A 72,089-nucleotide genomic window follows, 5' to 3' on the forward strand; every position below is an offset into this window, starting at 1 on the left:
TCCCTCGATTCAGGGCCACGCAGTTTGCTTCAGTGTGAAGAAATTTTATTTCCAATTGTACTAGTTAAATGCCCGTGCGTTGCCACGGAAGAAAAAATCATATAACTTATAAAACTATTAATCTTGTTAGAATTTTTTTCCATGTAGATATATTTTTTCTTTAAGATTATCTGTCAAAACTCTTGCTGGTCATAAAGCTAATATGTGTTTTTACTTTCAACGATCAAAATCATATTTACATCATCGTTGGTTGCAATGATGCTTGACTTCTTATTCGATCTAGCAAGATAAATATATACATCACACATGTAAAACATGAGGTGCATGCAATTTGTGATTATATTACGAATCTTGGCTTATTTTTCTTCATTTAATCAACTCGCATCACATCTCATCCTCCACCCTTGTCTTGCTACGATACACATTGTTTCACATCCTTCCATCCTCTTCATGAAGTCCCTCCTTCCAATATTCACGTTTTCTAGGATACACATTGTTTCTCATCCTTCCATCCACTTCATGAAGTCTCCCCATCCAATGTTTACATTTGTTGCGCTCCATGATCATTTTGAATTCACTTGGAGTCAATTCATCAATACGTCACCCTTCATTCTCTCTCCCTACCACACAATCACACACATGGTGGAAACCTCTCTAGCCTTAATCAATTCAAAAAATATCTTATTTTTACATACCAATCAAGCAACCATTGCATATATATCTAACTCGGCATGCAACTCGACCCACACCCTTCATTCACCGGCTGGCAGCTATCCTTACACAAGCGTTACACCTTGAATTTGGTTCCCCTTTTCTACAAGTGTTGCTCTGTTATTTATATGGTTGACCCTAATTTCTCCTGATACACCATCAAGCAACACAAATAAAGAAATAAAAAAATCACTCCTTCAAGCTTGTATGGTATATTTCCATAAACATATAAGCTCGCTAGTTTAGTTTCCCAATAACATAAGAAATAAAAATATCCTACAAGTTATTCTCAAACAAAAAGATTAGGACTAATGGAAAAAGGAATCTTAAGAGACAACGAGAAGGCTGACGACATATTTCATGAACCTACTGTAATATTATATGTAAGCGAGAAATTAGAGAGCATAAATTATCTCAAGTAGAATATCCACATACTTGTATTCTTCTGCAGTAACTGACAAACTTGTGTACAATACCTAATTTTGAGTAAACCCTAGTCTCAGGTACATTAGACCCTGTAGGATAATGTTGCATAGAAAACAAAAATTTTCCTACCGCGAACACGCAATCCAAGCCAAGATGCAATCTAGAAGACGGTAGCAACGAGGGGTTTATCGAGTCTCACCCTTGAAGAGATTCCAAAGCCTACAAGAGGAGGCTCTTGTTGCTGCGGTAGACGTTCACTTGCCACTTGCAAAAGCGCATAGAAGATCTTGATCACGATCGGTTCCGGCGCCACGAACGGGCAGCACCTCCGTACTCGGTCACACGTTCGGTTGTTGATGAAGACGACGTCCACCTCCCCGTTCCAGCGGGCAGCGGAAGTAGTAGCTCCTCTTGAATCCGACAAAACGACGGCGTGGTGTCGGTGGTGGTGGAGAAGTCCGGCGGATCTTCGCTAAGCGTGCGGGAAGTGGAGGAGCGGGGCGGCTAGGGTTTGGGGAGAGGGGGGCGCCGGCCACTATGGGGTGCGGCCACCTTGGTGGTGTTTGAGGTGGCCGGCCCCCTCCCCCTTTGCCCTCATTATATAGGTGGAACCCCAAGAGTTGGTCTCCAAGTCTTCGAATAAGACTCGAACCAAAAATCTTCCATATGGAGGGGAAACCTAGCCAAGCTAGGACTCCCACTAGAGGTGGGAGTTCCACCTCCCATATGGGGGGGTGGCCGGCCCCCTAAGGGGGAGTCCACTTGGGACTCCTCCCCCACTAGGGTTGGCCGGCCATGGAGGTGGAGTCCCATGTGGACTCCACCTTCCTTGGTGGTTTCTTCCGGACTTTTCTAGAACCTTCTAGAACCTTCCATAGAACCTTCCGCGACATTTTAATTCACATAAAATGACATCCTATATATGAATCTTATTCTCCGGACCATTCCGGAACTCCTCGTGATGTCCGGGGTCTCATCCGGGACTCCGAACAAATATTCGAACTCCATTCCATATTCAAGTTCTACCATTTCAACATCCAACTTTAAGTGTGTCACCCTACGGTTCGTGAACTATGCGGACATGGTTGAGTACTCACTCCGACCAATAACCAATAGCGGGATCTGGAGATCCATAATGGCTCCCACATATTCAACGATGACTTTAGTGATCGAATGAACCATTCACATACAATACCAATTCCCTTTGTCACGCGATATTTTACTTGTCCGAGGTTTGATCTTCGATATCACTCTATACCTTGTTCAACCTCGTCTCCTGAAAAGTACTCTTTACTCGTACCGTGGTATGTGGTCTCTTATGAACTTATTCATATGCTTGCAAGACATTAGACGACATTCCACCGAGAGGGCCCAGAGTATATCTATCCATCATCGGGATGGACAAATCCCACTGTTGATCCATATGCCTCAACTCATACTTTCCGGATACTTAATCCCACCTTTATAGCCACCCATTTACGCAGTGGTGTTTGGTGTAATCAAAGTACCTTTCCGGTATAAGTGATTTACATGATCTCATGGTCATAAGGACTAGGTAACTATGTATCGAAAGCTTATAGCAAATAACTTAATGACGAGTGATGTCTACTTCCCCCTCTTTTTCCTGTAGACAGTGTTGGGCCTCCAAGAGCAGAGGTTTGTAGAACAGCAGCAAGTTTTCCCTTAAGTGGATCACCCAAGGTTTATCGAACTCAGGGAGGAAGAGGTCAAAGATATCCCTCTCATGCAACCCTGCAACCACAAAGCAAGAAGTCTCTTGTGTCCCCAACACACCTAATAGATGCACTAGTTCGGCGAAGAGATAGTGAAATACAGGTGGTATGAATATATATGAGCAGTAGCAACGGTGCCAGAAAATAGCTTGCTGGCGTGTAGTTGATGGTGGTAGTATTGCAGCAGTAGTAACGTAGTAAAACAGTAAACAAGCAGCGATAGCAGTATTTAGGAACAAGGCCTAGGGATTACACTTTCACTAGTGGACACTCTCAACATTGATCACATAACAGAATAGATAAATGCATACTCTACACTCTTGTTGGATGATGAACACATTGCGTAGGATTACACGAACCCTCAATGCCGGAGTTAACAAGCTCCACAATTCGTTGTTCATATTTAAGTAACCTTAGTGTAAGATAGATCAATACAACTAAACCAAGTACTAACATAGCATGCACACTGTCACCTTCATGCATATGTAGGAGGAATAGATCACATCAATACTATCATAGCAATAGTTAACTTCGCAATCTACAAGAGATCATGATCATAGCATAAACCAAGTACTAACACGGATGCACACACTATCACCATTACATCGTGCAGGAGGAATAGAACTACTTTAATAACATTGCTAGAGTAGCACATAGATAAATTGTGATACAAACTCATATGAATCTCAATCATGTAAAGCATCTCATGAGATTATTGTATTGAGGTACATGGGAGAGAGATGAACCACATAGCTACAGCGGAGCCCTCAGCCTCGGGGGTGGATTACTCCCTCCTCATCATGGAGGCAGCGATGGCGGTGAAGATGGCGGTGAAGACGGCGGTGGAGATGGCTTCGGGGGCAATTCCCCGTCCGGCAGGGTGCCGGAACAGAGAGTTCTGTCCCCCGAATTGGAGTTTCGCGACGGTGGCGGCGCCCCTGGAGTCTTTCTGGAGTTTCGTCAATTGGTACTGTGTTTTTAGGTCGAAAGGGGTTATATAGGCGAAGAGGCGGCGCAGGAGGGCTGACAGGGTGGCCTCACCCTAGGCCGGCGCGGCTGCACTCGGCCCGCGCGGCCCTATGGTGTGGGGCCCCCCGGCTCCTCTCCGACTCTTCTTCGGTGTTCGAGCCTTCCGGGGAAAAATAGGAGGTTTGGCGTTGATTTCGTCCAATTCCGAGAATATTGCCCGAACAGCCTTTCTGGAACCAAAAACAGCAGAACAAAGAATCGGCCTTTCGGCATCTCGTCAATAGGTTAGTTCCGGAAAACGCATAAAAATGATATAAAGTGTGAACAAAACATGTTGGTATTGTCATAAAACAAGCATGGAACATCGGAAATTATAGATACGTTGGAGACGTATCAGCATCCCCAAGCTTAGTTCCTACTCGTCCTCGAGTAGGTAAACGATAAAAGATAATTTCTGAGGTGACATGCTACCAACATAATCTTAATCATACCATTGTAAAGCATATGAGATGAATGCAGCGATTCGAAACACTGTAAATGCAATGAGTAAACAATTGAATCATATAGCAAAGACTTTTTCATGAATAGTACTTTCGAGACAAGCATCAATAAGTCTTGCATAAGAGTTACTCATAAAGCAATAAATTCTTAGTAAAGGTATTGAAGCAACACAATGGAAGATTAAGTTTCAGCGGTTGCTTTCAACTTGTAACATGTATATCTCATGGATAGTTGTCAATGCAAAGCAATATAACAAGTGCAATAAGCAAGTATATAAGAATCAATGCACAGTTCACACAAATGTTTGCTTCTTGAGGTGGAGAAAGATAGGTGAACTGACTCAACAATAAAAGTAAAAGAATGGTCCTTCAAAGAGGAAAGCATCGATTTCTATATTTGTGCTAGAGCTTTTATTTTGAAAACATGAAACAATTTTGTCAACGGTAGTAATAAAGCATATGTATCATGTAAATTATATCTTACAAGTTGCAAGCCTCATGCATAGTATACTAATAGTGCCCGCACCTTGTCCTAATTAGCTTGGACTACCGGATCATCACAATGCACATGTTTTAACCAAGTGTCACAAAGGGGTACCTCTATGCCGCCTGTACAAAGGTCTAAGGAGAAAGCTCGCATTGGATTTCTCGCTATTGATTATTCTCAACTTAGACATCCATACCGGGACAACATAGACAACAGATAATGGACTCCTCTTTTATGCATAAGCATGTAACAACAATTAATAATTTTCTCATTTGAGATTGAGGATATATGTCCAAAACTGAAACTTCCACCATGGATCATGGCTTTAGTTAGCGGCCCAATGTTCTTCTCTAACAATATGCATGCTTAACCATAAGGTGGTAGATCGCTCTTACTTCAGACAAGACGAACATGCATAGCAACTCACATGAAATTCAACAAAGAGTAGTTGATGGCGTCCCCAGTGAACATGGTTATCGCACAACAAGCAACTTAATAAGAGATAAAGTGCATAATTACATATTCAATACCACAATAGTTTTTAAGCTATTTGTCCCATGAGCTATATATTGCAAAGGTAAATGATGGAATTTTAAAGGTAGCACTCAAGCAATTTACTTTGGAATGGCGGAAAATACCATGTAGTAGGTAGGTATGGTGGACACAAATGGCATAGTGTTGTTTGGCTCAAGGATTTGGATGCATGAGAAGTATTCCCTCTCGATACAAGGTTTAGGCTAGCAAGGTTGTTTGAAGCAAACACAAGCACGAACTAGTACAGCAAAACTCACATAAAAGACATATTACAAACATTATAAAACTATACATCGTCTTCCTTGTTGTTCAAACATCTTACTAGAAAATATCTAGACTCTAGAGAAACCACTCATGCAAACCCAAATTTTAACAAGCTCTATGTATTTCCTCACTAATAGGTGCAAGGTATATGATGCAAGAGCTTAAACAAGAGCACAACAATTGGCAAGTATCACATTACCCAAGACATTATAGCAATTACTACATGTAGCATTTTCCAATTCCAACCATATAACAATTTAACGAAGAAGAAACTTCGCCATGAATATTAAAAGCTAAGAACACATGTGTTCATATGAACCAGCGGAGCGTGTCTCTCTCCCACACAAGCATGATGTAATCCAATTTATTCAAACAAAAACAAAAAATAAAAGCATACAGACGCTCCAAGTAAAGCACATAAGATGTGACCGAATAAAAATATAGTTTCAAGAGAAGGAACCTGATAATTTGTCGATGAAGAAGGGGATGCCTTGGGCATCCCCAAGCTTAGACGCTTGAGTCTTCTTAGAATATGCAGGGGTGAACCACCGGGGCATCCCCAAGCTTAGAGCTTTCACTCTTCTTGATCAAAGTATATCATCCTCCTCTCTTGACCCTTGAAAACTTCCTTCACACCAAACTTCTCATAAACTTCATTAGAGGGGTTAGTACATAATCAAAAACTCACATGTTCAGAGGTGACACAATCATTCTTAACACTTCTGGACATTGCTCAAAGCTACTGGAAGGTAATGGAACAAAGAAATCCACCCAACACAGCGAAAGAAGCAATGCGAAATAAAAGGTAGAATCTGTCAAAACAGAACAGTCCGTAAAGATGAATTTTTAATAAATACTTCCGTTGCTCAGATCAGAAAACTCAAAACTAATGAAAGTTGCGTACATATCTGAGGAACACGCACGTAAATTGGCATATTTTTCTGATTTTTCTACAGAGAAAACAGCCCAGATTCGTGACAGATAGAAATCTGTTTCTGCGCAGAAATCCAAATCTTGTATCAACCTTCGATTAGAGGCTTCACTTGGCACAACAAAACACAAAACTAAGATAAGGAGAGGTTGCTACAGTAGTAAACAACTTCCAAGACACAAATATAAAACAAAGTACTGTATCAAAATAACACATGGGTTATCTCCCAAGAAGTTCTTTCTTTATAGCCATTAAGATGGGCTCAGCAGTTTTAATGATCCACTCACAGGAAATAGTATTCGAAGCAAAAGAGAGCTTCAAGAGGCAAATTCAAAACAAATTTAAGTCTAACATGCTTCCTATGAAGAGGAATCTTGTACATAAATGAATTCATGAAGAACAAAGTGACAAGCATAAGAGGATAAAACACGAGTAACTTTAAGATTCTCAACATAAAGAGGGGAAACTTAATATTATTAAGATGCATACGACCATATTTCCCTCTCTCATAATAACTTTCAGTAGCATCATTGATGAAATCCACAATATACCCATCACTTAAAACATTATCATGATTCATATGCATAGAAGTATCATTAATTTTGGCATAAGAAGAGTTCTTCTCACTAATAGTAACTGGAGCAAGATTATTATCAAGAATTTGAACATGGCAAACAAGTTGCAGATTAAGGGAATTGTTTTTGGTAATCCAATCATGACTATGACAAGTTTCATAAGGATAGTTATAACCTATATCATAGCATTCTTTATAATAATCATCAAAGATCGGAGGCACAGTGTCATCATAAGAAATAGAATAGTTATCTTTCACAGTCGGTTTATCTATGACCATACCATCGTTGTTATTAGAAGGAGATGTATCAAACACATAATGATCAGTAGCAAAAGGGTTTTCAAACACCTCTTCCCCAAGCTTAGAGCTTTCTATATCATTATGGGAGGAAGCATGGATAGCACTGACACTATGGCAATTATTATCATCATCATTTTCAGAATTAGTTTCCCAGAGATTTGCAATATCAAAAGTAGTGTGCTCATTCAAATCATGATTGCTAATGTATGTAAAGGGTATAGGAAGATCATCGTATTCAGATTCATTATCACAATAATCATTAGGAGCAACATACTTACGGTTACCTAGCGTTATCTCATTCACGCGGGGATACGCCGTTACCTCTTTCTTTTTATTCTCCTTCTTCTTCTTCTTCTTCTTCTTCGTTCCCTTCTTCTTCTTCTTCTTCGTTCCCTTCTTCTTCTTCTTCTTCTTCTTCTTCTCTTCCTTCTCCTCATTCCCTTCTTTAGGAGGAAGAGGCTTGAAGGGTGGCTCGTCTGCATAACCTGATTTACTTTCAGAAACAATAGAAGAAACTTGGGAGGATCCCTCCTTTTCATTAATTAGTTGAAAACACACAGCGGTCCTATCATATTTTGGCAAGGTGTCATATTCTAAAATATTTTGTATGTAAGTATTTGTATGGCTATTATCAATGCAATAAGAAAAACACCCATGCAGGACATCATCAATATCAAGATCACTCATATGTAACAAAGAGATTTTTCTCGGCGCTCTTCACACCCCAAAAATAAAGTAAGTTCATCATGCTGATTAGGAGTAATTTCATCATCACAATACAAATTTGCAGCACTCATTGGGTTCAAATTATCATCGGAAGAGCATTGAAAATTAAAATGACCCACTTCATGGCAAACTTCACAAATAAAAGGATAGAGGGCACAAACTTTTTTACCAAGATCATCTAGAGCCCTAAACCACTTTCTAGTTTTTTCATTAGTATGATGGATACAATATTCATCTTCGATTTGATTAATTCCACAAGGTCTATGCATTCCACAAAAATTAACATGCTTATAGGAAATAGCATTCTTAGGAGTTTGAGCATGCTTATTGCAATAATTAACAACAATTTCATTCTTCATGCAAGCCTCTTTAAAAGGTTCATGATACTTATCAAAATTCTTCTTAGGCAATTCAAAATGAGAAGCAAAGGATTTATAAAGATTTGCAGCAACTTGAGAGTCAAGACCATAAGTAGCACTCATATTTCGAAATTTATCGGTATCCATAAAAGCTTCAATGCATTCATAATCATAATTTATACCTGACTCTTTACCTTTGTCATTCTCCCATCCTTCAGCGTTGTCCTCAATCCGATCAAGAAGGTCCCACCTAGCTTCAACCTCCTTGCTTGTGAAAGATCCCTCCGAACACGCGTCCAGATAGTCCTTGTGTTGTCCTGAAAGCCTCGCATAAAAATTATTAACAATAACATTACGGGGGAGCTCATGAATGGGACATTTGAGCATTAGTGATTTCAATCTCCCCACGCTTGAGAAATACTCTCTCCATCACGAGGATAAAAGTTATAAATATAATTCCTATCAATATGCACTTCATGCGGAGGATAAAATTTAGAATAAAACCGGGGCACAATATCATTCCATTCAAGAGAATCCCCATTATCCAAAGAATTTATACCAATGCGCCGCTTTACCGTACAGCGATATAGAGAATAGTTTCTTCCTCACTTCATCCATAGCAATACCTGCACACTTGAATAAACCGCATAATTCATGCAAGAACAATAAATGATCTCCAGGGTGGACAGTTCCATCCCCTGTATAACGGTTATCCATAACGCGTTCAATAATTTGCATAGGTATTTTATACGGAATACTTTCGGCAGGTGGATTTAAAATATCAGAAGCATCATTAGAGTTATCGCATATGGGAGATAAAGCATTATCAGAGCAAAATATTTCTTCCAAAGCTGAGGAGCAAAAAAGATTATTTTTATATAAACTAGCTTCCCCAAGCTTAGACTTATCCATAGTATTAGCAGTAATTGCATTCATACTAATAACATCACTACTAGCATGCAAATAAGGTTCCATAGGTTTTTTAATTTTTGCATCAAACAATTCTAAATCAGGAAAAAGACTAAAAAGCTCACCAATTTTTTTGTTGTTTTCCATTATGCCTAACTAGTGTAAACAAGAAACAAAAAGTTGCAATTGCAGGATCTAAAGGAAATAGCTTCGAGTACTTACAATGGCGGAAAATAGCTTGGTAGCCGAGGTCCGGAGTGTGAGTACCTTTTACCTTTCCTCCCCGGCAACGGCGCCAGAAAATAGCTTGATGTCTACTTCCCCCTCCTTTTCCTGTAGACAGTGTTGGGCCTCCAAGAGCAGAGGTTTGTAGAACAGCAGCAAGTTTTCCCTTAAGTGGATCACCCAAGGTTTATCGAACTCAGGGAGGAAGAGGTCAAAGATATCCCTCTCATGCAACCCTACAACCACAAAGCAAGAAGTCTCTTGTGTCCCCAACACACCTAATAGATGCACTAGTTCGGCGAAGAGATAGTGAAATACAGGTGGTATGAATATATATGAGCAGTAGCAACGGTGCCAGAAAATAGCTTGCTGGCGTGTAGTTGATGGTGGTAGTATTGCAGCAATAGTAACGCAGTAAAACAGTAAACAAGCAGCGATAGCAGTATTTAGGAACAAGGCCTAGGGATTACACTTTCACTAGTGGACACTCTCAACATTGATCACATAACAGAATAGATAAATGCATACTCTACACTCTTGTTGGATGATGAACACATTGCGTAGGATTACACGAACCCTCAATGCCGGAGTTAACAAGCTCCACAATTCGTTGTTCATATTTAAGTAACCTTAGTGTAAGATAGATCAATACAACTAAACCAAGTACTAACATAGCATGCACACTGTCACCTTCATGCATATGTAGGAGGAATAGATCACATCAATACTATCATAGCAATAGTTAACTTCGCAATCTACAAGAGATCATGATCATAGCATAAACCAAGTACTAACACGGATGCACACACTGTCACCATTACATCGTGCAGGAGGAATAGAACTACTTTAATAACATTGCTAGAGTAGCACATAGATAAATTGTGATACAAACTCATATGAATCTCAATCATGTAAAGCAGCTCATGAGATTATTGTATTGAGGTACATGGGAGAGAGATGAACCACATAGCTACAGCGGAGCCCTCAGCCTCGGGGGTGGATTACTCCCTCCTCATCATGGAGGCAGCGATGGCGGTGAAGATGGCGGTGAAGACGGCGGTGGAGATGGCTCCGGGGGCAATTCCCCATCCGGCAGGGTGCCGGAACAGAGAGTTCTGTCCCCCGAATTGGAGTTTCGCGACGGTGGCGGCGCCCCTGGAGTCTTTCTGGAGTTTCGTCAATTGGTACTGTGTTTTTAGGTCGAAAGGGGTTATATAGGCGAAGAGGCGGCGCAGGAGGGCTGACAGGGTGGCCTCACCCTAGGCCGGCGCGGCCAGACCCTAGCCCGCGCGGCCCTATGGTGTGGGGCCCCCCTGGCTCCTCTCCGACTCTTCTTCGGTGTTCTGGAGCCTTCCGGGAAAAATAGGAGGTTTGGCGTTGATTTCGTCCAATTCCGAGAATATTGCCCGAACAGCCTTTCTGGAACCAAAAACAGCAGAAAACAGCAACTGGCCTTTCGGCATCTCGTCAATAGGTTAGTTCCGGAAAACGCATAAAAATGATATAAAGTGTGAACAAAACATGTTGGTATTGTCATAAAACAAGCATGGAACATCGGAAATTATAGATACGTTGGAGACGTATCAACGAGATCTTATGCTACGCTTAATTGGGTGTGTCCATTACATCATTCATAATGATATAACCTTGTTATTAATAACATCCAATGTTCATGATTATGAAACTAATCATCCATTAATCAACAAGCTAGTTTAAGAGGCATACTAGGGACTTCTTGTTGTCTACATATCACACATGTACTAATGTTTTGGTTAATGCAATTATAGCATGATATATAAATATTTATCATAAACATAAAGATATAAATAATAACCACTTTATTATTGCCTCTAGGGCATATCTCCTTCAGTCTCTCACTTGCACTAGAGTCAATAATCTAGATTACATTGTAATATACCTAACACCCATGGCATTCTGGTGTTGGTCATGCTTTGCCCTAGGGAGAGCTTTAGTCAACGGATCTGCTACATTCAGATCAGTGTGTACTTTGCAAATCTTTACTTCTCCATCTTCGATGTACTCGCGAATCGAGTGGTAACGCAGCTTGATATGCTTCAGCCTCTTGTGTGACCTTGGCTCTTGTGCATTGGCAATGGCACCCATGTTATCACAATAAATGATTAATGGGTCCAATGCACTAGGAACCACACCGAGCTCTACAATGAACCTCTTCATCCATACCGCTTCTGATGAAGCCTCTGAAGCCGCTATGTACTCTGATTCTGTTGAAGACTTCGCCACCGTGCACTGCTTCGAGCTTGCCCAGCTTACCGCAGCACCATTCAATATAAACACGTACCCAGATTGTGACTTAGAGTCATCAGGATCAGTGTTCCAACTTGCATCGGTGTAACCACTTACAACGAGCTCTTGGTCACCTCCATAACAAAGAAACATATCCTTAGTTCTTTTCAAGTACTTCAGGATATTCTTGACCGCTGTCCAGTGTTCCATTCCTGGATCACTTTGATATCTGCTAGTCAAACTAACAGCATGTGCTATATCCGGTCTAGTACATAGCATGGCATACATGATAGATCCTACTGTCGAGGCATAGGGGATTTTACTCATCCTTTCTCTTTCTTCTGCCGTAGCCGGTCCTTGAGTCTTACTCAAGACTTTGCCTGGTAACATAGGTAAGAACCCTTTCTTACTTTCGTCCATTCTAAACTTCTTTAGAATCTTGTCCAGATATGTACTCTGTGATAGCCCTATTAGGCGTCTTGATCTATCTCTATAAATCTTGATGCCTAATATATACGATGCTTCACCAAGGTCTTTCATTGAAAAACTATTATTCAAATAACCTTTAACACTGCTTAATAGTTCTATATCATTCCCGATCAACAATATGTCATCTACATATAATATCAGGAATGCTACAGAGCTCCCACTCACTTTCTTGTAAATACAGGCCTCTCCATGACACTGTATAAACCCGAAGTCTTTGATCACCTTATCAAAGCGTCGGTTCCAACTTCTTGATGCTTGCTTCAGTCCATAGATTGAACGCTGAAGTTTGCATACTTTGTCAGCATTTTTAGGATTGACAAAACCTTTGGGTTGTACCATATACAGCTCTTCCTCAATGTCTCCATTAAGGAACGCCGTTTTGACATCCATCTGCCAAATCTCATAATCGAAAAATGCAGCTATTGCTAACAAAATCCTCACAGATTTTAGCTTCGCTACAGGTGAGAAAGTCTCATCGTAGTCAACTCCTTGAATTTGTCGGAAACCCTTTGCGACAAGTCGAGCTTTATAGACAGTAATATTACCATCTGCATCTGTTTTTCTCTTGAAGATCCATTTATTCTCGACAGCCTTTCGGCTATCAGGTAAGTCTACCAAAGTCCATACTTTGTTATCATACATGGATCCCATTTCGGATTTCATGGCTTCTTGCCATTTGTTGGAATCTGGGCTCATCATCGCTTCTTCATACGTCGCAGGGTCCTCATCATTGTTATCCACAATCATGACATTTAGACAAGGATCATACCAATCAGGAGTGATACGTTCCCTTGTCGATCTGCGAGGTTCAGTAGTTTCCTCGTTCGAAGTTTCATGATCATTATCATTAGCTTCCTTGTTGCCGGTGTAGGCGGATCTTGGTACAACTTCCGATCGCGCTACTCTGATCAACGAGTATAGATTCATCAATCTCATCGAGTTCTACTTTTCTTCCAGTCACTTCTTTAGTGAGAAATTCTTTCTCAAGAAAGATTCCGTTCTTAGCAACAAAGATTTTGCCTTCGGATTTGTGATAGAAAGTATACCCTATAGTTTCCTTAGGGTATCCTATGAAGACGCATTTCTCCGCTTTGGGTTCTAGCTTATCCGGTTGTAACTTCTTTACATAGGCTTCGCAACCCCAAACTTTCAGGAACGACAGCTTAGGTTTCTTACTAAACCATAATTCATACTGTGTCATTTCTACGGATTTTGATGGTGCTCTATTTAAAGTGAATGCGGCTGTCTCTAATGCATAACTCCAAAAAGATAACGGCAAATCAGTTAGAGACATCATAGAACGAACCATATCTAAGAGAGTTCGATTACGACGTTCGGACACACCGTTACGTTGAGGTGTTCCCGGCGGTGTCAATTGTGAAAGTATTCCGCATTTCTTTAAATGCATGCCAAACTCATAACTCAGATATTCACCTCCACGATCAGATCGTAGAAATTTGATCTTCTTGTTACGTTGATTTTCTACTTCACTTTGGAATTCCTTAAACTTTTCGAAAGTTTCGGATTTATGTTTCATGAAATAGATATACCCATATCTACTCAGATCATCTGTGAAGGTTAGAACATAACGATAACCACCGCGCGATGCTACGCTCATTGGTCCACACACATCGGTATGTATGATTTCCAATAAGTCAGTAGCTCGCTCCATCATACCAGAAAATGGAGTCTTTGTCATTTTTCCCATTAGACATGCTTCGCATCTATCAAGTGACTCAAAGTCAAGTGATTCAAGTAATCCATAAGTATGGAGTTTCTTCATGCGTTTCACTCCAATATGACCAAGACGACAGTGCCACATATAAGTAGAATTATCATTCAATTTAATTCGCTTAGCATCAATGTTATGTATATGCGTATCACTACTATCGAGATCTAACAGAAATAAGCCATTCTTTTGTGGTGCTCGACCATAAAAGATATTATTCATAAAAATAGAACAACCATTATTCTCAGACTTGAATGAATAACCGTCTTGCATTAAACAAGATCCAGATATAATGTTCATGCTCAACGTGGGTACAAAATAACATTTATTTAGGCTTAAAACTAATCCCGAAGGTAGATGTAGAGGAAGTGTGCCGACAGCGATCACATCGACTTTGGATCCATTTCCAACGCGCATCGTCACTTCATCTTTTAGTAGTCTTCGTTTATTCTTTAGTTCCTGTTTCGAGTTACAGATATGAGCAACCGAACCAGTATCAAATACCCAGGTACTAGAACGAGAACCTGTGAGAAAAACATCGATAACCTCGAGATCAGATATACCTTCTTTCTTGTTCATGACAAGGCCGCTCTTCAGATCAGCCGGATACTTGGAGCAATTACGCTTCCGGTGTCCCTTCTCCTTGCGATAATAGCACTCAAGATCGTGCTTAGGGCCGTTCTTAGGCTTCATAGGAGGCGTGGCAGCTTTCTTGCCACCCTTCTTGAATTTTCCCTTAGACTTGCCTGTTTCTTGAAACCGGTGGTCTTGTTGACCATCAACACTTGGTGCTCTTTCTTGATCTCAATCTCAGCAGCTTTTAGCATGCCAAAGAGTTCAGGTAACTCCTTGTTCATGTTCTGCATATTGTAGTTCATCACAAAGTTCTTGTAAATTGGTGGCAGTGATTGAAGGACACGATTAATCCCCAGTCTGTTAGGAATCACTATTCCCAAGTCACTGAGTTTCTTCGCATGCCCGGTCATGGCGAGCATGTGCTCACTAACGGAGCTGCCTTCTTCCATCATGCAAACAAGAATTGTTTCGATGCTTCATAGCATTCCACGGCCGCATGAGTCTCAAAAATAGCTTTCAGCTCTTTCATCAACTCATGAGGATCGTGGTGCTCAAAACGTTTTTGAAGATCGGATTCCGCATCGCACAGATGGCACACCGAACTTGAGAGTACCGAATTTTCCGAGTCTCGTAAACAGCTTTTACTTCATCGGTTTCAGTTTCTAGGAGGGTCACCTAGCGGTGCATCAAGCACATATTGCAGATTTCCGCCAGAGAGGAAGATCCTCACATGACGGAACCGCCGGTGAAGTTGCTACCGTTGCTCTTAAGTTTCTCTTTCTCTAGGAACTGATTAAAATTGATTGGGGACGCCATCTCTACAACATATATTTGCAAAAGTTTAGACTAAGTTTATGACAAATTGAGTTCAAATTTTAATTCAACATAATTAAAAATCTAGGTGAACTCCCACTCAAAACAATATCCCTCGCATTGTCTTAGTGATCACACGAACCAAATCCACCGCACCTATGTCCGATCATCACGAGACAAGGTGTGATTTCAATGGTGAACACTCAATGTGTTCATCATATCAACCATATGATTCATGCTCTACCTTTCGGAATCACGTGTTCCGAGACCATGTCTGTACATGCTAGGCTCGTCAAGGCCACCTTAGTATCCGCATGTGCAAAACTGTCTTGCACCCGTTGTATGCACTTGTTGATTCTATCACACCCGATCATCACGAGATGCTTCGAAACGATAAGTCTTGGCAACGATGCTACTAAGGATGAACACTTTATTATCTTGAGATTTTAGTGAGGGATCATCTTATAATGCTACCGTCGCGATCTAAGCAAAATAAGATGCATAAAAGGATTAACATCACATGCAGTTCATATGTGATATGATATGGCCCTTTTGTCTTTGCGCCTTTGATCTTCATCTCCAAAGCACGGACATGATCTCCATCATCTTCGGGCATGATCTCCATCATCGTCGGCGTAGCGTCAAGATCAATGGCGCCGTCTTCATGATTGTCCTCCATGTAGCAACTATTACAACTACTTTGAAATACTACTCAACATGAAATTTAAAGACAACCATAAGGCTCCTGCCGGTTGCCACAATACAATAATGATCATCTCATACATATGGCCATATCACATCACCAAACCCTGCAAAAACAAGTTAGACGTCTCTAATTTGGTTTGCATATTTTACATGGTTTAGGGTTTTCGAGAGAGATCTAATCTACCTACGAACATGAACCACAACGTTGATACTAATGTTTTCAATAGAAGAGTAAATTGAATCTTCACTATAGTAGGAGAGACAGACACCCGCAAAGCCTCTTATGCAATACAAGTTGCATGTCGAACGAGGAACAAGTCTCATGAACGCGGTCATGTAAAGTTAGTCCGAGCCGCTTCATCCCACTATGCCACAAAGATGCAAAGTACTCAAACTAAAGATAACAAGAGCATCAACGCCCACAAAACCATTGTGTTCTACTCGTGCAACCATCTATGCATAGACACGGCTCTGATACCACTGTAGGATAACGTTGCATAGAAAACAAAAATTTTCCTACCGCGAACACGCAATCCAAGCCAAGATGCAATCTAGAAGACGGTAGCAACGAGGGGTTTATCGAGTCTCACCCTTGAAGAGATTCCAAAGCCTACAAGAGGAGGCTCTTGTTGCTGCGGTAGACGTTCACTTGCCGCTTGCAAAAGCGCGTAGAAGATCTTGATCACGATCGGTTCCGGCGCCACGAACGGGCAGCACCTCCGTACTCGGTCACACGTTCGGTTGTTGATGAAGACGACGTCCACCTCCCGTTCCAGCGGGCAGCGGAAGTAGTAGCTCCTCTTGAATCCGACAGCACGACGGCGTGGTGTCGGTGGTGGTGGAGAAGTCCGGCGGAGCTTCGCTAAGCGTGCGGGAAGTGGAGGAGCGGGGCGGCTAGGGTTTGGGGAGAGGGGGCGCCGGCCACTATGGGGTGCGGCCACCTTGGTGGTGTTTGAGGTGGCCGGCCCCCTCCCCCTTGGCCCTCATTATATATGTGTAACCCCAAGAGTTGGTCTCCAAGTCTTCGAATAAGACCCGAACCAAAAACCTTCCATATGGAGGGGAAACCTAGCCAAGCTAGGACTCCCACTAGAGGTGGGAGTTCCACCTCCCATATGGGGGGTTGGCTTCCCCCTAAGGGGAGTCCACTTGGGACTCCGGCCCCACTAGGGTTGGCCGGCCATGGAGGTGGAGTCCCATGTGGACTCCACCTTCCTTGGTGGTTTCTTCCGGACTTTTCTAGAACCTTCTAGAACCTTCCATAGAACCTTCCGCGACATTTTAATTCACATAAAATGACATCCTATATATGAATCTTATTCTCCGGACCATTCCTAACTCCTCGTGATGTCCGGGATCTCATCCGGGACTCCGAACAAATATTCGAACTCCATTCCATATTCAAGTTCTACCATTTCAACATCCAACTTTAAGTGTGTCACCCTACGGTTCGTGAACTATGCGGACATGGTTGAGTACTCACTCCGACCAATAACCAATAGCGGGATCTGGAGATCCATAATGGCTCCCACATATTCAACGATGACTTTAGTGATCGAATGAACCATTCACATACAATACCAATTCCCTTTGTCACGCGATATTTTACTTGTCCGAGGTTTGATCTTCGGTATCACTCTATACCTTGTTCAACCTCGTCTCCTGAAAAGTACTCTTTACTCGTACCGTGGTATGTGGTCTCTTATGAACTTATTCATATGCTTGCAAGACATTAGACGACATTCCACCGAGAGGGCCCAGAGTATATCTATCCGTCATCGGGATGGACAAATCCCACTGTTGATCCATATGCCTCAACTCATACTTTCCGGATACTTAATCCCACCTTTATAGCCACCCATTTACGCAGTGGTGTTTGGTGTAATCAAAGTACCTTTCCGGTATAAGTGATTTACATGATCTCATGGTCATAAGGACTAGGTAACTATGTATCGAAAGCTTATAGCAAATAACTTAATGACGAGATCTTATGCTACGCTTAATTGGGTGTGTCCATTACATCATTCATATAATGATATAACCTTGTTATTAATAACATCCAATGTTCATGATTATGAAACTAATCATCCATTAATCAACAAGCTAGTTTAAGAGGCATACTAGGGACTTCTTGTTGTCTACATATCACACATGTACTAATGTTTCGGTTAATACAATTATAGCATGATATATAAACATTTATCATAAACATAAAGATATAAATAATAACCACTTTATTATTGCCTCTAGGGCATATCTCCTTCAGACCCCTGTGTGTGTCAATTCCCTAACATACTACCTAACAATATATTTTATTCTGAAACTATTGATATTTATTTGATATCATAAATGATCGTATTTTTGTTTGAAACAGTGGTCAAACTAAAATTTCATTGAATTTTTCCTAAATTTGTAGGACTTTTTTATTGTAACGGAGCGAGTAATCAATTATCATCTCACTTGCAAATTCGCGCACCATGAGAAACAGGAATGTGTGAAGGTGTACCTAGAGGATCCAATCTGATACTATTGTAAGAGATAAATTGACCTTATAAGAAAATCTCAAACAAATACAATACAATGAGGCAATGTAAACTAAGTTGCTCAAATTTTATATAAGCATGACATAATAATACTATTTGCATGCCTTATGAAGATGTGACCATGGAGGGGCCTTATGTATGTTTACCAATATAGACCAGTCTAATTTAAATTTTGTTTTTACAGATATAGCACATTACATGTTGTAAACACATGTGTGTTCATAGTGTACATTTTCTTCAGGATGATAAATTTTAATTGATGAATTATCTATAAGTAGCAAGCATTGCATTCTAAGAAATCCTCCAACCATGAAACTGGAATAAATTGAGCTGGCAGAGAATTTAAGATGGGCAGATAGCAAAACAATATAGAAGGATGCAATGTACCTTTGATATGTATGCTAAGTTTTAGTTGAATTGGAATACTATCGAGGAGTATTAACTATGTGAAATGAAACTACAAATCATTTGTGACAAAGTTTCTTGTATTTTCATCTCTTACGAAATAATACACAGAGGTTGCATTGCCGATTAATATTCATAACTTCTTGGGTGCGTCGGCAGCCACCATGGCGGCGGTGAACATCCAAATCACTGAACTGCAGCTTCAGTAGTGTTCTGACGAGATCCCTGTTTCTGCACTTGTTTTAACAGAACTTTCACTACACATTTTAACATCACATTGATGAATAATAGTCAGTTAATCAGCCACCGCCTTGCATATATCAAAGAACTTGCAGAAGTTGATAAGAACATGGAACAAATGATAGGCTTGCGTACCTTGATACCTTAGTACTTGGAGAAGCATCTCCTTTTTTCGCGAAAACGCAAAAAGCTTTGCGTTTCGATTCATTGATAGAAAAAGGAGTTTACATTACAAGCCTAAGATAAGGCTGAGACACCCACACACACCCGACACTCAAAACGAGACTACGACAAAGTGCCGAAATCCGTCGAGTGCTTCTGTAAGATGCTACAGAGAGAGCTCCTCCGCTAACAGAACCCATGCCAGTGAAAGTCGCCGTGCTTGTGCATCGACGAAATTACCAAGAAACTGTCATCCGCAGCCAAGACGCGTACCACCCGGATCCCGCGAGTCCACCATGGCTCAGCGGGGAGCATTGCTGTTCCGGCCTCAGCCCAGATCCGGGGACGCCGTCGGCGCAGCGACTAGCTCCCAGCAACCTCACCAGACGTGAAAGCATGCAGTCTTCAGCAGCCCGCCATCAAGCACAGAGGCCAGCCCATCACTGCACATCCAGAGGCTTGCTTACGCTGTCCGAAGAAGATCCTCGTCGCGCAAGCCACCGCGATACCCCTCAAGAGGCTAGCGCGTCACCTGCATCGCAAGACGCCTCCCATTTGGCCAGCACAGAGATCCACGAGGAAGGACTACGGCCTGAACTCAAAGCTCCAAAGACGACGCCTCCATGGAGGGTACGACGTCAAAGACGCCGCCGTCACCCGATTTGGCATGCCAAATCTAAGATTTTCACCCGGAACCTGAGACCCTAGGCGAGGGAGATGCCGGAACTCCTCGATGATGCCACAGAGGAAACGGCGCCCTCAGGCGTCGCCGTCACCGGCCCCGAAAGGCAGGGCTTTCGCCCGGAGCATGGTACCTCACCACCGCAAGCACTGTCCGCTCTTCGCCCAGAGCTCACGCACTGACCCAACCAAGGGAGGACTCGCTAGCAGGTCTGCGCGCAACCACCTCAGAGAGGCATCGCCGGCCACCCAGCACCGCCAACCGCACCGCCAGCGCCGCACGGGCGCCCCGAGCCACCACGCCAAGATGGCGTTAGGCTAAGCTCAACCCGGCCAGAGCAGCAGCATCCTGCGCTCGGAGCCGAGGAGGACGGGCGAGGAGCAAGTGGGTGACCGCACCCGAGCGCAGGTGCCCAGAACGGCCGGGGCCCGCCTTCCCCGGATCGGGCCCGAAGGGCCTAGATCTGGGCCGGCCGCCACGGCGCCAACTCTGGCCGCCCAGCACCGTCGCCGCCATCTTCAGCGCCGTCGCCGTCGCTGGGCAGCCATGGAGCTCCTGCCGCCGCCGTCGGGTTTACCCGCGCCCCTACAGACCTGCGGTTGGTGGAGATGCCCGCCGCCGGCGGCACCGCGCGAGCTTTTTCCGGCGGCGGAGGAGGGGGCGGAAGGGGGTCTGGGGCGGAGGAGGGAATAGGGTTTCGCCCTGACTGGCCTGCGGGGACGAGCCAGGAGCGGACGGTTCCCCTATTTTTTCCAAGTGCCGTTGATTTCCTTGGAGAAGCATCTCCTGAACTGCTGGAATTGACAATCGTGTTTAGAACTCTCCAGGTTCTAGTTCTGAGCGGAATTGAGGACCGAGACATTGTGAAGCCGAAATCCTGAACAAGCACAACGCATATACCTATGATCAGATACCCAGCCATCACGATGCGAGAGCGAATTTTGAACAAGGAACATGTCCTGCTGCACCTCCAGATAGCCCAGCGTCGAGTGGCAGTACTTACCGTCCATCTTCTCCAGCACCGCCTAGTTTTCCAATTCCACTAAAACTCCTTAACCTTGATAGTGTTCCAAATCATGGACCTATTTTTGGACTCTCTTTTAGATGTACACAAATCCAGCAAAACCTACATAACCATGTGTTGTAAAAGACTATCGAAATAGTACGATCTCAAAGTTTGCAGGAAGTTACCTTCAGCTTGGTTTTCATCATCTCAGGGCACCGTACTCATTCAGATGCTTGAGAAACAATTTGGTTTGATCTCCCAATTATAAATACCTGAACCAAAAAAAATCAAGGATTCATGCCCAATAGTCCAATACTACACCGTACAAACCAATCACCTCCAAAGTTTAGAACGACATAGAGTTTACCATCAAAGAATCTTGACTCGAGCATTTCATCAAACATATGATTAACCACATCTAGGAGCGCTTAGCAGCAATACACATGCACAGGTGCCCATGATGTAGAGGAGCAGCCTGAGATCGTTGCAGATCGAACACGCCGGCGTCCACCTCGGCACCCCTAGAGACGATGTTCGCGTGACTTTCCTGTGCCTGCATCGTCCGCCTCAAGGTCTCCTCCCTGGCCGCTCCCCCGTTCAGTGCCGTCGATGGAGAAGCCCTTAGTTCGTCGGCATCAACAACGAAGCACGCAAATTTCCGGAGCTCCATCCGGGCGACGATCTCCTCGAGTCGGAGAATGCGAGCACAGCACATCAGCATAGGGCCAAACAAGGAGGCGTCGGGGGCTCGGCCGCAGGGAGTACCGAGCCGCTCGACAGACATCAATGGGTGGCGGTGTGATGGGGATGAATCTTTGTTTTTGCTTTTTTCGGTCAAAGATCCTGGCGACATCAGGGCGTGGACCATGGAGGCACGCGAGGAAAATGGCGAAATACCGATGGACGAGCGACGAAGCGGAACGACGGACCGCGGTATCGATTGACGACGGAACACTCTACCCTTTTTTAAATAGTAGAGATAGTATGCTTGATTGCTTCCATGTGAATTTTGTTTCCAATAGCAGTCCGCTCAATTTTCGCTGAGACTTAATTTTGCATGCTAGTTTTCTTATCTTAGACAACACGATAGTTTGATATAGTATTTTGTTTCTGGCATAGAAAAATGTGCTTCAAAAGATCAAAGAGTTGCTTCCGTGTAATACTGGCGGAGTAAGGAGTACAAAGTTGTGATATGAAATACATGTATTTGTATATATTTTGCAGTATTGTTTTTGAATGAACTTTGGCCTATATGTGAAGTTTTTGCCAACATGATCCTTCATATATTGCTTCCAATGATATAAAGTTTATTTCTACCAACAATGATTCAAAAGAGAAAATAATTTGCTTCCACGGGTCGCCGAGGTTGCTTCCAACTTAACCGGAGATTGTGTTAATGTGTTATTTTAGAAACAATGTGCTTCCAAGGACCAAATGATTGTTTTGGTTTACCATTAAATTGCTCCCACTGGAGAAAAAATAATATTAGTTTTGATCAACAATGCTTCCGGTAGAGACTGATATTCGCTTCCGTTAAATAGGGAATTTACTTCCATGAAGATTGTGTGACACTATGCCTGTACGGAAGCGATAGATTTGCAAAGCGCACATAGACAACATAGGTGTCAGCCGCCGTGCAACCGTCCTTACTAGCACAGAATCGGCCAGGGCCGTCGAAGCACCTGTGGACAATTATAGAAGCTGAATGCCCGGCACGGCAAAGCACCCGCGCCAAGGACGCAGTGGAGGCAGCATCGGTTGGGGCCGTGGAAGCACCGGTGGACGATGATAGAAGCCGAACGCTAGGGCCTACGAAGCACCCGGGACGAGGACACAGTGGAGGCAACATTGGCCGGGGCTGTGTAAGCACCCATGGACGACGGTACAAGCTGAACGCCAGGGCGGCCGAAGCACCCGCCAACAACGATACAAGCATAGTGCCAGGGCCGTCGAAGCACCCGCGCAGTAGAGGCAGCCTACGATGGGGCGCTAGATGCCATCAGATCACAAGCATACAACGCGCTGACACCAACAAAGCATGTGCCGCCTCGACCGAACTCCATGCGCCGCAGCGAGAGGACGACGCCGGCCGCCGCCGCTTCCCGAACTTCGCCTGGCTGTCTGCTCCTGTGGTGGCGAGGGGAGGGGAGCTAGGTGGTGCTGGCGGTACCTGAGGTTGCTACGGCTTCAACCATCCCGACTGAGTGACCAACACGCGATGGATGGATAGGTGCGGTTTGAGCTGCGTACATGGCGCCCTCCCATAATTTATGTAATTAATTAGGGAGGAAATCGCACAACTAGCGTCGGATCGAGTGGAGAATCAACGGCCTTGGAGTGGTCCGACCAAATACGTCAGCCGGGGCTCCGACTAGAAGTGTTTACCTAATTTGAGGGTCTCATTCCGGCAATCAATCTCTACTAACCGGGTGGACCCAACAAGTCGCAGAATTAGACGCAGAGGAGGCCGAAACTAATAAAGGAAATGGACTATTGAGTAGTGACATGCCGGCCTCAGCCGAAGCTAGTGCTGAAATGGAATAGTGTGGGCAGGGCAGCAAAGGAACGAGAGGTGAGGAACAGCTTGCTTCAGAGTTGAGAGACGGGTCTCGCCTCTGCATTGCCACGCCTCAGAAGGAAACTCTAGATGGATTTTGCGGCCGCGGCTGCCTCCTGAGTCCTGATCCTCTTTCTTGCGAGGGAGGCAGCAGTACGTCCTTATTACACTTACAAGGTCGTTCTGATTTTCTTCTTTTTTATGAGAAACGCAAAAGCGGTCGCTCTCGGGCGACTCCGAGGCGCCCCGCGCCGCCACCCCCAAAAACCGCCGCCGCACCTCCCCCTCAGCCCCTCGCCGCCGCCGGAGGAGGCCGTCCATCGGCGGACGGCGGCGGCGGGGGTCTCCTCCGGTCGCTCCCCAAAAATCCAACCAATCCCCGCAACCAAAAATTGCTCCTGCTCGCCTGTGCGCATCCCCGCCGCCAGGCCATCTCCGCCGGCGGCGCATGACCCTTTTCCGCCGGCCTCTCCTCGGCGTGCGTGGCCCCTGCTCCGGCCTCCTGCTGCGGGGCCGCGCTCCCCAGCGTCTTGTTGGGCTCGCGCCCCGTCGGCCGGCCTCCGGGTGCGCCGCGTCGCAGTTGCTCTCCGTCGAGCGGGCCTCTCTACCTTGGAGCCCGGTGCTGCCTCCGCGCGCATGGTGGGGCTCCCCTGCGGTTCTGGCCGTGAGGGCTTCAGGTCTCCTAGTGTGAGGCCTGACCCCCTGGCTACGACGTGGTCCGGCCGGTCCGGCCGCCTCCGAGTGCTTGCTTCGGGTGTCCGGCCGTTGATCCCGGGCCCGGCGCGCGGCTCGGTTCGTTGGGTGCGGCCGGCGTTCCGTCCCTGCGACGGGCCTCTGAGTGGGTGCCCCTCCTCCCGGCGGGTCTTGCCGCTGCTCTCCCGTCGCAGGCGTGGGCCCTCTGCAGATCGACCGCTTCCCCTTCTCCGGTGGCCCGTGTCCACCCTTCGCCGCGATTCCTGCGGGGCGGGGGAGGTCAGCCTGTCCCGATGCTTCGGTGTAGGTGCACATCCGGGCGAAAGCTTGTGGACGACGACGCCGCTGGCGCCGTGCTCCTCCTTGGAGGCGTCCTTTTGGCTTTGCGCACCTCCTTGTTGCGTTTGGGACAACTCTTGCCTCTTGTCCTCCCGCTGCCTGCTTGCTCGTATACCTTCGGGCCTAGGTTGTTGTCATGGTGGCCCTGCCCGAGCCGCTTGGATGTTCTGGGGTTGCCTTGGCTTGCGCCCCCTCGACCACGGGGTCGGCACACCGGTGTCATCGCCCCAGTCTCGGCTATCCGACGCCCTTCGACTGTGTTGGTCTTGGCGGCACACCGTCTACTGCAACGCCGGCGGCACACCGGTGTCGCCGCATGGACTCGGCTATCCGATGCCCTTCGACCGTGCCAGGGCGCTTCTTCGTGTGCTTCTGTTGGTGTCCTCGAATTCCACAACCTGCTCCCTTCGGTCTGCCTGCCTGCGGTGTGGTTTCTCTTCGGAGTTACCCGTCTAGCGGTCGGCGTGAGGTCCTCAAGGTGACGTCGGGTTGTGGTTTGTCTGGTTCGTGCTTGTGGCATGACGAGTTTCTGCATCGCTCTTCGACCACGGGGTTGGCACACCGGTGTCGTCGCCCCAGTCTCGGCTATCCGACGCCCTTCGACTGCGCTTGGTCTCGGTTATGCAGGTCTTCGTCGTTGCCCTTTACTCGCCATGCCAAGTCATAGTGACTGTCCTTTGAGGTGCTGGCCTCCCGGGGGTTTCGGTTGGCTTTGGTTGCTAACCTCACCCTCCCCATTGTGTTCCCTTTTTCTAGTTTGCTTTTTTCAGTTTTTTATTTGTCTTCTTCTTCCCAGTATCCCCTTGTATTTCCCCTATCTGTTGTAAGAATATGGGCCTTCCAGGCTACTTTCGTGGAATATAACAAGCGGTGGGGTTTTGCCCCCCGTCAACCTCGAAAAAAAAAACACAAAAGCTTTTTATAGCGATACATCGATAGAAAGAAAGTTTATGAACTCTTCTTAGCTCATCGTATGCGTATATTCTTCACCGTCTCGTGGAGCACAGTTTGCGGATTGAGGTGGATTAATTCCCCTTTCAGTCTATAATTCCCTTAGTAAATGGATTAACTATCTTTATCACGTAGAGCTCGCATAGATGCGTCGCGCCCTACCTTTGCCTGCAGGACTGTATAGGTTGTCCGTGGTCTCCGCCCAACTGAACTGAGAACCATATCCACTTCCACCTACGTGTTGTTGTTTGCTGCAATTGTGGCTTTGAGTCGCCGACACGTAATTTAAGAGGCCCATTCCTGCAATGAATCTCTACTTACTGGGTTGACCCAAAGTCGCAGAATTAGACGCAGAAGAAGAGGCCGAAACTAATAAAGGAAATGGAGTATTGAGTAGTGACATGCCGGCCGAAGCCGAAGATAGTGGTGGGCAGGGCAGCCAACTAGCAAAGGAACGAGAGGTGAGGAACAGCTTGTTTCAGAGTTGAGAGACGGATCGCCTGAGAAGGATCCATTATTTGGCTGCACATCGATCAGTTTGTGAATGGCTGATGCTCTCACCGGGCCGGTAATTTGGTTGCACACTCCCAGTACCTATCAGTTGTGAATGTCTGATACTCACGGGGGGCCAAAACTACCAAGTCCAAGCTCTAGACTCTAGCCAGTAGGCAGGCACCGTGTGAAGACACACGCCTGTGAACAAACAGAGAGATCCGATCCGACCACATGGCTGCCGGTTACAGACAAGGCCTGGGGTTGCTGGAACATACAGGCCATTGCCATGTCACCTCTCATCTGGCTTCTTGCACCTCGCGTCCACCTTCACTTTTACTTTATCCATACATACACGCCAATAATGGAGCACCAAGTGGCTGCTAAAACGCTCCACTACTCGTGTACTACTGCCTCCCTCGCAAGTAACACAGCTCATCCCCTCCATCGATCCCATAATTTCACATTGCCATGCATCTCACCAACCACCATCAGAAAACCCAGAATCATCACGCACATACGGTTAAGAACAGCTAGCCACCCCTGCACCCAGAATTCAGATCCCAATTGGGATCGTGAGGGGAGATGAAGAAAACAGAAGACTTAACCAGGCCAAGAACATCTGCTCAGTAAACACATGCGCTGACAGGGTGCAGCCATATGGTGATATGGAGGAGTAGCCATCAGTAGTAATAAGACGGCATGCCCCTTCCTTGTCCATCCAAGCTATATAAGCCCGCCTGCACAAGTGTACCTACCTGGATTAGCTAGTCGCATCAGCATTTGCACCCGGTCCTAGTCCTCCTAGATCCAGCCACCCGTCATCCGGCCTCGCGCCGCCGGGGATGGACGCTGTCGCCGTCGCCCACGACGCCGGCGTGGAGGCGGCGAGGCTGTGGGGCGAGGTGCCTGTGCGGGTGGACTGGGCGGCCGTGGCGGCGCAATGCGCTTACGTGTGGGCGCAGGCCAGGACGTTCGTGGTGGTGCCGGCGATCCGGCTGCTGGTAGTCCTGTCGCTGGTCATGACGGTGATGATCTTCCTCGAGAAGCTCTTCGTCGCCGCCGTCTACTTCACGGTGAAAGCCTTCGGGATGAAGCCCGAGCGCCGGTACCACTGGAGTCCGATCGTCGCCGCGGTCGACGGCGTCGTCGATGAGGAGGAGGCCCTTCTCGGCGGCGGCGTCGGGAGCGCGGCGTTCCCGGTGGTGCTTGTGCAGATCCCCATGTACAACGAGAGGGAGGTGAGTGCTCGCAGCGTGCGTGGTGTGCGTTGGTTAAAGAATTTGCGGTGAATTCATCGATTTGGTTGACCTCGGTCGTGCTGCCGTGGTGGGTTTTGTTTACTGCAAGATCACGCGGTGCTGATTCCTGTTCTTGCAGGTGTACAAGCTGTCGATCGGAGCGGCGTGTGCGCTGGAGTGGCCGGCGGAGCGGCTGGTGATACAGGTGCTGGACGACTCCACTGACCCCGTTGTAAAGGTAACCAACAATCCCCGACCCGCGCATGCATCTAGCTCAGCGATCCCCGCACATGCGTGAATTCCCGGCATGCATGCATGCATGTTCGCCTCCAGCTTTTGCACACAGATGGAATTTAATCATTGACGCGTCAGTTTCTTCGTATAATCGTACGATTCGCTACTTTCCTTTCCTACATGCGTAGTTTCCTACTGCATTGTGCGTCGTTTCCTGGTTGGCATCGGCAGCTGGCACACGGACGGACGACAGTAATCGCCGGTCGCGGACTAATTCCCATGTTGGCGTTGGCCGGCCGGCCTGTCGCTCGGCGTGCATATTGTCTTCTATGTTGTGAGAGAAATGAATCAGCAAGGGCCGTGACCTGGCGTCCACGTAGCTCCTTTGGAAGATCTCCCCAGACGGGTGTACCTTGCATCTCCTTTATTATTGGTGGCTCATCGATAGATCGGTCGTCGCTTCGGAGTATCAAATGGACACCACTCGTTGAGCAATGCCCAGCAGGTGGTCTCAACGAAGTGGCACGCCTGCGGAGGTATGGGTGGGCGAGTGGCCACATGGACGAGAATCGATCACCCATCCCTCGCGACGCCAAAACTGGCAATCCAGTATGGAGGGATGGATTGGTCGTACTGGTAGCTGCTACCTCGTGTCCGATCGCTGCCCTTAACAAAAACCAAGGGAGGGAGAGTGGTCTGACTCCGGCCTTGCTTGCCGGCTCAAAAACGCCCCGGCCGATCGATCTGATTCTGGCCCTCGCTATTTTGTAATGGGCGTCTTGACAAGCCTTGCTCTGCCAAAGGTTGGACCGCGACCTACACACCTGGCAGTCTGCCACACGGCCGGATAATGTACTGTCAGTGGAACGCCAACCCTACTGAATTTACTATCATTGGCCTGGGGTGCGTGCGACGCGACCGATCCAGCTGATCGCGGAAGGATTAGATATATAGAGGACTATAAATCAGATCAGACTCCTCAATTCCACCCACAAATCGCTCATGCCATACTTTTGTCTGCCGGCCACCATGGCGACAACGCTCGGCCGCTCATCACTCGACGCCGGCCGGCCGGCCGGCCGCCGTAGACGCGGGCCTGCAGCAGATCCATGTAAGTGGCATGCGATTCAGATCAATGTTCTATTTTTCCTGCTGTATATGAATTTCCAGCGATCGATGCAGCAGATGTCGAACACAAGTTTTTCAGGCTGATCCGCACTATAGCTTGAGCACACCTGCCGAAGCCTTTCTGATTGTTTTCGTGCCAACACAAAGGCTGGATAGCTTTTTTCCTAGTACTACTATTTTTTGTGATGCTGCTGGGGTCATGGGAGTAGGTCACATTAAAACAACATTATTAGGACGTAGGTAGAGAATTCTAGGGTCCTAACAATATTCCTATTCCTAGTACTCCTCCTCCATTATGCATGCTTGTCCCAACCAGTGGTGAGTGGACTCACGGGACATGATACGGACATGTTGGCAATTGCTTTTTTTTTTCCTCTTCTATACACTAGTATATCAGAGATGGAAATAGCTAGAATTACATGGTCGTGTAGACATATGCACGTGAGACAAGGAACGTGATGAAGCGTGACACAGGGTTGGATCTTCGACTGCAAGTGGTACGTACAGTGATCGCTTGTTCTCGTTCTCGATCCACCACACTTGATCCTTGCCTGCAGGGGTACTATACATCGCTCCTGTTTGACATCCGAACTCCAAGTTATCGTTTTCTTAATCTATTTCCTGGCGTAACCGCGGCACTTGCGACGCACAAATGTCGCGAACAAAAACAAATCACTAAGTGCATGCTTCCCCACGAGCTCCGGCAAGCACAGCCAGCTTCTTTGCCCGTGGCTTGTCCCGAATTTACGGCCGCCACTTGCCACGATCGAGGTCCACGGCATCTATAGGAGGCCGTGCGAGGAATCCGTGTTTTTTCTTCCTCCATCCGGAGAGGGTTCGCTGTGCTCTGCCATGTCCACCAAGCAGCTGCAAGTGGCAACTGCCAGCGGTAGCAATCAAATGCTGCTGCGCCGCCCCGGAGAATCCTGTGGTACGGATCTGCGTCAACAGATTGCTTCTGGACCATTTTATTTATTTTTCTTTGCTTTTGTGCGCTTCATGTGTATATTGAGGTATGCTATCAGTTTTGGGGAAGTAGTTTATTTCTGTTCTCTTAAGGTACTGTTGATGCTTAAGAGCAATTCCAATAGTGTAGCCGGGTAAAAGGCCAGTTATAGTCAGCTTATAGCTAACTTGTATAATAGTTGGCTTTAAGGATTGATAATTTTATGTATAAAAGGCCCACCACACATACTCACAAAGTGCCTAGGAGCACGTGCAAGAGCTAGCTCTTGCATGAGAGCCCATCTCTCTTCTCTCTCCACTTCTCTCTCATCCACCTAAGCAAAACAACACTATTTTAATTCTTACAGCCTGCTGAGTCAGCCTTAGAGCATGCCCAATGCACTGCCCTAGAGGTGCTGCCTCACAACTTTAGTTAGGTTTGGGTGGTCCAAAGTAGGTTCGGATGAAGAGGTAGCCTCTTCATCAGGAGACAGCCTCTTCAGCCATAAAGTGAAAACTGAGTGAAAATGTGAGAGAGAAAGAGAAAAAACAAATCAGCTTTTGAGAGAAAGATATATTAATGGGACCATAACATGGCATGCATATGTCAAAAGTTTTATCCAAGCCTAGTTGGACAGCTGCCTCCATTGCTCATGCCCTTATTGTACTTGCTCTAAGGAGGTTCTTTTATTTCCGCAAATCTTGGGCGGCCTCCACAGCCGCACCGGGACATCGCCACCACCGCTCTTCGGCCACGTCTCCACTACTTGCTCCTCCTCTCGCCGCCCACGCCCCCTCCATGGCAGCCCCGTCTCTCCAGGCGGGCTCCATGGTGCCGCCCCGACAACAATGCGGAGATCGCCAGTGAGAAGAGAGATGGACATCGAGAGAGGACGAGTTCGTCGAGAGAGAGAGAGGTGAGAGAGGAGTGAAGAAACAGAAGGCTCGTAGACTTGGGTGGCTTTGAGATGCGTGCATGCTTATCTGATTGTTCGGCCGATCAAAAGATTTTTTTTTTATCTCGGTATAAAATATATTAGAGGTACAGGTTCCACATGATTTTGACATCAGTCTCACACTTATGGTTTCTTAGGGTATTATCAGTTTGCCTTAGTCTATTTTGCACCGTCAGATCTGGGTGGATGAACGGTTTATAAAAGTATAACCACTGTAAATTTTGTATAAAATCAAGCATATAGTTGCAGATATAAATTATAACCTCAGAAGGCTTGAATGTTGCTGCCGTACATGTTCGGATAGCAGAGTACCTAGCTGCACACAATGCAAAGTAAAACTGATGAACTGAACCCTGTAACTGAGAAAAAAATTGCCTCTGTTTTCCGTTTCGTTTTCAGGACTTGGTGGAGATAGAGTGCACGAGATGGAAGGGCAAAGGCGTGAACATCAAGTACGAGGTCAGAGGGAACCGGAAGGGGTACAAAGCAGGCGCGCTCAAGGAAGGGCTGAAGCACAGCTACGTGCAGGAATGCGAGTATATTGCCATGTTCGACGCCGACTTCCAACCAGAGTCCGACTTCCTCCTGAGGACTGTCCCGTTCCTCGTGCACAACCCGGACATCGCCCTGGTTCAGACTCGCTGGAAATTCGGTCAGTACGTATATATGTGCTTTCTTGTTGTGAGCCAAAGTTCTTGACCTACAACTACTTGCAAAGAGATGCTGTTCTGGCTTAATTGGATCCAAGTCTCTTTTTTTGCTGTTCATGCAGTTAATTCTGACGAGTGTTTGCTGACAAGATTCCAAGAAATGTCACTGGACTACCATTTCAAGTTCGAGCAAGAGGCTGGTTCTGTAATATACTCATTTTTCGGCTTCAACGGTAAAATCCGTTTCGTCGGAAATCGCTCAAGCATCCAAATCAGCACGCTGAGTAACTTTGTTGGTGAATGGTGATTTTCCATCTTGCAGGGACCGCCGGTGTCTGGAGGATTTCGGCGATCGACGATGCTGGGGGATGGAAGGACCGGACCACTGTGGAGGACATGGACCTGGCTGTTCGCACAACACTGCAGGGCTGGAAATTCGTGTATGTCGGTGACGTAAAAGTAAGCGGATGCTCCTATACTTCATGTTAGAAATGACCAAACTCATAAAAAAATAAATCTAAAGATCAACATAACACTCGCTTGTGTGTGGTTAGGTCAGGAGTGAGCTGCCAAGCACATTCAAGGCATACCGATTTCAGCAGCACAGATGGTCATGCGGACCGGCAAACCTATTCAAGAAAATGATGGTAGAGATTTTGGAGAACAAGGTTTGTGTTTCATTAAAGGAAATCTTTGTCAAATGCATCGCACCATCTTATTGACTGACGTGGTTACTCTCTTTTTCTCTGTGTAGAAAGTGTCATTTTTGAGCAAAATCCACCTGCTGTATGACTTCTTCTTTGTTGGCAAGATTGCTGCTCACACAGTAACTTTCATCTACTATTGCTTTGCCATCCCGGTGTCCGTTTTCTTCCCTGAGATTCAAATACCTCTCTGGGGTATGGTCTATGTTCCAACTGTTATCACCATCTGCAAGGCCCTGGGATCACCAAGGTAACAACCATTCCATGATTGAAGTTTCAGAATGAAAGTAGTGATATTATATTCAATTAACACCAGAAGGTCCCTCTTTCAGTTCATTTCACCTGGTGATTCTCTGGGTTCTCTTTGAGAATGTGATGTCGTTGCATCGGATAAAAGCAGCCACAACTGGTCTTCTAGACGCTGGACGAGTCAATGAGTGGGTAGTCACCGAGAAATTGGGAGACGCCAACAAGACAAAGTCAGCCACCAATGGATTAGATGCTGTAAAAGTTATAGATGTCGACCTAACAACGCCCCTGGTACCTAAGCTCAAGAAGTGGCGAATTAGATTCTGGGACAAGTAAGCAAAGTTTATTGTGTACTCCTAGAAAATTTAAAGCTAACACTATGATTTAGTATACTTCTGAAGTACTACATTACTACCGTAATCTAAGTGTCAGATGCTGATCTATAAGTGTTTTTATCAGGTACAACTGCTCAGAAATTTTTGTTGGAACCTTCATAATCATATGTGGTTGCTACGATGTGCTTTATGCGAAGAAGGGATACTACATCTACCTCTTTGTTCAAGGCCTAGCATTCCTCGTCGTGGGTTTTGAGTATATTGGCACACGCCCTCCCAGCACTGAATAAGCTGTCATTAATGGAGCTGATAGCGTGATTATGATAAGACTGCGTGCAAGTAAAGCCCCTCTCCTGCACATATCAACCTCAGATTACATAATGATATACAGGGAGAACTCTTCCTCAGTCTTGGTCAGATTTGATCCGACCAATTTTTACTGCCTAGAAGGCTACCCAAATAGCATCCCCATTCATTTGAAAATAACAGCATTCCATTGAGAATTTGAGATCCTCTAGGGATACATTCCACATCGGAAGAATAACAGCAGACGTAGATGAAATAACATCCTTTGCCAATTACTGTAGATTCTCCAAAATTAGCCTACCCGTGTATGCCAATGTACTGATATAGCTTGTTCAGACATGTATAAGAGGATCATCAGCACCTAGAGTCTAATCCTGTGTAGTAGGCTAAGATCTGTAAATGTACAGTGTTACGGAACACCAATATAATTCTGTCAAATTCAGACAGAAATTAAATGCATAATATAGCATAAAGCTCTGCAAGCAAGCAGTCATTCCGAAAATGATTTCGGTTGCTACTAATTGTGAGAACTGATAATAGGCCTTTCATGCCGTGGTGTTTGATGCTTGGTTTCAACCATACATATCAGTTGGAGAATTGGCTGCGAAATTACAAATTTTTCTACCATAATTTTTTTCTTGGTATCTACCCATTGCCCATGAATTACTTTGACCAACATAGTGTGCTCAAATAGATGTTTACAGTAAATATTTGTTGCAGTTCTTTTTTATTTCACATTTTGAAGGGACATGCCCATTTCTGTAGAAGGAACAGGTCGGCATTTACCAGGAAAATTGCCCATACATTGCAACGGAAGATACATTGTATAAAAGGTGCTTTGTTAGAGAGACCGCACGTCACTACGGAACAACAATCTTAACCACAACGACATATATATATTGATTAGAAATATCACATAATCCAGGAGAACGTGTCTGTCAAAATATACTTGCTTCTCCTACGATTGAGTTGCCACAAATATACTCTACATGGGGATCACTGAAAGATCCTCAAGTTGCTTTCACACATCACACCCCACAAGCCTCTGCCTCCCGCCACACTGTTGTGTGCCATTGCTTTTTTTTCGATAAAGGGAATATATTAATATCAAGAAGATACCAAATACACCCAGCCTCTGCAACAACGCACTACCCTAATGGCACTACGGATGCACACAGCCAAAAAAAGAAAAGAAAACTAAGAAACAAAAGTCCCGCTACACTATCTCAGGCCTAACAACAGCAATACATTCACCGCCAAGACAACACCTGAATTACAGACTCTCAAAAAAACGATTCCTCCAAGAAGGGAATAGTGCTCAAACACCATCGTCGCCCGATCAAAGATCTTAGGTTTTCACCCTGAAGATAGTCTCCGCTCTCAAAACGAAAATGCCTCCACCAAGGCCATTGTCAGGCACAACCAGTTAAGGCCAGACCTTGGATTTTCACCCTGAAAGGTAGAACTCTGCACTTCACCTGTGTTGTCGCCCCCACTTCCATACCGCTGATGTGATGCCCGGAACACCAAGCAAGTCTCTCAACAGCGGGGAGACTTGAACCGCCCTTAGCTAGTCCTCCCCTCCGGGCTTCATGAAATTCTCTTCTTCCGACTTTCATCATGGATCCATAGTCACTTGATGTCAACACAGAAAAAGAGCTTCGCGCCGCTCCCTCCAGAACCAATCGGTCGGAATAAAAGCATGGGTGCGCACGACCGAATACCTCTGATCCAGCAAACTCCAGGCAAAGCACTGTTACAATAATCGGCGGAGCCTTCCGGAACTCAACCCACCGGCCAGATCACGAGTCCAAGCCTCCGGTAGGTCCTCCTCTGCACGCAAGAGAGGCCCTAGGACCGCCGCCTTGATACGTCCAAAACGTATCTACTTTCCCGAACACTTTTGCTATTGTTTTGCCTCTAATTTGTGTATTTTGGATACAACTAACACGGACTAACGCTGTTTTCAGCAGAATTGCTCTGGTGTCTTGTTTTTGTGCAGAAATTCAACTTTCAGGAAAATCCCCGGAATTTATGTCAAAGGGCTTATTTTTACAGAAGATTCACGGAGCCAGAAGGGCAGGCCTGGGGGAGGCCCAGGGCCCCCACACACCAGGCCGGCGCGGCTTAGGAGGGGGGCGCGCCGCCCTAGTGTGAGGCCGCCTCGGCTAGCCTCTGACGCTCCTGATATGTCTCCGACGTATCGATAATTTCTTATGTTCCATGCCACATTATTGATGATATCTACATGTTTTATGCATACTTTATGTCATATTTATGCATTTTCTGGAACTAACCTATTGACGAGATGCCGAAGATCCAGTTGTTGTTTTCTGCTGTTTTTGGTTTCAGAAATCCTAGTAAGGAAATATTCTCGGAATTGGACGAAATCAACGCCCAGGGGCCTATTTTCACACGAAGCTTCCAGAAGACCGAAGAGTCAATGAAGTGGGGCCACGAGGTGGCCAGGAGGTAGGGCGGCGCGGCCCAGGTCTTGGCCGCGCCGACCTGTCTCCTGGGCCCCTCGTGACGCCCCTTGACTTGCCCTTCCGCCTACAAATAGCCTTCGTCGCGAAACCCCCAGTACCGAGAGCCACGATACGGAAAACCTTCCAGAGATGCCGCCGCCGTCAATCCCATCTCGGGGGATTCAGGAGATCGCCTCCGGCACCCTGCCGGAGAGGGGATTCATCTCCCGGAGGACTCTACACCGCCATGGTTGCCTCCGGAGTGATGAGTGAGTAGTTCACCCCTGGACTATGGGTCCATAGCAGTAGCTAGATGGTTGTCTTCTCCTCATTATGCTTCATTGTCGGATCTTGTGAGCTGCCGAACATGATCAAGATCATCTATCTGTAATGCTATATGTTGTGTTTGTTGGGATCCGATGAATAGAGAATACTATGTTATGTTGATTATCAATTTATATCTATGTGTTGTTTATGATCTTGCATGCTCTCCGTTATTAGTAGAGGCTCTGGCCAAGTTTTTACTCTTAACTCCAAGAGGGGGTATTTATGCTCGATAGTGGGTTCATGTCTCCGTGAATCTGGGGGAGTGACAGAAACCTCTAAGGTTATGGATGTACTGTTGCCACTAGGGATAAAACATTGATGCTATGTCCGAGGATGTAGTTATTGATTACATTACGCACCATACTTAATGCAATTGTCTGTTGTTTTCAACTTAATACTGAAAGGGGTTCGAATGATAACCTGAAGGTGGACTTTTTAGGCATAGATGCATGCTGGATAGCGGTCTATGTACTTTGTCGTAATGCCCAATTAAATCTCACTATACTCATCATAATATGTATGTGCATGGTCATGCCCTCTCTATTTGTCAATTGCCCAACTGTAATTTGTTCACCCAATATGCTATTTATCTTATGGGGAGACACCACTAGTGAACTGTGGACCCCGGTCAATTCTTTACATCTGAAATACAATCTACTGCAATTGTTCTACTGTTCTCTGCAAACAATCATCATCCACACTATACATCTAATCCTTTGTTACAGCAAGCCGGTGAGATTGACAACCTCACTGTTTTGTTGGGGCAAAGTACTTGGTTTGTGTTGTGCAGGTTCCACGTTGGCGCCGGAATCCCTGGTGTTGCGCCGCACTACATCTCGCCGCCATCAACCTTCAACGTGCTTCTTGGCTCCTACTGGTTCGATTAAACCTTGGTTTCATACTGAGGGAAAACTTGCCGCTGTACGCATCACACCTTCCTCTTGGGGTTCCCAACGGTCGCGTACTGTACGCGTATCAGCCCCCCTCTGGACTATTTAAGGGTTTCGATCTAAAAGCGCGAGACGGGAAGTCGAAGTCGCCAGAAACCATCCAGAACGCTGCCACCATCGCGAAACTCCGTCTCGGGACCAGAAACTCCGTTCTGGCACTCCGCCGGGACGGGGAATTGGAGGAGATCATCGCCATCATCACCATCGATGCCTCTCCATCGACCAGCCATGTTTCTCCCATCCATGTGTGAGTAATTCCCCCGCTGTAGGCTGAAGGGGATGGTAGGGATTGGATGAGATTGGTCATGTAATAGCATAAGATTGTTAGGGCATAGTGCCTAGTGTCCGTAATTGGTACTTTGATGATATTGTTGCAACTTGTTATGCTTAATGCTTGTCACTAGGGCCCGAGTGCCATGATCTCAGATCTGAACATGTTATTGTTTCATGATGATATTCATTGTTTTATGATCTTACCTGCAAGTTGTATACACACGTCGCTGTCCGGAACCCGAGGCCCCAAAGTGACAGAAATTGGGACAACCGGAGGGGAAGGCAGTGATGTGAGGATCACATGTGTTCACGGAGTGTTAATGCTTTGCTCTGGTGCTCTATTAAAAGGAGTACCTTAATTTTCAGTAGATTCCCTAGAGGCCCGGCTGCCACCGGCTGGTAGGACAAAAGATGTTGTGCAAGTTTCTCATTGCGAGCACGTACGACTAAATATGGAACACATGCCTATGGACTATTTAGTACTTGGACGCCGTTTTATTACTATCTGCAAATGCCCTGCTTTGATTGTTACATGAGTTTCTCTCATCCATGCAACGCCCGTCATCCATCCATGTGCCTACAGTATTTTAATCCTACTGTTTTCTATAATCACTACTGCTGTCTTTGATTACACTGCTGCTGATATTTCACCGCTGCTACTTCTATAAACTGTTACTACTGATAAACTCTTGCGAGCAAGTCTGTTTCCAGGTGAAGCTGAATTGACAACTCCGCTGTTAAGGCTTTCAAGTATTCTTTGGCTCCCCTTGTGTCGAATCAATAAATTGGGTTTTACTTCCCGCGAAGACTGTTGCGATCCCCTATACTTGTGGGTCATCAAGACTATTTTGTGGCGCCGTTGCCGGGGAGCATAGCTTTATTTGGAAGTTCACTTGGATTGATATTGTTCGCTGCAAATTCTCCATCATGGGTAAATCTCACGATCCTAAAGTCGCCATATTACCATCCATTACAAGAAAAGGTACAACTCTGAGTACCTCTGCTGCTCTTGATTCACCATCTGTGATAAGTCAACTTGTTTCACCACCACAAGCTTCACTTGCTGGTACTTCTGCTGAATCTGAAAACTCTTATAATTTTTATGATGCTTCTGCTGTGCTTGATGATAGTGGTTCATTGGGATCTTTTCTAGATGCTACAATTGCTAGGTCTAGACAAATTGAAAATACTGAAACTCCTAATGAAAATGCTGCTACATCTGTTAATTCACCTGAGTCTGTTGAATACTCTAGTGATGATCCTGATGAGGATTATGTGGAACTTGATGATGATTTTATTGCTAAATGCAATGCTACTACTGATGCAAGAAAAATTAAAAAGTTCCTTGCACAACATACTGTTAGATATAAGCTGTCTCCTGATCCTAAATTTGCCACATCTCCTATAAACATTAAGGATAAGGATTATGATTTTTCTCTTGATTTATCTCATATAGCTATTGTTGAGAAAACACCCTTTTGTGGTACTGAAAAAGAAAGTGCTGTGGAACACATGAATGAACTTTCTACTTTGAGTAGCTTGTTTTCTGATGATGTCAAGATGCGTACTTATTTTGTTGCTAAATTTTTTCCTTTCTCATTAAAGGATGATGTTAAAACTTGGTATAATAGTTTGCCTCCTGGTTCTATTGATAGTCCAAGTGGTTTGCTTGATGCTTTCTTTCGAAAATATTTTCCTGCTAGTGCTCAACGTATTGCTTTGCAGAAAATTTATAGCTTTGACCAGGAAGATGGAGAGAAATTGCCTGAAGCATGGGCAAGATTTTGCTCTCTTATCGGAGCTCGACCTGGACATGATTTGGAAAAGCATGATTTACTTGATATATTTTATAGTGGATTAACCATTGAGTCTAGAGCATATTTGGATAGTTGTGCTGGTTGTGTTTTCAGGAAAAGAACTCCATTTAAGTGAAGAATTATCACTAAAATAGGCCAGAATCATGATGATTGGACTACACCTGAACCAGCCCCGACGCCTATATTGAAGAAGAGGGGTTTAATTAAATTAAATGATGAATATATGAGGGAAGCCAAGAAATCTCTTAAAGGAGAAAGGTATTAAATCTGAAGATGTGAAGAACTTACCTCCCATAGAAGATTTATGCAAGATAATTCCCCCTTCATCCATGATTGAGGTAAACTCTCTTCAGCGCTTTACTAGGGAAGATATTCCGTATTCAAAACCTCCTGCTCAATGCTTAGATGAGTTTGATAATTATATTGTTAAGCAAGAAAATTTCAATATGAGAGTAGAGAATCATTTAATGGAAAATTCTCAAGCTATTAGTAATCTGCATGATATTGTGGAGAGAACCTCCAATGATGTTAAGATGCTTGTTAAACATTTTCATATGATTCAAACTCAAATTGATCAACTCACTAAAGTGCAAAATGACTTGTTAAAAAATAGTTCTAAAGAAAAACATGCGTATGAAGTAACAACTAGAGGCGGTGTTTCCACTCAGGATCCTCTATATCCTGAGGGCATCCCAAAAGAGTTGAACAAGATTCTCAACGAATTGAACCTAGTGCTCCTTCTAAGAAAAAGAAGAAGAAACATAAAAATGTTGTAGAATCCTCTGAACCTATTAATGATCCTAATAGTATTTCTATTTCTGATGCTGAAACTGAAAGTGGTAATGAACATGATAAAGATAATGATAAGAATGATGCTTCTGATAAAGAAGAGGTTGAAGATGAACCTGAAAAGCATGCTAAAAATAAAAAAGTATACTAAAGAAGATTTTACTGCTAAGAAACATGATAATGAAAGAGAACCGTGGGTTCAAAAGCAAATGCCTTTTCCTGCTAAGAAACTAAAATCAAAGGAAGAAGAACACTATAATAAATTTTGTGATTGGATGAAACCTTTATTCTTGCAAATCACTTTGACTGATGCTATTAAATTGCCTCCTTATTCAAAGTATATGAAAGATATTGTCTCTAACAAAAGGAAAATTCCTAATGAGGAGATTTCCACTATGCTTGCTAATTACTCTTTCAATGGCAAAGTTCCAAAGAAGTTGGGCGACCCAGGTATACTGACTATTCCTTGTTCTATCAAGAATAATTATGTTAGAACTGCTCTATGTGATTTGGGAGCAGGTGTTAGTGTTATGTCTTTTTCTCTTTATAAGAGACTTTATTTAGATAAGTTGATACCAACTGATATATCTTTGCAAATGGCTGATAATTCTACTGCTATTCCTGTTGGTATATGTGAGGATGTTCCTGTTCAAGTTACTAATAACTGCTTGATATTAACTGATTTTGTTGTGTTGGAAATGCCTGAAGATGATAATATGTCTATTATTCTTGGGAGACCTTTTCTTAACACCGCAGGGGCTGTTATTGATTGCAATAAAGGAAAAGTTACTTTCAATGTTGATGACAAGGAACATACCGTTTATTTTCCCAAGAGGATTGATAAAGTATGTGGAGTTAATACAATTTCTAATGTGAGAACTATCAAAGTGGGAGCTATTGATTGTCCTATATATGAGCCTAAAGAAGGATATCAAAATATTATGATTGGATCCATATCGATATAATTCAAGGTAACATGATTGATTTGAGGTTTATTTCTTCTTATGCTATGTAAAATTTATTTGGTGGCAAGACTTGATCAACCTTGTTAACAAATTCATTTTATATGCATAGAGGAACTAAACAACATTTCTCTCTTTCTTCCTCCACTTGTTCTACTTGTTGTAGTACTTTTTGTTTGCAAAGTTCTTTAGTCAATTAGAGATTTCAAAATCTTTTTCTGCCCAGTAATAATAATTTTAATACCCAGAAATGTGCATTTTTCAAAGTTTTCAAAAATTCACAAAAATTATACTGTTGGTCTTATTTTTCGAAGAGGCACCTGGGAGCACCTGGGGATGACCAGTGGGGCACCCCAGGGTGGCACCCCACCAGCCGGCGTGGCCAGCAAGGGGGGCGCGCCACCCTGTTGTGTGGGGCCCTCCTTGCCCCACTACTTCATCTCTTTACCCCATCTCATTCTCTCTCCCAAAAAAACTCGCATCAGCTTTCTCTCACTCGCGTTTCTGCTCAAGAGCTCAAGATTTCTCGATTTCTTTGCTCAGCCCAGATTTCTGTCTGAAATTTGGCACATTTGCTCTCCGGTATGTGACTCCTCCGATTATCCAAGTAGAATTTTGTTTGGTTGAGTATATCTTGAATATTTTGCTGTTGTAGGTAACATGTTTAGTGAGCTTGCATGCTTGTTCTAAGTTGTAAGAATTAGTTTTAATGCATGTTTAGTACTCTAGCAAGTTCCTATAGTAGTTTCCCTCAATTATATGTCACCAAATCAAATTTTATAATGTTTGTTGAAAAATTTCAGAAAAGGAAGAAGGATAACTATAACTTTGGAGAAGTGTTTGAAAGAGAGACGACAAGCACGGGGAGGCCCTCAAGGTCATCCACTCGGATTAGACGATCCTATAATGAGGACGTCATCGCACCGAGCTTCGAAGCCGAAGAGGACAATGGAGTCCCTAACGCTTCATCATTTCCATGTTATAACTTTTTGAGTAATGCAGGGTTGCTGGATGATTTCTTGGTCCTCGTCGGTAATGTGGGCTTAACCACCTACATGGGAGATGAGAGGGATCAATACCACATGCTAACTAAAATCTTTGTTGAGAGCTTTCAGTTCAACAACAAGCACTATCAACCATCAGTTGCATTCAGGATTTATGATAATCCTATTACTATGAAGTTGAATGATTTTTGTACTGCATTGGATATTGCCCCTGTAGGTACAGCGAAGAAGATCGAGAATAATCCCAAGGCTTTGCTGGAACTCTATCGAGGAGTCACCAATGATGATTGCCGCACCATTCAGCGCGGCAAGATAAGAAACATTCAACTCCCTGCCATTAAATATTTCGCTTACTATCTTGCTACTAGCATTCTTGGTAGGGAGAACACTAGCAATATCTCTAGTTATCATCTTGCTTTCTTAGTTGCTGCACTTACCGGAGAGACACCTTATCATCTTGGTGCTCTTGTTGCTCGCCGTTTGTCTAACAAGGGGCCTATTTTTGGAGGAATTGTTGCATCACGCATTTTAGCATATCTAGATCTTCCTCTTGACCCTACTGATGTGAAATTAACTCCTATAAGGCTTGATATTGCTGCTATGAAGAGTCATCAATTTGTTACAACTGACTCTAGTTTAGATAATATGATCTATAGAATGTTGTTTGCTGACGGGGATGAGAGGGAAATCCCTTTGCCGCAGCCAGATTTGTTCAGTATTCACAGGATACCGTGGTCGCGCTCTAAGGAGGAGGTGGATGAGCAACTGAAGATACAGGGCTTCCACCAGCAGCATGATTCTGAGGACGCCGAGCCCTCCTACGACTACACCGTCACGTATCCCGGTGCTTCTTCCAGCGCATACCCAGAACAGGATCCATCTTCGTCGTACTACGGAGGTGCTACTTCATGGGCACCATGGGATTGAACTCCACTTAGGCCAAAAGCCTAAGCTTGGGGGAGGTATACCGGCATCGATTACTGTACTGCTGTCAAGTTTGACGAATTCCTGCTGCTTTGTGTTTATGTAACTCTTCTAGTTTTCATTTTCTTGTTTTTGCTTTGTTTCATTCCTAAAACACAAAAAGACCAAAAATATTTCTGTTGTTTCTCTTCACCATTTGCTTATTTTGGTTTCTTGCTTTTATTTTGCTTTGTTTGCTATCGTTGTTTTGCTATAAGAAAATCCAAAAAGATTTTGCTTTGTTTGCTTGTTTCCTTTTGTTCTTGTTTCCAATTTGAAAACACCAAAAATATTTGCTGTTCTTCTTTGGTTTTGTAAAGTTCATTATGGAGTTCAATGGTCTTCAGTGGCTGGAGCGTGGTTTTCATTCCATATTATTCAAGCTGCACAAGTGAAAGGCAATAATGACGATCTACGACAATTCGACTGTGGTGAGGGGCTGGTATGAACTCTATTTGTTTTCATTTTTGTACATATACTCATCCATGTGAGCATGCTTAGTTGGTTCATGTGAGGTATATGTCATTTAAGAAAGTCTAGTAGTTCATGATCTCTCATGTTTAGCTCCAGTTTATTAATATGAGTAGCATGTCATAGATGTTTGCTTGCATTGTTTTATTCATAAATAGGTATGACATTGTGGTATCCTCCTCTGAATAATTCATTCGAGTCGACTTGGCACATGCTCACGCATGCATATGACTGAACAAAAGTCAATTAATCCATGATGATTTACTTAGCCTCAGAGTTCTTGTATCACTTTTATGCCTCCGTTAATTTATTTTGCCGCAAGCATGATTATGATAGTGACTGCTCTCTTGATTGTCGCTCCCCAGTCTATTGCTAGCCTTCACTTGTACTGAGCGGGAACGCTGCTCGTGCTTCCAAACCCCTGAAAACCAAGTTATTCCAAAGTGTCCACCATAAATACCTATGTCTGGCATTTCAAACCATTCCAAGTAAATTCTCATGCGCTACCTTTAAAACCTTCAAAATGCTTCTCAATTTGTGTCAATGTTTTATAGCTCATGAGGAAGTATGTGGTGTTTATCTTTTAACCTTGTCATTTACTTTTGACAGACTTTCGTAATAAGAGCTGACAACGGGGTTCCCAGCCCCAATTAATCAAACTTCATTCTCTTCACATGTTTTGCCCTGATTCATCAGTAAGCAACTTAATTTTGCAAATAGACACTCCTTCATGGTATGAGATTGATTGGAAGGCACCCGAGGATTCGGTTAGCCATGGCTTGTGTAAGCAAAGGTTGGGGGGAGTGTCACCCATAATAAAACTAAAGTACATGTGTAAACAAAAGAGAAGAGGGATGATTTACCTTGCTAGTAGAAATAACGTCCTTCATGGGAGCCGCTCTTGAAAGTCTGGTTGACGAGGTAGTTGGAGTACCCATTACCATTCGTTGACAACAACAAACACCTCTCAAAATAATTTTACTCATGTTTTAAAAATGAAAAGCTCTAGCGTATGTTAATCCCTGCTTCCCTCTGCGAAGGATCAATCTTTTACTTTCATGTTGTGTCACCATCCTTTCTTTGAGCACTTTCTTGAGAGCACAACTGTCAATATTAGTATAATATGCTTGTCCCAAAATGTGATTAACTGTGGTATAACTTTGATGCTTTTATCTTTGACAATCTCTATTTCTAGTCTTTCCATGAACTTCAGAGGTGCCCGAGCATTTATGTTTTGCTATATAAATACGGGCAAGCGAGATACTACTTTATCATATCCTTTTATGAACATTGCAATCCTGCTGATAGACATGATTCATGATTCTTATTATTAATTTGTTGGTACCTTTTCCATGATTGACATAGCTATTAGATGATTTTATTTGCATGTATCTTATTATGAATTGCTTAAGTACTTGTCCATATCATGAGAATATTTACATCATATGAACAAATGTGTTCGGGAAAGTTCTTTTATCGCACTCAGTTGTTAACTGAATTGCTTGAGGACAAGCAATAAGCTAAGCTTGGGGGGAGTTGATACGTCCAAAACGTATCTACTTTCCCGAACACGTTTGCTATTGTTTTGCCTCTAATTTGTGTATTTTGGATACAACTAACACGGACTAACGCTGTTTTCAGCAGAATTGCTCTGGTGTCTTGTTTTTGTGCAGAAATTCAACTTTCAGGAAAATCCCCGGAATTTATGTCAAAGGGCTTATTTTTCCAGAAGATTCACGGAGCCAGAAGGGCAGGCCTGGGGGAGGCTGTAATGTCCCAGGTTTAGTGACGATCGAGGGGTAGTTTTTAGAAAGGGATGTGCATTGCATTGCAAATTCTGGGGAAATTTCGCGCTTTTAAACAAAAACTGCATCGGAGGGGGACAAGTTTCTCTCTCGACACCTTACAGGGTTAGGGTTTCGAGAGTGCGACAAACTTGTTTCTCATCTAACTAAACTAGGGTTTTGAGAAGAGAGGGGAGAGTTTGCATCACAACTTAAGTTGCATGATTGAATTCTAAATTAAGTTGCATGATTGAATTCAAACCTAAGTTGAATTTGAATTTCAAATTCAAACATCAAATAAATATCTCATAAATTCAATTGTGAGGAAATTCATTAAGTAAATTATACATAATAAACAATATGAACAATTAAAATAAAGTAAAGCTCATTAGGGAAAACTTTGAGCTTTATTGATCATCACACAATTTACATTGTCATTACAATATTCATAAAGAAAATAAAAGAATATTACAACACATTACAAGAATTGCTTAACTAGAAAATTAAAAGAAAAAGAAAAGAAAATTACAAAGTAGGAATCTATTCTAAATACTACAATATGAATATCAACTAATCTTGAACTTGAAGATCATCTTGTCCATTTGATCATCATTTTGAATCTGCACAGAAACACAACAAACACAAGTTATGCCAAGTGGCATAGCCACTTGGCAGGTTAGAAATAAAATGAAATTGGAGAGGATATGACCAAAGCTGCCGAGCTGATCCTCTCACAGCCAAGTGCAAAGTATCAGGAACACACACACACACACAGGCAGCTCACACTGCATGTGTGCATGCTCACCAGCACACTCACACAGGGAGAGTCACCAAATTGGTGCCAGGCTAAGCTGTCGACCAGAGAAGCAAGGGCCAGCCATACATAAGCTTTTCACCGCCAAAACCCTAGCCATTTGTTTCATCCATCGACAAGCAACAGGGTAAGTCACCAAGAACACCAAGAACAGCTAGAACAAGAAGAACAGTCAGTGCTGTTCAACCTGTCCAAACTCATCACTGAACCAAACCAAGAATCACAAGCCACAAGGAGGAGCAGGGCAAGTCAAGCAAACCACCAGAAGCAAAACCTCTACACCAACACACTATTTCTAGGAGCTGGAGTGAGGTATACATATAATCATGAACAGACCAAATGGTTTTGTTCATTAATTGCACAGGCATGATATCAAGCACACCACAAGGGTAGGAAGCCCTGTTTGTGTCATCATATGGCTATCTAGCCATTTGGTACAAGCAAACATAGAAAGAGCCAGTAGGAAATTATCCAGGGAACACTGATTGTGTCCACACAGGGACACAATCAGAGAAATCCATCATGGATTTAGTCCCTAGCCAGCTACACAAGTTCACTTGACAACCTATAGCCAGCTAAACCATCAGACAGATAGACAAATCAAGTGTCTATACATGTTTGTCAACATTAAAAGCATCTGGCAACCAAATATGGTTTAACCAGAAGCATTTGTCCATACACATCAAGCTAACTAGGGTGGGTGACATAGGCATCCCAAATGGGCTTGCCGAAGATAGTACCCGGGGTTTACTGAAAGCCCACTACCCGAAGAATAAGAGGATTCGAGAGCCCAAGATGTATTTAAGGAAAGATAGAGTTGTAATAGGAAGTGTTATTTTGTAATCTGGCGGGATGAGTTAGAAACCGTCCCGGACTCTGTAATTTGTACTACACGAATCCCTCGGCTCCACCTCCTATATAAAGGGGGAGTCGAGGGACGAGGAGATCATCGAATCATTATCTGCAAACCCTAATTTTCACAATCGTCGAGTACTTTTCGGCTGAAACCTTCGAGATCTACTTGCCCTCTACTTCTAACTAAACCCTAGCCTACAATCCATAGGCATTGACAAGTTGATACCTTGTCAATTGGCGCCGTCTGTGGGAATTAGAGGCGTAAGGATCTGATCTCGATGGCACGTTCAAGATCTTCGACATCATCAACTGCAAGCAACACAATGGATCGAGGTAAACAGATCGCTGCTGGTCTTGTCGATTTTGTTCCTCACCCACCCTCCCGTTTGGATGCATATGCGTATCTGGCGGAGCCCATGGAGATGACGTTCGGAAGGTTTCACTTTCGCGTCGAGAAGGAAGGATCGTATCGTGTCGAGGTTCCGATTTCGTCGGGATCGTCGAAGGTCGATTCCGATTTTTCAAGCTATGCGTCGTCAACCGAGTCAGGAGAAGAAGAAACTTCGGCGACACGCTACATCAGCACCAGAACAAGAGAGAAACTCGCCAAGATCTTCAACGACATGTCGTTTGAGTCATCTGCGGACTCATATATAAGCGATGGCTCAAGCGATGTCGACAGCTATGACTTCATCAACAAATCTATCACAGTGGGCAAGGTCTTCATCAATCTAAACGATGATGCCACCAAACCCAACATAGATCTGAGTACAAAGTATCATCAGATTTATGCCATTGAAGATCAAGAGGAAACATCTGAGGCTTTCGACGATCTGGGAAATCCATACGTCGATCCCTCCAATCTGCGACAAGGCCTGGGCAATAAATACGTCGGGCCAGAGCCGCGAGATAGAGTCCAACTTTCACAAACAGCGTGGGACAGAGCCGCGAGAGCTATGAACGGTACAGAACCAATGGCTACCACGGCCACACCAGAGGAATTGCAAGCATATCAATATAGGCTCGCACGAGCTGCGAGGGAATTGGAAAAACAGACAGCTGAGTTGAACAGGAGAAAGGAAGCAGCTTCTGCATCCAGCAGGAGAAGGGCAGATCTGAGTCGACAATCTAGAACTTCGGGTGATAGCCACAGGGAGGCTCGGAACAGAGGAAGATCAAGGTTACAACACATACCCGAAGCAGAAAGAGAGCACTTGGTTCAAAACCTCGACATGTCCTTTATGTCGATAGACACAAGAGGAAACATTATCCCTAAGACACCAGAAGCTGGGTATATGGCGACACAAGCTTTTATCCTCGCGTCTAAACCACCTCCAGGTGATCCAAGGGAAACACTATACAATATGGCGATAGCAGGAGTTGGAGCTATGGGGACAGCGTTCGTTTCAACGCCTCCCGAAGGAACAGCAAGGCAAAATAGTCCACGACCTGCAGCAGCAACGGCGGCAGCCCCTGAAGGACCAAGTGGAGTGTCAACACCCGGATTTTTAAGTCCAGATGCCTGTTATGCCATACATCGCAATCCCAGGAATATTGTTGTTGCGAGCCATAACAGTTGAATATCATAAGTCATCATTCATTACATACCATAGTCGTCTTACAAATAGAGATCACATGATCCATATTACACAAATAGTTGATCTATTGATCAACATACACAAGGTTCACAGTTTCATAGCGGAAGCGTAAATAGAAGGGACTCTCTAGTCCACAGGCCAACGTCTGACGTCAGAAGGCTCCCTAGTTGTCGTGGGCGTCCTGCGGGTCGTCTTCTTCAAACTGTTGTTCTGCTTCAGAATCTGGCCATTTGAATAGCCAGGGACGCAGCCGTGAGTACTTTAAAGTACTCGCAAACTAATACTAAGGTAAGTGCTAACAAGTCTAGTAAGGGGTACTAAGCTCTAGTTTCTTTTGCATAAAGCAAATTTTATTTCACAAACATTTTTGTAAACCACTTTTGGAATGCTATCCAAAACCAGTGGGAACATTAGTGTCATTCCCACAACTCTGTTGTGATTTCCAGATCAAAGTCTCAAGTTCAAAACATAAGTCACCCTTCACCACTCATAGTTTTCGAAAAGTTCTGATGACGGAACAGTATGGCCTTTCCAACTGTCCATAACCGAGGACGCGGCTATTCGAATAGGTTTAACTCTGCAGAGGTTGTACACTTGTGCCACAACAATTGCAATAGCTCGTCAGGGGTAACTGGCCCTGATTTATCGTACGCAGTACGCGAACTACCAATCAAAACCTTTCATTTACATACCCTAGTATAGGCACCTCTCCCCATGAGCTTGGCCTCCCAGTGAAGACCAACTGTCAACCTGGGAACTGCACAGGGCTTGGGCCGGACATTCACCTCATCGCGCATCATATCGTATCTTCTCGCTTGTTTGTGGTAGAGGCAGCTTTCGCATAACCCCGATGATGCTTGTTTAGAGGGAACCCATACTAAGACACACAAACTTCCAGCTTAAGCCCTACCCAGATTCGGTATTGTGGGGGTACGGTAAAATTGGAATGGTATCGCATCCGAACCCAACCATCAGTGTTTTTGTAAAATTCACCGAGTCATTCACCGGTCATATTCACCTTCAAAAATCATTCAATGGAATGCATCTCCATTCCAAGGTTTCAAGACTCCTTCAAAATCTTTCAATAGAATGACTCGTCATTCCAAGGTTTTCGAATTCATTTCAGTTCCCAGTTTCCCAAATGGAGGAGTCACTTTCAAATCAGCACTAGCATCTATGTATGAGGGGTGCTAAGTATTTTGCTTTGCTTCTAGGCTAAGTTTGATACTCTTGTACTAGTCCAATACTAGCCAAGTGAATCATGAATCAAAAAGTACTTTGATAAAACCCAAGTAAAAAGGCTTGTAAAGTAAAAACTGGAAAATTGGATCAAAAGCCTAAAGTAAAATAGGGGGATGCTCTGCTCATAGAGAGCTTAGCAAGTTGCAAGAGTATTATTGTGCAACCCAAAATGGTTTGCCTCAAGCTAGCTTGCATTGGTGGTAGCTTGCTAACTGTACTACTTTAGTAAACTTCTTTACCTTGACCAAAGTTAACTATAAAAGCAACTTGTTGAGAAAACAAGTAAAAGCGGTAATGTATAAACTTGGGATAGGCTATGTAGGAAAAGGGTAAGATTCATGGTGCCTTGCCCCAAGGGGGCGTTGCACCTTGCAAGAATATTAGTTTGCAAACTACATATCTTAGCTTGCAAACAATATCACCTTGCAAAGGTAATTTCTATCAGTGCTAACTTGCGTTGGTAATAACTTGCAATACTATCAGCTTGCTACAGATTAACTTGCATCGGTATTGGCTTGCCTTGGTATGAAGTGAGGGTCTAAGTTCTCTTCTCCTTTCTCCTTGTTGTAGAAGTCCTCCTCTTCCTGATGGTCTCCGGTACTAGCGTCTAAAATACGAATACGGGGTACACGATCATCATACCAAACTTACATACTAATTAATCTCATACAAGCTTCACACAACTTAACTCGTATCACACACTACTATTAAGTGAGTGGAGGTGTTCTTCCTATTTAAGAAAATAATTTTCTCTCATACTGACTTATGTGTTACTTTTAATTACTTAGAGAAATACTTTCCTCTCATATCTTATTAAGATTTAATTTCTCTTATGAACAAAATATGACCTAGGTTGACTAAAGTCAACCTCTTCATACTCATCATTTAAGAAAATGATTTAAATGAGGTTCCATACCTCATACAATTTAATACTAACCTGGTAGTGATTTAATGTCACCAAATACTCAACATAAGATTATATAGACCATGGTCCATACCTCATGTTGAAATACTTGAGAACAAGATTTAAATGAGAGGGAAAGCCTCTCATAAGATTTAACACATAGTTGTAACTAGGTTAACAACTACCATTGAGGTGATTTCACATCCTCAACAATTCATTGGCTATTCTAACATTGCTTGTACTTATACCAATTATTCTATTCACACAACTACTACAATTAGGGTGCATTGGTTGTGTGGTTTGGGAAAATAATTTCCTCTCCCTACATATGTAAGTGATAGTTTTCCATCTAGTGTTTGAGAAATACCTTTCTCTTATTGAAAACTTCTTAAGATTTAATTTCTCAAACAATCATGCATGAAATCATGTTGACCCAAGTCAACCATTCATCATTATCATTTGAGAAATAGATTTAAATGAGGTAGAGTACCTCATGCCATTTATTAACACTACAAATGATTTAAATCTCTAAGGAATTCATATAGGTGAGTTTGGGCCAGGGGTCCAAACATCACATGAATTCATTTGAGACAAGATTTAAATGAAGCATAAGACTTCATATGAATTCCTTAATAGTTTTGGACAATATCAACTTGTTAAACTAGCCATATTACCCACTACTTAAACTAGGGCATGATCATGCAAGGTGACCACACCATTTTATTGCATAAACAATTAGTGTAAGTCAAATGTGAGCTAAAGGAGTTGGAATTGACTCAATAGCTATTTTGGTTGATTTTTAAGAATTACTCTAAGGCAGAAAAGTCCCTGTCTTGTTATTTTTGTCAGATTATTTCTACACAAGACCTTGAGGTGGGACAAGTGGCATTGGGTAGATCTTTTCCTAAGCTTTCCAGAAATATAAAATTCCCTAGATTTGGTTTAGCCAATTTGAAATGGTTAAATTTCAAAGTGGAGGCAGTATTGAAAAAGTTTGAAAAGGATTTAAATAAAATTTCCTAGACGGGCTGGCGGGAAACTAAACGGGCCGAAAGATTTGAAAATGCCCGGGGGCAGCCCAACTAGCGCTGCGGGCCAGCTGACAGGGGGTCCCACTTGTCAGCGAGGGAGGCTTACCGAAACGGTATGGAAGGATGCGGGCCGTAGGATTAGATGGCGATCGGGCGGCTGGGGATCGTCGTCGTCGTCGACGCGAGGGCGACGCTGGCACGGCGGAGGTAGGGGGTCGGAGCGGTCGTCGAAGCTCCGGCGGTCGACGGCGAGGTGCGCAGCGACGTTGTCGAGGACGGCGGTCCTCCTGGTAGCAGTGGCGTCTCCGGGGAGGGCTCCAATCGGCGGCGGCGTCTGCGGCAGCTTGCGGGTCTCCGGCGAGCAATTGGCTGGCTAGTGGCGGCGATGTGCGATGGAGAGGGGCGGAGGAGATTCAGAGAGAGGAGAGGAATGGATTTGCTGTGGAGGTGAAGGCGCGGGGACGGCTCCTTTTATAGGGGCGAGGTGGCCGTGGGGGTGTGCGGCGGAGTCGACATGGCCGCGGCTGTTCCGGCGGCTAGAGGGCTGGGCAACGACGGGGCGGTGTTCAGCAAGTCCAGGCGGTTCTCCTGGAGGTGACAGCGGGGTCGGGCGGTGTCGGACGGCGACGCATTGCTTCCGCGTCCGCGGCGGCGTCCGCGGGAAAATGTCGACGGTGTCGACGGCGGCAGGCAGCGCGAGGACACGGGACCGTGTCAGGCGGGTTCAGGGTGCGGCGGTGAGGCTCGACGCGCAGAGAGGGGGTCCAGGGGAGGCGTGCTGCGGCGAGGCGACGCGTGCCCAGTGACGTCGGCTGTGGGCATGCTCGCGACGTCCTCGGCATGCCGATGCCGTTCTGGGCGCGCTTCGTCCGGCGGCTGTCGTCGTTCTCCTCGACACTGGAGGGGCTAGGGTGGTGTAGGGATGCATGGTGGCGGTTTTGGGCACCAGGGCCAGAAGTGGAGAGCAAGGGGAAGAGGGGGAGCACGGCATGGCCGGCATGCTATGGCATGGCCATGGCTAGGCCATGTCTTGCCCTTCCCTAGGGTTGCTGTGGTGGTGTGAGGCAGAGAGGGAGCAAGGGGACAGTATGGTGTAGGTTGGGGGAGATTATGGGTAGTAGAACACTATTTCAAATAGTGTTGCATTTATGCCATATTTGGAAATTGCCAAATTTGCTCAAATTTGATTGAGTTCAAAAGGTTGACCAAAAAGACAAGAGTGGGTTTGGTTTGGTTCTAAATGACCAGAGGCAAGGAGAGGTGGTGGTGGAATTTAGAAATTCAAAATATGTCAATTTTCACTAAGTGGGAGATTGTTCCACTTAATTAAAAGTGCCAACTTTGGAGGAGCAAAGCAATTGATCAAGAAGGATTTTGGCAAGGTGGTCTTTACAAAAAGTGTTCATCTTGATGTCCTCTTAGATGACATGCAAAGAGTTGGGAAAGTTCAGTTTGAAAAACTTGAAATAGAGAGGCTCAAAGTAGTGACCAGAATAATAATGGCAGATTTGACCATTATTGCATGTGATCCCCAATTGAGTTTGAAATTGATTTGAATTGGGTTTCTTGGATTCCAAAAGTTGTAATAAATGTTTAGTAACATTATTCAACCGATGATGAAAGCCAAAAGGGGCTAGGGTCAAAATTTTGAAAAATGGCATGAGCCATAAGTGAGGGTTTTGTGATTTTCTCACTTTTAAACTTTTATTTTTTTCTTGGCTTCAATTTGACAAGAGGGAGGTTTGTTTGGTGCTAGAAGAAGTTGGATGAAAGGGTCCAACCATTTTGAGACAAGGTTGGTGCCTAGGTCAAAGTTTGATAAATTGGCCCTATGTGTATGTGAGGGAAAAATGGAGTTATCCCACTATTGGGTTGCTCTCCATTTGATTGGACTTGTCTTGACTCTAATGTCATTTTTATTAGTTTAGAAACATTTTCAAACCATTGAAACCATTTCAAATGGTCTTGCTCCAAGATTTGCAAAATTGGTCAAAACACATGAGAGAGGACATGTCAATTTTTCTTATTCTTGTAAGGTGCTCCCCTGGCTTTACTTGAGCAAGGTGGAGGGTCAAGTTAGGGTTAGATTGGGTTCAGAGATGGTTTCACACCATTTTGGTAAAGGTAGAAGTGCATAGGACATGAATTTGTGAAAATGGCTAGGGGTCACATATGCCTCTATGCATATGTGGCATTTGATTTTTAATAGAATTTGGCTTGACCCAAAGATGTTTTTGGGTGTTGAAATGGCATATAGGAGTGATCCAACCATTCAACTTCAAGTCTAGGGTCAGGATCCTCAATTTCATAAATTTGATATTTTGCTCTCATATGCCTCTATGGCATTATTACTCTCTTTTTGAAAACCTTGTGTTCCACTTAGGATTGTGTTGGAAAAGCACTAACTAGGGTTCAAGAAGGTTTTCCAATTCTCTACATCAAGTAGAAAGGCCTAGGGAAAGTTTTACAAAAAGGGCCATAGGCATATCTGCCTCTTTTCTTAAATAAGATTTTTCCTTTTTATTTTATTCTTCCAAGATTGAGGACAAGAGGGGTGAGGTTGAGGGTTTAGTAACTTTGGCAAAGGTTCACCACTATTTAGCAGAAGAAAAGGGGTAAGGTTTCAGATTCACATATTAGGGCTATAGGCCCACATATGGTTTTTCCTTTATTCAGGGTTTCTCAAAATAGATCAAAGGAGTTTTGAAAAGGTTAGGGCTTAGGGTTCTTCTTATTTGATTTCTTTCTCTTTTTGTTTTTATTTGGTTTGTGATCTTTACTTGATCACTCTAGGGTTTTAGGGTGGGTCACATAAGCATACTAACACTCATCAAGGCAAGAACACAAGTAATAGATAGGAGCAATAAGCCTAATACCTTATATAAGAAAAGTTTTTGTTGGTTCTCATTTTTGGAAAAAGTAAATTCCTTTTTGCTTTGTTTTGAAATTTGGGGTGTTACAAACCCTTCCCCCTTAAACAAATCTCGTCCCGAGATTTTAAGAGGAGTTAGGTTCCTAGGAGAGATTGGGCGGTTTGATTTAGTAGGAAACATACTTGTCATGTTCCGAGATGCTTCTTGTGCTTCGGCGGTCTTCAGGTGGTAGTAGCGACCGGTGCGGTTGTTCGGGTAGTTTGGAGCAAACTTTCTTCTAGTTGCGATATGGTGCTGCTCTTTGTGCCCGGTCTGAGGGGTTGGCGGCGAGCTTGGCAAGCTTCTTGCGGCATTCATTGGAGAAATGACCCACAGATCCACATTCATAGCAGGTTACCGTTGACTTGCTTGTTTGTGCGATAGGTACAGCATTGCTTCCCGTCCTGGGGGCATTGTTGGCGGCTTTCACCGGGCACTTACTAGAGTAGTGACCAGTAGCACCGCATGCGTAGCAGGTCACATTGGACTTGGCTCTGGGGGCATGGTGGAGTATTGGGATGAGCCGTTCTAGTGATGCTATCTTCACGCGGAGGCGGGCAATGAGGTAGTCCTTCTTGGCGTGTTGGTGGCGAAGTGCCTTGCGCTCCATTGCAAGGATGCTGATGGCTTCAGTCATCCTGGCGTGCTCAGGGTGTATCTGCTTGGCTTGGGCACGGGAGTTGTTGCGGGTAGGAGGGGCCATCTGAACATCGAAGTAGATAATAAGGTAAGAGGGAAACTTCTATGGTTTGTTTGAGTTAAAATTCAAGAATCGAAAACTTGAAAACTTGAGGAGTGTTGAGGGGGTAAAAACCAGCAACACTTTTTCATTCATACCAAACATCACACATTACAAACCTAACACACCGTTGGTTTGAAGAACCATTCATTCGTTCTACGATACAAGGGGATCCTGATACAAATCACACCTACTTAAGTGCTGGAGTGATACTATTCTCCCGGGTGGACTCTTCTTCTTCACGGTTGAGGTGCTTGGCGTGAGGCGAGGGCGTTTTCCAAGTCCCTGCGGGTTTTGTACTGCCTGAAGTCCTGAGGTGCTTCGTAGGGGTTCATCCTTGGTTGCGGTGGGGGCATGGTCATTGGTTCTCCCCAGGGGTCATGTCTTGGGTAGTAGATGAAGCGAGTGTTCTTGATCTTGTCCTTATTTTGTCCACACAGACGAAAAATTGCTTCTTGCATCGCTTCTGCTAGTCCTTCCTTCCAAGTGTTTCCCGTTACAGCAATCCAAATGGTTTCCCATACCGGGGCATCAAGCTTCCTTCGTAGATCAGTAGAAACGTCCCACTGAGGTGGTTCTCCTGACTTAGCTTTGAGTGGCATTCCGAAGAACTTGGGGTACGGGTGTCCTAGATAATCCACTAGTTGCTTCAACTCTTTTTCGAACTTGAGGTCGCCTTCGGGACCAAGCTGATAGGACTCCCACTGGTACGTCATCTGTGAGCAAAGAGGAGTAAATTAGAGAAGTAGTCAAGTGTGCAAATTTTTGGTGTAAGTTTGCAAAGGAAGTAGAGATTGCTCATTTTTTTTGAAAAAGGATTTCAAGGATAAGAGTAAGAACAAGTTTTCCCAAATATTCACTTCATTGGTTTTTGAAACTAAGTTTTTCAGACGTCCATTCTAACTAGGGTCTCCTAAGGTCAAACAATGGCTCTGATACCAACTTGTCAACACCCGGATTTTTAAGTCCAGATGCCTGTTATGCCATACATCGCAATCCCAGGAATATTGTTGTTGCGAGCCATAACAGTTGAATATCATAAGTCATCATTCATTACATACCATAGTCGTCTTACAAATAGAGATCACATGATCCATATTACACAAATAGTTGATCTATTGATCAACATACACAAGGTTCACAGTTTCATAGCGGAAGCGTAAATAGAAGGGACTCTCTAGTCCACAGGCCAACGTCTGACGTCAGAAGGCTCCCTAGTTGTCGTGGGCGTCCTGCGGGTCGTCTTCTTCAAACTGTTGTTCTGCTTTAGAATCTGGCCATTTGAATAGCCAGGGACGCAGCCGTGAGTACTTTAAAGTACTCGCAAACTAATACTAAGGTAAGTGCTAACAAGTCTAGTAAGGGGTACTAAGCTCTAGTTTCTTTTGCATAAAGCAAATTTTATTTCACAAACATTTTTGTAAACCACTTTTGGAATGCTATCCAAAACCAGTGGGAACATTAGTGTCATTCCCACAACTCTGTTGTGATTTCCAGATCAAAGTCTCAAGTTCAAAACATAAGTCACCCTTCACCACTCATAGTTTTCGAAAAGTCTGATGACGGAACAAGTATGGCCTTTCCAACTGTCCATAACCGAGGACGCGGCTATTCGAATAGGTTTAACTCTGCAGAGGTTGTACACTTGTGCCACAACAATTGCAATAGCTCGTCGAGGGTAATCGGCCCTGATTTATCGTACGCAGTACGCGAACTACCAATCAAAACCTTTCATTTACATACCCTAGTATAGGCACCTCTCCCCATGAGCTTGGCCTCCCAGTGAAGACCAACTGTCAACCTGGGAACTGCACAGGGCTTGGGCCGGACATTCACCTCATCGCGCATCATATCGTATCTTCTCAGTTGTTTGTGGTAGAGGCAGCTTTCGGCATAACCCCGATGATGCTTGTTTAGAGGGAACCCATACTAAGACACACAAACTTCCAGTTAAGCCCTACCCAGATTCAGGTATTGTGGGGGTACGGTAAAATTGGAATGGTATCGCATCCGAACCCAACCATCAGTGTTTTTGTAAAATTCACCGAGTCATTCACCGGTCATATTCACCTTCAAAAATCATTCAATGGAATGCATCTCCATTCCAAGGTTTCAAGACTCCTTCAAAATCTTTCAATAGAATGACTCGTCATTCCAAGGTTTTCGAATTCATTTCGGTTCCCGGTTCCCAAATGGAGGAGTCACTTTCAAATCAGCACTAGCATCTATGTATGAGGGGTGCTAAGTATTTTGCTTTGCTTCTAGGCTAAGTTTGATACTCTTGTACTAGTCCAATACTAGCCAAGTGAATCATGAATCAAAAAGTACTTTGATAAAACCCAAGTAAAAAGGCTTGTAAAGTAAAAACTGGAAAATTGGATCAAAAGCCTAAAGTAAAATAGGGGGATGCTCTGCTCATAGAGAGCTTAGCAAGTTGCAAGAGTATTATTGTGCAACCCAAAATGGTTTGCCTCAAGCTAGCTTGCATTGGTGGTAGCTTGCTAACTGTACTACTTTAGTAAACTTCTTTACCTTGACCAAAGTTAACTATAAAAGCAACTTGTTGAGAAAACAAGTAAAAACTGGTAATGTATAAACTTGGGATAGGCTATGTAGGAAAAGGGTAAGATTCATGGTGCCTTGCCCCAAGGGGCGTTGCACCTTGCAAGAATATTAGTTTGCAAACTACATATCTTAGCTTGCAAACAATATCACCTTGCAAAGGTAATTTCTATCAGTGCTAACTTGCGTTGGTAATAACTTGCAATACTATCAGCTTGCTACAGATTAACTTGCATCGGTATTGGCTTGCCTTGGTATGAAGTGAGGGTCTAAGTTCTCTTCTCCTTTCTCCTTGTTGTAGAAGTCCTCCTCTTCCTGATGGTCTCCGGTACTAGCGTCTAAAATACGAATACGGGGTACACGATCATCATACCAAACTTACATACTAATTAATCTCATACAAGCTTCACACAACTTAACTCGTATCACACACTACTATTAAGTGAGTGGAGGTGTTCTTCCTATTTAAGAAAATAATTTTCTCTCATACTGACTTATGTGTTACTTTTAATTACTTAGAGAAATACTTTCCTCTCATATCTTATTAAGATTTAATTTCTCTTATGAACAAAATATGACCTAGGTTGACTAAAGTCAACCTCTTCATACTCATCATTTAAGAAAATGATTTAAATGAGGTTCCATACCTCATACAATTTAATACTAACCTGGTAGTGATTTAATGTCACCAAATACTCAACATAAGATTATATAGACCATGGTCCATACCTCATGTTGAAATACTTGAGAACAAGATTTAAATGAGAGGGAAAGCCTCTCATAAGATTTAACACATAGTTGTAACTAGGTTAACAACTACCATTGAGGTGATTTCACATCCTCAACAATTCATTGGCTATTCTAACATTGCTTGTACTTATACCAATTATTCTATTCACACAACTACTACAATTAGGGTGCATTGGTTGTGTGGTTTGGGAAAATAATTTCCTCTCCCTACATATGTAAGTGATAGTTTTCCATCTAGTGTTTGAGAAATACCTTTCTCTTATTGAAAACTTCTTAAGATTTAATTTCTCAAACAATCATGCATGAAATCATGTTGACCCAAGTCAACCATTCATCATTATCATTTGAGAAATAGATTTAAATGAGGTAGAGTACCTCATGCCATTTATTAACACTACAAATGATTTAAATCTCTAAGGAATTCATATAGGTGAGTTTGGGCCAGGGGTCCAAACATCACATGAATTCATTTGAGACAAGATTTAAATGAAGCATAAGACTTCATATGAATTCCTTAATAGTTTTGGACAATATCAACTTGTTAAACTAGCCATATTACCCACTACTTAAACTAGGGCATGATCATGCAAGGTGACCACACCATTTTATTGCATAAACAATTAGTGTAAGTCAAATGTGAGCTAAAGGAGTTGGAATTGACTCAATAGCTATTTTGGTTGATTTTTAAGAATTACTCTAAGGCAGAAAAGTCCCTGTCTTGTTATTTTTGTCAGATTATTTCTACACAAGACCTTGAGGTGGGACAAGTGGCATTGGGTAGATCTTTTCCTAAGCTTTCCAGAAATATAAAATTCCCTAGATTTGGTTTAGCCAATTTGAAATGGTTAAATTTCAAAGTGGAGGCAGTATTGAAAAAGTTTGAAAAGGATTTAAATAAAATTTCCTAGACGGGCTGGCGGGAAACTAAACGGGCCGAAAGATTTGAAAATGCCCGGGGGCAGCCCAACTAGCGCTGCGGGCCAGCTGACAGGGGGTCCCACTTGTCAGCGAGGGAGGCTTACCGAAACGGTATGGAAGGATGCGGGCCGTAGGATTAGATGGGCGATCGGGCGGCTGGTGATCGTCGTCGTCGTCGACGCGAGGGCGACGCTGGCACGGCGGAGGTAGGGGGTCGGAGCGGTCGTCGAAGCTCCGGCGGTCGACGGCGAGGTGCGCAGCGACGTTGTCGAGGACGGCGGTCCTCCTGGTAGCGATGGCGTCTCGGGGAGGGCTCCAATCGGCGGCGGCGTCTGCGGCAGCTTGCGGGTCTCCGGCGAGCAATTGGCTGGCTAGTGGCGGCGATGTGCGATGGAGAGGGGCGGAGGAGATTCAGAGAGAGGAGAGGAATGGATTTGCTGTGGAGGTGAAGGCGCGGGGACGGCTCCTTTTATAGGGGCGAGGTGGCCGTGGGGGTGTGCGGCGGAGTCGACATGGCCGCGGCTGTTCCGGCGGCTAGAGGGCTGGGCAACGACGGGGCGGTGTTCAGCAAGTCCAGGCGGTTCTCCTGGAGGTGACAGCGGGGTCGGGCGGTGTCGGACGGCGACGCATTGCTTCCGCGTCCGCGGCGGCGTCCGCGGGAAAATGTCGACGGTGTCGACGGCGGCGGCAGCGCGAGGACACGGGACCGTGTCGAGCGGGTTCAGGGTGCGGCGGTGAGGCTCGACGCGCAGAGAGGGGGTCCAGGGGAGGCGTGCTGCGGCGAGGCGACGCGTGCCCAGTGACGTCGGCTGTGGGCATGCTCGCGACGTCCTCGGCATGCCGATGCCGTTCTGGGCGCGCTTCGTCCGGCGGCTGTCGTCGTTCTCCTCGACACTGGAGGGGCTAGGGTGGTGTAGGGATGCATGGTGGCGGTTTTGGGCACCAGGGCCAGAAGTGGAGAGCAAGGAAGAGGGGAGCACGGCATGGCCGGCATGCTATGGCATGGCCATGGCTAGGCCATGTCTTGCCCTTCCCTAGGGTTGCTGTGGTGGTGTGAGGCAGAGAGGGAGCAAGGGGACAGTATGGTGTAGGTTGGGGGAGATTATGGGTAGTAGAACACTATTTCAAATAGTGTTGCATTTATGCCATATTTGGAAATTGCCAAATTTGCTCAAATTTGATTGAGTTCAAAAGGTTGACCAAAAAGACAAGAGTGGGTTTGGTTTGGTTCTAAATGACCAGAGGCAAGGAGAGGTGGTGGTGGAATTTAGAAATTCAAAATATGTCAATTTTCACTAAGTGGGAGATTGTTCCACTTAATTAAAAGTGCCAACTTTGGAGGAGCAAAGCAATTGATCAAGAAGGATTTTGGCAAGGTGGTCTTTACAAAAAGTGTTCATCTTGATGTCCTCTTAGATGACATGCAAAGAGTTGGGAAAGTTCAGTTTGAAAAACTTGAAATAGAGAGGCTCAAAGTAGTGACCAGAATAATAATGGCAGATTTGACCATTATTGCATGTGATCCCCAATTGAGTTTGAAATTGATTTGAATTGGGTTTCTTGGATTCCAAAAGTTGTAATAAATGTTTAGTAACATTATTCAACCGATGATGAAAGCCAAAAGGGGCTAGGGTCAAAATTTTGAAAAATGGCATGAGCCATAAGTGAGGGTTTTGTGATTTTCTCACTTTTAAACTTTTATTTTTTTCTTGGCTTCAATTTGACAAGAGGGAGGTTTGTTTGGTGCTAGAAGAAGTTGGATGAAAGGGTCCAACCATTTTGAGACAAGGTTGGTGCCTAGGTCAAAGTTTGATAAATTGGCCCTATGTGTATGTGAGGGAAAAATGGAGTTATCCCACTATTGGGTTGCTCTCCATTTGATTGGACTTGTCTTGACTCTAATGTCATTTTTATTAGTTTAGAAACATTTTCAAACCATTGAAACCATTTCAAATGGTCTTGCTCCAAGATTTGCAAAATTGGTCAAAACACATGAGAGAGGACATGTCAATTTTTCTTATTCTTGTAAGGTGCTCCCCTGGCTTTACTTGAGCAAGGTGGAGGGTCAAGTTAGGGTTAGATTGGGTTCAGAGATGGTTTCACACCATTTTGGTAAAGGTAGAAGTGCATAGGACATGAATTTGTGAAAATGGCTAGGGGTCACATATGCCTCTATGCATATGTGGCATTTGATTTTTAATAGAATTTGGCTTGACCCAAAGATGTTTTTGGGTGTTGAAATGGCATATAGGAGTGATCCAACCATTCAACTTCAAGTCTAGGGTCAGGATCCTCAATTTCATAAATTTGATATTTTGCTCTCATATGCCTCTATGGCATTATTACTCTCTTTTTGAAAACCTTGTGTTCCACTTAGGATTGTGTTGGAAAAGCACTAACTAGGGTTCAAGAAGGTTTTCCAATTCTCTACATCAAGTAGAAAGGCCTAGGGAAAGTTTTACAAAAAGGGCCATAGGCATATCTGCCTCTTTTCTTAAATAAGATTTTTCCTTTTTATTTTATTCTTCCAAGATTGAGGACAAGAGGGGTGAGGTTGAGGGTTTAGTAACTTTGGCAAAGGTTCACCACTATTTAGCAGAAGAAAAGGGGTAAGGTTTCAGATTCACATATTAGGGCTATAGGCCCACATATGGTTTTTCCTTTATTCAGGGTTTCTCAAAATAGATCAAAGGAGTTTTGAAAAGGTTAGGGCTTAGGGTTCTTCTTATTTGATTTCTTTCTCTTTTTGTTTTTATTTGGTTTGTGATCTTTACTTGATCACTCTAGGGTTTTAGGGTGGGTCACATAAGCATACTAACACTCATCAAGGCAAGAACACAAGTAATAGATAGGAGCAATAAGCCTAATACCTTATATAAGAAAAGTTTTTGTTGGTTCTCATTTTTGGAAAAAGTAAATTCCTTTTTGCTTTGTTTTGAAATTTGGGGTGTTACATGGAGCAAGAGATACGGCAGCACAAGCAAGAGTCGACAGAGCACGACAAAGCAGAAGGGATCATCGGCAATCTCCGGAGCTTAACGACGAAGATATGTGCGGCTTGCCATGCTTCACGAGGAGAGTCCGAAAAACTCGAGTCCCTTCAGGATTCAAGCTACCCGACAATTTCAAAAAGTTCGACGGCCTTCAAGATCCAGAGGATTGGCTAGTCGACTATCTGGAGACAGTGAAGCTCACGGGAGGAACCAGGGCAACAGCCATGCAAAGCATTCAGGTGCATTTGAGTGGAGCCGCACGATCGTGGATAAAGAAACTCACTCCAGGATCTATCGACAGCTGGGAAAGTTTCGAGGACGTGTTCGTCAAGAACTTCAGATCCACGTGCAAAAAACCTGCGTCGTTAGAGGAGTTGAGAGCATGTCGACAAAAGCCAGATGAGTCAATGAGAAAATACATTCAAAGATGGAATATCATCAAAAACTCGGCAGAAAATATATCTGACGAGAGAGCAATAGATGCGTTTGTTGCAGGAATCAGGCGTGGAGATTTTGTCGAGGACTTGGGGAGAACCAATCCAAGAACAGTATCTGTGTTAATGGAGATAGCAAACAAATGGGCAGATGGAGAAGATGCTGTCTATAACAAACGACACAGGTCGCCAGAAGAGGACCGGGGGCGAAACTATCAACCAAGGCGACGGTTTCCTCGGCAGTACCAGAATTACGACGCTCCAGGACAAATCTCGGCAGGTTTTCGAACAAATACAGGAGGAAACAACAGAGATGATTATCAGAGAAGCAGTGAGCAGCGAAGCGACAACAGGGACGATTCTCACAACAACAGACAAAATAGCGGGCCCAGGTTCCCAAGGCCTTTCATGTCCCCTGAAGAGATGATGAACGGGCCGTGTCAGATGCACTTTTTCATTGACAACAACGGTAAAAGACAGTCAGGGCACTTGCAGAAAGACTGTCGAAATTTTCAGGCAATGCTAAGGCATGCAGAGCACGCTAATGCTCGAGCAGCACAGAGAAATCCTCGGGAACCCAGGAGCGAGATCCACCTGCCACCACCTCCCGCAATCACAGACGACAATCGACATCAGCTCAGAATAGCAGCAGCACCCCCACCACCACCTTACGTTGATCCCAATTCTCATGGAGCGGTGTCGATGATTCAGAAGGCAAGGCCATCAAATAGAGCTCAGAAAGTAATCTCACGACAAGTGTTTATGGCAGAAAAAATGCCTCCACCAACTGTCGAGTATCTTAATTGGTCAGAGCAAGATATTGGGTTCACCATAGCAGATCATCCGCAACAAGTTCCTCGACCAGGGCAGTCAGCACTTATTCTACCAGCAGTTATTGCAGGGTTTGACGTCTCTCGAGTGTTCATAGACGGCGGCAGCAGCTTAAACCTCATGTATGCAGATACATTGAGGAAGATGAACATATCCTTAGCGAACCTGAAGCCAACAGACACAAGGTTCCACGGTATCACACCAGAGAAGCCAAATTATCCACTGGGAAAAATCAACCTCGACGTTCAGTTTGGAACCCGAGAGAATTATAGAATCGAGAGGCTGGAATTTGAAGTCGTAGATTTTCCGTCGCAGTACCACGCTTTGTTGGGACGACCAGCATACGCTAGATTTATGGCAGTGCCACATTACACATACCTGTTGTGGAGGCTACCTGGACCAAGGGGACCAATCACAGTCAAAGGAAGCTTCGCTTTAGCCGATAAATGCGACAAGGATTTTCATCGGCTATCGAGAAAGTTTCGGGATGCAAGCTGAGTATTTGGCGTCAAAAAGCATGACCGACTACGACGTCTTGCCAGGACGTTGGAAGGCCAAATAAAGAGTCAACTTTCAATACCGAGAAAAATTCTAAGGAGGTGCAAATCCACCCGACAGACCCGAAAAAAACGACATCCATTGCAACAAATATGGATATCGCATAGGAAAGCGCGCTCGTCAAGTTCCTCCGTGAGAACTGGAAAATCTTTGCATGGTGTCCAGCTGACATGCCAGGAGTACCCAGGGAACTTGCCGAGCACCACCTAAACTTGGATCCAGTAGCAAGACCAATCAAACAACCTTTGCGGCGTTTTTCGGAACCAAACCGCAAAGCCATGCTATCCGAAATAAATCGACTCGAGGAGGCTGGTTTTATCAAAGAGATATCTACAGAAGCTACATGGGTAGCTAACCCAGTGATGGTGCCGAAGAAACACACGGTAGTCCTTCGCATGTGCGTCGACTTTACGTGTCTCAATAAACATTGTCCTAAGGATCACTTTCCCCTCCCAAGGATCGATCAAATCATCGACTCCACGGCAGGCTGTGAACGTCTTTCCTTTCTGGATGCATACTCTGGTTATAACCAGATCAGATTAAAAGAAGATGATGAAGCCAAAACAGCGTTTATTACACCTTACGGCGTGTTCTGCTACAAGACAATGCCCTTCGGTCTAAAAAATGCGGGAGCAACATATCAGAGGATGATGCAGAAGTGTTTAGCAACACAGATCGGGAAAAACGTGCAAGTATACATCGATGATGTCGTCATAACGTCAAAAAAGGGGGCAACGCTGATCGAGGATCTCAAAGAAACTTTTGACAACCTCGACAAATTCTGCCTAAAGTTGAACCCGACGAAGTGTTCTTTCGGTGTCCCAGCAGGAGAACTCCTGGGGTTCCTAGTCTCAGCAAGAGGGATTGAAGCAAATCCCGACAAAATACAAGCTATAGTAACAATGAGGAAGCCAACAAAGTTGAAAGAGATACAGCAGCTAATCAAGCGAGTCGCGGATTGAGCAGATTCGTCGCCAGGCTAGGAGAAAAAGCGTTACCATTTTACGCTTTGATAAAGCAAGGAGATAAATTCCAATGGAACGAAGAGGCCGATAGAGCCTTCGAGGATTTGAAACGCAAAATTTCGACACCACCAATTTTGGTGGCACCAAAGGAAAAGGAACCTCTCCTGCTGTATATTGCAGCCACACCTCAAGTGGTTAGCACGGTGCTAGTAGTCGAAAGAGAAGAAGAAGGCAAAATCCATGGAGTGCAGAGGCCAGTATACTTCGTGAGCGAAGTTCTGTCGCCCTCAAAACAAAGGTACCCTCAGTACCAAAAGCTAGCATATGGAGTGTTCACAACAGCACGAAAATTGCGCCACTATTTTTCGGCACATCCGATCATAGTGGTCAATGAAGCTCCCTTGTCAAATATACTAAACAATCCAGAAGCTACGGGTCGTGTCTCCCTTTGGGGAATAGAACTTTCCCCTCGGGACATCACGTATGAAAAAAGAAAAGCAATCAAGTCGCAAGTTTTGCCAGATTTCATCGCAGAGTGGATGGAGCTGCAAAACACAGGACCTCCAGACTTGTCGAGAACCTGGACCATGAACTTTGATGGGTCCAAAAGACTAGAAGGGGCTGGCGCAGGAGTAGTGCTCATATCACCTGAAGGCGATAAGTTGAAGTACATCCTTCGGATGACGTTCCCTAACGCATCTAACAATGAAGCAGAATATGAGGCTCTCATACACGGGATGAAGATGGCGAAAGCCTGCGGTGCAACTCGACTAAAAATCTTTGGCGACTCACAACTGGTGGCTCAGCAAGTTATGAACCAATGTGACGCAGTCAATGATAGCATGATGGCATACAAGGAGGTGTACAACGAGCTCGAGAAGTTGTTCGATGGATGCGAAGTAAATCATATTAGTAGATTGAGCAACGACGAAGCCGACGTTCTTGCAAATATCGGGTCGCAATGCCTTGCGGTCCCGCCAGGTGTATTCTGGGAAGAGATAACAGAGAGATCCACCAAATCAACAAAGTCAAAAAAGAAGGAGAAGAAACCCTCGGGGGCTACCAAGGAAGAGCAAGACGAAGAAGAAGAAGAACAAGACCTGGTCATGGTGATACAGATACCATGGATGCAGACGTTCATATCATACATCCTCAGGAAAGAAATACCCGATGATCCAGTCGAGGCAAGGCGAATAATTCGACGCTCCAAAGCCTTCACGGTAGTCAAAGGGGAATTATACAAGCGGAGTATTTCAGGCGTCCTGCAAAGGTGTGTCACACCCGAAGAAGGAAGAATAATTCTGAAGGATGTACACGAAGGAATCTGTGGCCACCACGCAAGTAGTCGAGCTATTGCAGCCAAGGTTTTTCGGGCAGGATTCTACTGGTTGACAGCAATCGAGGACGCTAAGGAAATAGTAAGAACTTGCGACGCGTGTCAAAGGTTTGCCGCAAAACCCCACTCTCCGGCAGCCAGAACTAGCACCAATACCATTGTCATGGCCCTTTGCCCAATGGGGACTTGATATGGTAGGCAAGTTACACAAATCCTGGCCAGGAGGAAAGGAGTATATGCTAGTAGCTGTCGACAAATTTACAAAGTGGATAGAAGCGAAGCCGATAAATTCACCAGACGGAGCATCTGCAGTAAAATTCGTAAAAGGCCTCGTCTTCAGATTTGGAGTACCCCACAAAGCATCGTCACGGACAATGGCGGTAACTTCACATCCAACGAATTCAAAGATTATTGCAAGGAAGTAGGTATCAAGCTGCACTTTGCATCAGTTGCACATCCTCAAACCAATGGGCAAGTCGAGAAAGCCAATGGCATCATTTGCAACGGCATCAAGAAACGCCTGTTAGGACCACTGGAAAAAGCTCGGCATACCTGGCCGTAAGAACTACCAAGTGTGTTGTGGAGCATCCGAACAACACCAAATACGGCGACACAGAGACCCCGTTTTTCTAGTCCATGGAGCAGAGGCGATCGCCAACAGAAATAGAGCACGACTCCCCCAGAGTCACTGAATATAATGAAGAAACTTCTACGGCAGCGTTGGAGGACGACGTCGACGCACTCGACGAAGCTCGAGACGAAGTACTATCAAGGGTAACCAAATACCAACAGGACTTGAAAAACTACCACAGTCGACGTTTGCGGCCGAGGTCTTTTCAGGTGGGAGACCTAGTTCTTCGGCTCACGAAAAAAGTCATGAAAAACTCGAGTCACCATGGCTTGGCCCTTACATCGTCACAGAAGTAATCGGAGGAGGAGCATACAGAATAAAGGACAAGAAGACAGGGGTGGAGGAGCAAAACCCTTGGAACGTGGCGCAACTCAGGCGTTTCTATGCCTAGAGCTGAAATACAGTCCTTATGAAACTTCAATGTACTGAAACGCCCGCGAGTTTTCAGACGCACTCTTTTCCTTGTTCGGGGCACCGAGTGGGGCCGGGAAAGGTTTTTAATGAGGCGGGCTCGCGGTGCTGCAATATAATAAAGATAGTGTCAATATAACTTTTTCTTTATCGACATGCTCAAAGTCTCGAACCCGACAAATTTCAATATAGTTCGTCGAAAGAAAAAGCATCGCCTTGGTATTAAAAATACCTCGTGAGTCAATCAAAATACAAAATAGTACTCAATAAAAACGCTCGGGGGCTGATATTCACCATAATGAATGCCTTGGTTCAAAAACCTCGCAACAACTAGCCACCGAAATACTCGGGGGCTAGTCAAATATAGAAATACGACGTTTGCTTCACAATATATAATCAAAGTCATAGGTTAAAAAGAAGAGTTATCTACAAAAGGAAAATAATTACTCCTGATGCAGTATGTCATCAAGGGTAATTCTGCCTTCTTCGGGAGCAGCGCCAAGAAAGTCGACATAATGACCGTCGGCAAAAAAGTCGGCATCCATCCGAAGAAGGTCTTCAATCATTTCCTCGGCTATAGGCGAAACCTTCGTGTTAATTCGGTCGACACCAACTCTTCGGCGCTTTACCTTCTCATGAACTTTCGCAACAACTTCGGTCAGGTCAAGTTTCGAGTGGCATATCTGAAGCATGATAAGAGCAAATCTGGCGCCAGCCACCAGTTGAGCTTTGACAAAATCATGGATCTTGTGAGCGTCCTTAAATTTTTCCATTACCTCAGGAAGAGTTTTTAGTTGAACGTTCCGAGGGAACATGGAATTGTAAACCATGAACAGGGTCTTGGTACAGAAATCAAGGAAATCGTGAGTTTGAGAAACGCGATCTTGAAATCTGACAACCTGGCGGGTCCTTTCTGGCGTAGCCCAAAACAAAGAACCATGATCAAGGGAAAGGTTAACAAGGAGGTTCGTCCTAGTATTTACCCTCTCTTCTTCCGCAACAGTATCAGTAAAGGAACCTGTTAAAGCAAAGGAGCAGAAAAACTTCAAGAGACGTAGCATGAAGATAAAAGATATCGGAGGATGAAACAAGCATACCCGACATATCAGCACTGGCTTCATTCATTAACTCGAGCATGAAATTTTCTCGAGTAGTCGCCTTTTCAGCCTCGGAAGCAGCAATTTCCTTAGCAGCCACGGCCTCGCGAGCTTGCTGAAGTGCAATTTTTTCGGCTTCAGATGATTTATGAGACTTTTCCATCATCACAAGTATTTGCTTCTTCGCATACTGAAGTTGCTGTCGAAGTTCGTCCAGTTCTTGCGACAAGATATCTTCGACAGGTGCAGTACCAGCAAAAGCTCCCCTCGAGCGAGAAGAAGAGGGCGAAATATTGGAAGGAGCGGCAGACGGAGTATAGTTATCAAATATCAACTGAAATTTAGACAAGACAACATCAAACAACAAACAAAGATAGAGTTTTCATTGATCTCTCGGAATAATTACAAAGGCATTACAGTGGAGCTAAGGAAGTACGTGTCGCCAAATGACTACTTTGGCGACAAGAGCAAAAGAAACATAGAAAGAAAAATAAAGAGGCATGCAACTAGACCTCCGGCCTTGATGAGCTAGGAGTCGACACTGGTTTGATCCCGAGATAGGCCAAGATCTTCTTCGTGTTGGGCTTGGCTGCCTTAATCAACGACCTCCATCTTGATTGCTCTATCTGCTCGGTGTCGCCAACTTTCGTCCAATCAACAGCCTGTTGACTGTCGAACCAAAGCGACAGTGCTTTCGACAGCAATTTTCATATTTTCTTGGCGCATCTTCAGTCCAAGGTCTTCTGATGAATTGAACATCTTGGCGAGATTAAGGAAAGTCGAGGGCTCCTCTTTCTTCGGGAAGAAGTAGGGGAACAACGCCGACAATCCTGCATTAGCATTGGCCACGCCTTCACGAATTTCGGACCCATGCAGCTCCAGATAGGAAAGTGCATCAATGAGAGGGTCGTCGACAGGATTCGACAGATCAAATTCCTGGTTTGTTTGGTCTGCCAAGGAAATAAAATGTGGGTCAAACAACAAAAAACAGTGACTCTCGTAAAAATAGAAGGGATCAAAAAACTTACTGAAAGTGCGTCGACTTTGGGATTTCAGACGTTTGAGGATTCCTTGTTCACGAGAAGCTTGTGCAGCTTTGTGCTCGTCTAAGGCGATTCTGACATCTTCAAGTTTTTTCTGCAATCCCTCGACACTAGCAGCCTTTGCTCTAGCGTCATCAGCCTCGGCTTTGGCTTCACTAGCAACAAGCTCGGCTTTCTTACGAGCCGCCTCACTTTGCTCAAGTTTTTGAGCAAGCGTGTCGGCACGTTTGGTGGCCTCTGCAAGTTTCTCTGTCGAGATATAAAAAAGAGAGAGAGGAAAGATCAAAAATCGCGACAAGCAACAGGAGCAAAAAGTCAAGGAAAAACGGCAAGTATAAAAGTTGTTACCTTCGGCTCTGCTAGCATACTCACGGTACCCAATAAATTGGGACCCAATGCGGAGAAGCTCTTTGATCATGGGCTATTAAAGAAGAACGCAGGAAAAGAAGCACCGACATGAAAAAGAGAGTGAAGACGTAAAAAAAGCAACATAGGGGAAACACAGATATCAACAAACTTACATCATCCAAGAGCAGAGTCGACGAACTGCCCAATTGAGGGGCAGGCTCAACAATCTTTTCAACCCTTGTCCTTTTTGGTGAAGGAGCAAGGGGGCTTCCTGGCGGAGTTGTGGTGACGACGTTTTGTTGAGGAGGCGAGGATTCTTCTCCTTCAACTAGCGTGTCTGAGGCAAGTACAGTATGTGACGTGCTTGTTCGAGGAGCCACGTCAACACTTGGTACTTCTTCCTCGTCATCACTGTTGGTTAAAAATCGACAGCTTAAAATCAAGACAAGATAAACATTTCGAGTACAGAAATAAGAAGAAAAGTAAAAAGGACTTACGAGCTGACGAAGGATCCAAGATAAGGATCATAAGCTGCCTTCTGACGTGAAGGATCAATTTCTTCGGCTTTGGAAGTGCCGGAATCTTCGACATCGTTCCTTTTCCTTTTGCCTCTTGGAGAGACAGCGGGGGAGGAGATTGTGCCGATAAAGTATCTTCAGAATGACCCGCAGATTTTCGAGAATCCACGGGTTCGTTCACAAAAGATGGAGCTTCCTGATTATCATCCGTGACAATGGTCCTTTCTTCGACTTCTCCATCCTCAGGAAGAGGAGGAAGGGAAGCCATAGTAGGATGGTTCTGCAAGAAAATAGCGACAAAAGAAAATTAGCGAGATACCAATACAATGAGATGCAAGGAAAAGTTTAGAACAAGACAAAAACTCGAGAAGACAAAATACCTCGGGAAGAGGATTGGAAGCACTGTATGGTTCTACTCGACAAGAGGAGGGAATAGGATCCTTCTTGGCTAGTCGAGAAACTCTTCGAACCAATTTCTCCAAGTCCTTTACAGAAAGATCGTTGGAGATTCTGTTGGCGTCGTTTTCACCAGAATACGTCCAAAGGGGATTTTTGCGAGCCTGAAGAGGCTGCACTCTAATCCTAAGGAAGTAGGCAGTGATTTGAACACCAGATAGTTCTTTGCCTCGAGTATTTTGGAGCTGATGAATACGAGACATAAGAGCTTCTGTCGCCTTTTTCTCTTCTTCGGAAGCTTCAGCGTCCCAGGAACGGCGGCGCTGGATCTTGGCACTTCCGTCGAAAGGAATTATGTTGTGCTCCACAGAGTTGGCACTTTCTTCGTGAATGTAGAGCCATCTTTTGCGCCATCCTTGGACAGAATCAGGAAACTTGACGTCGAAATAATCGACATCAGTTCGGACACAGATAACAACGCCGCCTATGTTATAGGTGGCGTTGTGAGAGCCATTACGGCGGAGGCAGAAAATGCGTTTCCACAGAATCCAATTAGGAGGAATTCCGAGGAAGCATTCGCAAAGTGTGATAAAAATGGAAATGTGAAGGATGGAATTGGGGGTCAACTGGTGCAGTTGAATCCCATAAACGAAAAGAAGGCCGCGGAGGAAATCATGAATTGGGGCCGACAGGCCGCGGATAAGGTGATCAACGAAACTAACCCGATACTCCATTGGAGGGTTGGGGTAGCTCTCCTCGCTAGGAAAGCGGATGGCGTCTTCTTTCTTCATGAGGCCAAGCCTCTTCAGCATATTGACATCCTGGTTGGAGATCTTGGATCTCTCCCATTCAAGATCTTCGGCGGCCATCTTGGATTCTGGCGTGCTGTGGCGAGTAAATCGTGTGCGCGGTGGCATCAACGGCAATGGGCAAAGCAGTGATCGTGAGTGTGGAAGAACAGAGAGAGTTGGGCGCAGGGGAAGCTTTACGAAGAGAAACAGATGTGCGGCGCAAGCGAGGGAGTGCACGGAGGTTGAAGAAAGGTTTATATAAGAATCGGGTGAAGCGATGAACCGTTGGATGAAGAAATCGTGTGGTGACAGCAAATCTTCTAGATAAAAGGGTAAAAAGGTATTTTTACTGAGATAAGCGTTACCGTACGTGCGCCAGGAAAAGCGGAGGACGTGTGTCCCCCACTTGCACGACGTGTCAACGTGGAAGAAGCAATGGACCCACAGGGCAGAAAAATCACGACTGTTAAACAGAGATGAAGTAAATTTGAAGCATGCCGACAAGAATTCGAAAAGATTGGCGACAAGAGGAGTTATTTGAATACTTCGGGAGCCTTTGAC

General features: G+C 44.5%; 1 protein-coding gene across 1 annotated transcript; it reads left to right on the forward strand.

Moving 5' to 3' along the window:
• The first annotated feature begins 26,747 nt into the window (after positions 1–26,747).
• On the forward strand, positions 26,748–33,529 carry LOC127301696 (probable glucomannan 4-beta-mannosyltransferase 11). The gene is made up of 9 exons (XM_051331965.2): positions 26,748–27,536; positions 27,676–27,774; positions 31,199–31,451; positions 31,572–31,682; positions 31,772–31,908; positions 32,004–32,117; positions 32,204–32,403; positions 32,486–32,734; positions 32,862–33,529. The coding sequence occupies exons 1-9, from the start codon at positions 27,141–27,143 to the stop codon at positions 33,025–33,027; spliced, it is 1,725 nt and encodes a 574-aa protein (XP_051187925.1). The 5' UTR covers positions 26,748–27,140; the 3' UTR covers positions 33,028–33,529.
• The last annotated feature ends 38,560 nt before the right edge of the window (positions 33,530–72,089 follow it).

This window comes from Lolium perenne, chromosome 7 (assembly GCF_019359855.2).
Source record: "Lolium perenne isolate Kyuss_39 chromosome 7, Kyuss_2.0, whole genome shotgun sequence".
In the NCBI taxonomy this organism is placed as follows: Eukaryota; Viridiplantae; Streptophyta; class Magnoliopsida; order Poales; family Poaceae; genus Lolium; species Lolium perenne.

Excerpts from the sequence above, each read along its gene's own strand:
- LOC127301696 (XM_051331965.2), top strand. The coding sequence starts at position 27,141 with ATGGACGCTGTCGCCGTCGCCCACGACGCCGGCGTGGAGGCGGCGAGG. Across the intron at positions 31,683-31,771 it reads CTCATTTTTCGGCTTCAACG|GGACCGCCGGTGTCTGGAGG; the intron begins GTAAAATCCGTT and ends TCCATCTTGCAG. Across the intron at positions 32,118-32,203 it reads TAGAGATTTTGGAGAACAAG|AAAGTGTCATTTTTGAGCAA; the intron begins GTTTGTGTTTCA and ends TTCTCTGTGTAG.